Source organism: Giraffa tippelskirchi, chromosome 6, assembly GCF_054371585.1.
Source record: "Giraffa tippelskirchi isolate mGirTip1 chromosome 6, T2T-mGirTip1v1.2.pri, whole genome shotgun sequence".
Classification (NCBI taxonomy): domain Eukaryota; kingdom Metazoa; phylum Chordata; class Mammalia; order Artiodactyla; family Giraffidae; genus Giraffa; species Giraffa tippelskirchi.
Genome location: NC_137280.1, coordinates 63940047 through 64012135, shown reverse-complemented (window position 1 = coordinate 64012135; position 72089 = coordinate 63940047). Strand labels below are relative to the sequence as shown.

The following is a 72089-nucleotide window of genomic DNA, read 5'->3' as shown; positions in this document are numbered from 1 at the left end:
GGAACTACCTCACTATTTGTTAGAAAATACAATCTACAGAAAGACATTGCTCCAGTCCTCAAGGACTCTGTGTTCTCAAAGACATCAAAAGTAAGGCACACCTATTACTCTAAACATCTGCCAAATCATGTCTGCTTTTAAAACTATAGTAAAATGAAACCAACCAAACCCCACAAACCAAAAACCAAAACAGTGACCAACCACAGAAAAATCTGAAGTTCCCCAGATGTACCCTGTCAAGCAACAGAGCACAAAAACATGATGAACTTCCTATAAATAGGTGCTGGCTCTTTCTCATTGTTTGTCTCTAATATACTGATTACAAGGCAGAAGCAATACTAACATGTACGTCTCTGTTTCCTGTCTTCTCAGGTAGACTGTGAAAACTGGGATGGGTTAATTCTTGTACCCCATACCAGATTCTTCACATCGATCAGTTCAGTTCAGTCGTTCAGTAGTGTCCAACTCTTTGCAACCTCATGGACTGCAGCACACCAGACTTCCCTGTCCATCACCAACTCCCGGAGCTTGCTCAAAGTCATGTCCATCGAGTTGGTGATGCCATCCAACCATCTCGTCCTCTGTCATCCCCTTCTCCTCCTGCCCTCAATCTTTCCCAGCATCAGGGTCTTTTCAAATGAGCCAGTTCTTTGCATCAGCTGGCCAAAGTATTGAAGTTTCAGCTTCAGCATCAGTCCTTCCAATGAATATTCAGGACTAATTTCCTTTAGGATTGACTGTTTGGATCTCCCTGCAGTCCAAGGGACTCTCAAGAGTCTTCTCCAACACCACAGTACAAAAGCATCAATTCTTCAATGTTCAGCTTTCATTATAGTACAACTCTCACATCCAAACATGGCTACTGGAAAAACCATATCCTTGACTATACAGACCTTTGTGGGCAAAGTAATGTCTCTGCTTTTTAATATGCTGTCGAGGTTGGTCATAGCTTTTCTTCTAAGGAGCAAGCATATTTTCATTTCATGGCTGCAGTCACCATCTGCAGTGATTTCGGAGCCCCCCAAAATAAAGACTGTCACTATTTCCATTGTTTCCCCATCTATTTGCCATAAAGTGATGGGACCAGATGCTATGATCTTAGTTTTCTGAATGTTGAGTTTTAAACCAACTTTTTCACTCTCCTCTTTCACTTTCATTAAAAGGCTCTTTAGCTCTTCTTTCTTTCTGCCATAAGGGTGGTGTCATAAGTTTGGGTAGGCTCCGGGAGTTAGTGTTGGACAGGGAGGCCTGGTGTACCGCAAAGAGTCGGACACAACTGAGCGACTGAACTGAACTGAACTGAACTGAATCTGCATATCTGAGGTTATTGATTTTTCTCTTGGCAATCTTGATTTCAGCTTGTGTTTCAACCAGGCTGGCATTTCACATGATGTACTCTGTGTTATAAGTTAAATAAGCAGGGTGACAATATACAGCCTTTCCTGACTTGGAACCAGTCTGCTGTTCCATGTCTGGCTCTAATTGTTGCTTTTTGACCTTCATATTGATAATCTCATTCATTCCTTGAAATAATCCTTAAATGGGAGCTATTAGCATCGTACTAGTGGACAGATAGGAAAATAGGCTGGAGATGGGTAAAGTAACTTGCTAAAGGTCTTTATAGTCAAAGTCATGGTTTTTCCAGTAGTCATGTGCAGATGTGAGAGTAGGACCATAAAGAAGGTTGAGTGCCAAAGAACTGATGCTTTCAAATTGTGGTTCTGGAGAAGATTCTTGAGAGTTTCCTGGACTGCAAGGAGATCAAATCAGTCAATACTGAAGGAAATCAACCCTGAATATTCATTGGAAGGGCTGATGCTGAAGCTGAAGCTCCAGTACTTTGGCGACCTGATGTCAAGAGCCAACTCATTGGAAAAGACCCCTTCCCATCCTCTTCTACCAAATCAAAATTTGCACTTCAACAAGATCCCTTTGAGAAGCTCTGGTCTAGAGCCACGTCTTGAGCAAATTCCATGTTTTAATTGAACCAGGGATGAACAAGATGGGTTCTTGGATAAAATTGCTGAGTCTTTCTGGGCAGAAGATGGATTGGGGCCATATGAATCAGTCTTTGATATTTAAGCTTCATAAACCTACACATAGGACACAAGAGAGACTATGTGATGGGTTTGTAGTTTAATCACTGCTTCCTTGCTTGACAATTAATGATGTGTTTAAAAAACATAGCTAAGAGGACCATCTCATTTTGGTCCTGGGAGCTTCTGTGAACTTCTTTTTATTTACAGCGTCTATAAGGGCTTCATGCTTCTAGCTTTCAAGTCTTATGTCACTGATGATGAAGACTCTCTGTCTTTGCTTGTTATAGGATGGCTGCAAGATGCTGCAGTTGGGGAAGCCAGCTGTCCTGGTTTACCCAGACTGAAGGGTTTCTGGAAACTTTGGACTTCCAGTGTTAAAGCCTGTACAGTCCTGGGAGAGTGGAACAGTTGGTCATCTTAGCTTTAACTCTGTCTCTCTCATGCTTGTAGAGTCCGTGTTTTCTGTTTGGTGCAGGCATGCCAGTTCTTCTGTTAGAGCCATCCTCTGTTCTCTCCAGCAGCAAGTTATTGTTTTCTGCTTGTTTTTCTTACTGAAAAGCATTACTTCAAATGTATAGTCTATGCTAAAAATAAATAGTCTGCATCTTAGAAAAATAAATGAACATTTCTGCACAGTACCACTAAATGTCCCTTCCACTCATCCCACTTCCCTCAATAGCAAGAACATAGGAGTATTTTTTAATTGCTTCATGCCTAACATTATGTGGTTGAAGACTGCTTGTATAAGAACCTTATAATTTCACCTTGAGTGACCTCTGTTTTTGTTTATCTTTTTATGATCAATATTAAGGGTTTATCTTTTAGCCTGTATCCCATGGTCACCCAGTCTTTAAGTCCAAGTAATAACATTTATGATATCAAAAATGTATTTCTCTTTTTATAGTATTTGATTTCCTTTGATTCTTTACTGTGGAGGCTTAGGATTACCTTTTGACATTTTTCTTTGTAACTGCCTGATCTTCATAAGAGGAAGTAGCAGATTAGAATTTCAGCCACAAAGGTAAAGAATTGCCTTTAAAAGAGGTCTAAGGTTTTTTAAAATCAAATGATTTAAATTTTACATTTTAGATTATTGCCTTGGGCATTTTCATATTAACCCACTCAGCTCTTTGGATACATAGTTAAATAGATCACACTGAAAATAAGAAGACAGATTCTAAAAACATGTATATCTGACTTTCCTGTGTCTGGGAGAAATCTACACTGGCCAATTATAGATGTATTAATGTGTTGATTTAATTACACTAAATTACATGGAATGTGGTTCAATAATGTTCAAGATGGAAAATAAACATGTTTTCCGACCATTCTCTCACTCTGAGGGAACATTAAGATAATGATCTAATAGCTTGGGTGTGTATGTGTCAGAAAAACTTGATTTATTATTTATCATTAACTGGTGCTACTTATATTGGCCATTTGTCATATCTGCTATGGATATGGGAAGAATGAATGATAATTAAACCACACTTTCTAATAAAGTCACACTGTACAGGGAGTTGACAGAGATATGAGTTGGACTTCTAAAACTGCACGTTAAGATGCTAGCATCTTCAAGATGAAAGGAACTCAGACACAATTTGCAGCAACTTCTCCTAGTTTCCAGATTAGGAAATTGACACTTACCAAGTCTAAGTGACTTGACCAGGCTCACACAAGATCAGCAGGTGGCAGGACAATGTCTGCTGACTCCTAATCCCATGGATTCTCCCTGGCCACCATTTTGCATTGAATTTCAATACCTCCCACCTTTTTCTTTACATCAGTTTCTTATTGATGATCTCTCACCTCTAGTAACAGTAAAGTTTCAAGCAAGCACAAGCTGTGAAGCTTTGCTTTGCTGCTGTTTTCTACAACTGAAAGGAACCTTATACGATTCTTGATTATCGTTACTTCTACCTTTGTCTTAAAAGCTATAGACAGGGACCTCTCTCCAGTGATTTGCCATTATTTTATAACAAACTCACCTAAGTGTGTGTGTGTGTGTGTGTGTGTGTGTTTGCGCGCACACTTCACTTTTTTGTTTATCACAAATGGTCATGTAATGATATGTTGTGGTGGTTTAGTTGCTAAGTCTTGTCTGACTCTGAGACCCTATGGACTGTAGACTGCCAGGCTCCTCTGTCCATGGGATTCTCCAGGCAAGAATACTGGAGTGGGTTGCCATTTCCTTCTCCAGGTGATCTTCCCGACCCAGGGATCAAACCCAGGTCTCCTGCATTGCAGGTGGATTCTTTACTAACTGAGCTAAGAGGGAAGCCCCAATGATATGCTACTATTGTGTTAACTCCAACGGTTCCCAACTGTCAGGCATCCATGTTACCCAATCTTTTTTCCTTAGTTTTTAATAAACTTGGGTAACTATTTTACAGTGTTTTGAGCTTATGTTGATACATATAGGACTAGCTCATTGTGGGAGATCCAGTTTGCAGTTCTCCACATTTCAGTGAAAAAGTATTTCTAGTTTGGATTTATCTCCTCAGTACAAAGGATTCTAACCACTAATTGTATGCTGTCTACCACATATGGTGCGCTTCCCTTGTGGCTCAGCTGGTAAAGAATACGCATACAATGCGAGAGACCTGGGTTCCATCCCTGGGTTGGGAAGATCCCCTGGAGAAGGGAAAGGCTACCCACTCCAGTATTCTGGCCTGTCCATGGGGTCGTAAAGAGTCAGACACGACTAAACGACTTTCACTTCACTATCACATATGACATCAAGGCAGGGGACAGGCACCTCAGGAATGTGATGACTCTAACATTTATAAAATTCTATGGATTCCATGAGGTCTGAATTGTTCTTGCTTCTCTTGATGCCTCAATTTATATATGTATAAATATAAATAAATGATATATATATATGTCATATCACAGCAGAAAGGATATAAAATTATCTGAGTTCAATAAATTTGTTTATTGAGAATTATTCATAACTTCTGGTTAAATGAGGGATTTATACTTTGATAGTATTTGTTCTTGTTTAATCACTCAGTCATGTCTGATTCTTTTGCAACCCCCATGTACTGTAGCCTGCCAGGCTCCTCTGTCCATGGGATTTCCCAGGCAAGAATACCAGAGTGGGTAACTATTTCCTTCTCCAGGGTGTCTTCTCTACCCAGAGATCTCCTCCATTGGCAGGTGGATTCTTTACCAGCTGAGCCACCTGGGAAGCCCTTTGATAGTATAAAAGATCTTAAATATTTTTAATGATGGTTCTAATTATAATGCTGGACTCCTTGTAGGCAATGAATATTTGTCTATTTATTAAATAAAGAATATCAACATGTTGATTTTCTGTCTACATAATTTTAGTGCTAAATATATTGTATTCTATTACATCAAACCATATATCTCTTTTAGGCAGACTCAGTTGTGCTAGGTATCAGATGTTGAGTTTCTTTGCTCTTAGTAGCCATGATCCTTGGTGGCTCAGATGGTAAAGCATCTGCCTGCTATGTGGGACACCTGGGTTCGATCCCTGGGTCTGGAAGACCCCCTGGAAAAGTAAATGGCAACCCACTCCAATACTCTTGTCTGGAAAATTCCATGGGTAGAGGAGCCTGGTAGGCTACAGTCCGTGGGGTCGCAAAGAGTCGGACACGACTAAGTGAATTCACTTTGCTCTTGGTGCTCCCTTCCATGGGGATAAGTTGTCCCATGCTAATATACCAGTGCTATCTCTCTCAGAGGGGCAACTATGACCCCCCAAAGGAGAAATGCTTCATACAATTTGTGCTTTGGGAGGAGAACCCAGGCATGTGTAATCCAGTTCCTTGAGTCCTACCTCCTACTGCCCAGAAATGGACGGCTCAGATAGCACACATATTTGCCATTGTTCTTGCCCATGCAAGGAATTTTATGAAACACTTATTGTTGAAATCTGAGCTATTCCAGCATTCCATATGTCTTGTAGGTAGGTCTGTCTCCAATGTATCAGGTAGGTGCATCTATGCCTAGAAGCCAGATGCTTCTGGAGTTTAGATGAGGAAGTCCACTTGCCTGCTGGTATAAGACCATTTTCCAAAGTGATATTTTGTATAATAAAGGGAATATTTTCATGCTACATTCATTCAGAGGCAGAAAGACCTTGTGGGTGAAGGCATTGGTGATGGCCTCGAAGAGCTGAGATTTAAATTCCTACTCTGTTACCTGCTCAGAGTTGTAAGGATTTAATGAGTTAAGATGCATGAAGCATTTAGAACAATGTCTGGCACAAGGTCTATCTCTACAGCTGTTTGATATGAATATTACCTTCTGCTTCATTGTTGATTTGGTTCAGAGAACAGACCTGGCAAAGGGGTGATGTGTCGGCTCCTTATTCCTGCCACAGTAACAGAGTTTTAGAATAACTTGGAAACCCATTCCAATGTCAATCACTCAGTGAAGAAGCTAATCCTACACCATCAGAGGTCTCATCCTTGGAATTATCTTTCCAATCTTAGAGCTAATAATATCACTCTAAAATTCTTAATGAATGCAGACACCTCCAGTAGAGTTTCAAACCCTCCAAAATCCAACCTCAAATCTGCATTCCCAACCTCATCTTTCTAATGCACTCATTGAATTGTTGTTTAGTTGATAAGTTGTGTCCGACACTTTTGCTACCCCATGCAGTGTAGCTCTCCAGGTTCCTCTGTCCCTGGGATTTCCCAGGCAAGAATACTGGAGTGAGTTGCCATTTCCTTCTCCAGGGGTTGTTCTTGACCCAGGGACAGAACCCGGGTGCCCTACATTGGCAGGTGGATTCTTTACCACTGAGCCACCAGGCCAACTTACTCATGGAATTGGCTCCAGTCTAACACCACTCACCATTCCTGAATCACAGCCTGTGTTTTCACACCACACTGACTCTGATATTGTGCTTTCTAGTGCTTTTTCTCCCTTCTCTGCTTGCTGAACCAGAATCTGTCATTCATGGCCCAGCTCACAGGCCTACTCCTTTTTGAAACCTCTTCTTCCTCCTCTGTTATGGAAGTCTCTCTCCTCCATGTTGTGAAAACGAAAGAACATGTTGATTGTAACTCTATTGTACAACAGATTGCTATTGAAACTATTGTAACTCACCTGCTTCTGCAAGAGTTGCGCCAACTGTGAGCTTCTAAAGGTCTGGACATAAGACCACATCCTCTTTGTCTTGTATACTCACTGCACCTAGCCCTAATTCAGTGACAGCTCCCACCCCCCAAATGATTATCCAAATACTAGTCCATCAAGAGGTTCTGGATTGACCAAATACGAGAGGTCCAAATATTCATCAAACTCATCTACCTCTTTCCACCTGAACTTGACCACAGTCATTTTTTCCCAGGTCTCTTTCAATGGCCTCCTGAAATAGCTCTCAATTCCTGTGTTGGCTCCAATTCAGGTTATTCCCCAAACAGCCATCAGAGTCAAAATGTAAACCAAGCTATGTTACCTTCTCGCTTAATGAACCCCCTTGCTGTGATACTGAAACCAACACGTTGACCTTTCCATGCCTGCCTCCCCATCTCACTACATTCTGTACAATCCCTTTCCATTCCCTACTTCACTGTCCAAAAGTCACAAGTGTCTTCTTTCAATTTCTCCAACAGGCCAAACTTTCTCTTCTCTTAGCCTCTTGTACATTCTTTCTCTCTGCCTCGAAAGTTCCAGACTTAATTTTTTTTAATTGCTAACTTTTTTTTGTTCTTTAAGTTTCATCTTAGAAGCCCCCTCCTAAGAGAAGACATTCCTGACCTTCCATCTAAAATAAGTGCCACCCCCACCCCCATGTGATTCCTTATGTTATGGAACTGAATACCTCAGATCCTCACTATTTTTTTCATAATGACTGGTAACAACATTTAATGTGTTTTCCAGTGGCTAATTGCCTGTCTCCACCTGGAGTTCCATGATGACAGGACTGATTGGGTCTTGGTGTCATTCCCTTCTCAGAGCCAACCACAGAGCCCACCACACAAGAGGCAAGAGAGATGTGTTAAGTGAATGACCGTTCATGAGTGGCCTTGGAGACCTGAAGGATTCCCAGAGCAGGAAGGAGACTCAAAGTGTACCTGGTCAAAGCCCTTTGTTTCACAAGTCAGGAAATCAGGATCCAGGATTTGTCATGAGTTCTCCTGAGGCCCCCTGCTTAGCACCTGTTGGACCTTTCCTGGTGTTTGGAAAGGTCCTGGTGTTCCCTTCAATATCAAGTTCTCTTGCCCTAGGCTTCTGGAACTATGCAACAACTATGGATCATTCATGAAATAATCTGAAAAGAAAACCAAATCTTTCATGCATTTCAACCTTTCTTTGAGAAATGAAAGCAAAGCCTAAGGAAATGCCATCTGACTAATTTCTAACCAAGGCAAATCATCCCTGTTAGTCACCCTCAACAAAAATGTCAGTGTTCCACAATCACAGTGAGAGGTGCCAAACATGTCAGCCTCCCAGATTCGCTCTGCTTTACATGGGGATCTGGGATCCAGTGCAGAGCTGGGTGGCTCAGAGCTGTGCCTAGAGGTTTCTTAAGCAAGCACAGAAAGCTAACACTTTAAATAGACACCCTCTTTCATTTATTAGGACTTCTCTCGTGGCTCAGACGGTGAAGTGTCTGCCTACAACGTGGGAGACCTGGGTTCGATCCCTGGGTTGGGAAGATCCCCTGGAGAAGGAAATGGCAACCCACTCCAGTACTCTTGCCTGAAAAATCCCATGGGCGAAGGAGCCTGGTAGGCTACAGTCCATAGGGTCGCAGAGAGTCGGACATGATTGAGCGACTTCACTTTCATCTATTAGGGAATGTTTTCTACTATAGTCCAGGGCACACTTGTGAATTTATTGTTCATATCCATGTTGCTGTTTCTTTCCCTTTCTGGGTCTCAGTGTTCTCATCTCTACAAAAAAGTAGTTGATATCAAGGTCTCTTCGGCCTTGGCATTCTACAGTTTTGCTTTATGGAGTTAGCACTCAAGCTTTAACAAGTACATGCAATTTGCAGAGCATTTTATTCAGCCTTATCATGTTCAAGAAAATAGATTATGATTGGAGCACCTCTTAGCATCCTGTTAGCATCCTCTACTGTTCTGAGCAGGTGTGAGGTACTAGTGAAACCTGAAGCTGGTTCCTTCTGTTTCCTGCTCCCTAGGACTTTGCCATCTTTGCTAGAGCAAGATATTCAGAGGCAGAGGAGGACGTTCTCAAAGGTGATGGTAAGGCTTGCGGCAATGCAGGGGAGCCTGCCTATTTGATCACGTGGGGAGTTTTCGGGAATGCCAGCATCATTATCATATGCCAAGTCACCCAATGCACTTCTCATTTATTCTACAAATAGCTACTAAGCAACTTTTACATGATATGCATTCTGCTAGGTGCTGGGGAATTGAAGAAATAGAAAATGATCGTGCCTTCTAGAAATACACAGATTAATGGGGAGATAGGGAGACAGGCAGGTAAGCTATTTCAGTGGAGTAGTGAGATAGGTGGAGGAAGAAAGGTGCTTTTTCTTGCTGTACTCACAGGGAAGGATATAACTAACTCCATCTGGGGCTTCTCAGGGGGGGCTACAAGAACTAGCTCATCAAGGGTGAGAAGGAGTTTGCTCAGTAGAGATAGAAGAGATGACAACACCACGTGGAGGGGCAGAAGTGCACAAAACTACTGAATTTGGGCTTGGTATCCTCTGGAAATGGTGAGAAATGAAAGATGATTTTTGTGGTGATCTCAGGGAAGGGAGAGGATGAAGAAGAGATAGTGGAGATGAAGCTGGAGGAGCAGATTGGAGTTGGACTGAGAAGGGTATTTTATTCCTTTTTAATGAGCATGGACTCCAATCTCCATGCAAAGGTGGAGATCCCAATTAATGTAGAGTGGGTGCAGATGTGAACATGATATAATCAGATTTAATTTTTTAGGAAGATAATGGTATCCAGGGAAGGGTAGAGAATGTAAATGAGAGAACCCAGAGAGGATACAGCTTCTGGGGAACTGTGAACATTTTGACAGCTACTCTGCTGATGAGTAAAGGCAAAGCAACCTTTAGAAATGTGTTTTGGAGCCGATCAGTGGAAGGTTATATATTTATACTAAGGAGTTTGTGTCATTAGATACAAGCTTGGGAATACTCCTCATGGCTTTTTCCTGTGGTTTATATGACAGTGATTAATGGAGCACCTACTGGGAACCTTGTTTGGCACTGAGAAGTGAGGATGGAAGTTATCTACGCTGAAGATGTGACTTTTCTGGAAGAGGCAAATTTCCCACCTTCTGTACATGCTACTGACTAGTCATTTCATGTCTCATGTGCTGTTGATTTTCTCAGATTCTATGACTTTGACAAACTTCTGACCTCTAGCTACAGAAAACAGAAGACCTGGCCTCATGTCTGGCTCCATCACTGCTGGAGAGAAATTCAAGGCCATTTTCAAACCGCAGGCTCAACTGTGCTCTTGAATGTAACAAGGACGAGAGGACCAATGTGAATCCAGATCTTCAGAGGAAAGAAGACATATATGAATAAATGAAGAAACAGAATCTTTCTATCTTCTTCCAACTGGCAATGTATTGGAAGGCCTTGACTCAGCATTAGTTGGTCTTAATACTCATGCTTATCTGTCCTTCTTGGCGATTTCATTGCTGGCTTGTTTTCAGGACATGAATGTCGAATCTTTGCAGTGCCTAATTCCTTGCAAGTTCCATTTGAGGGTGGAAGAGTTAGAACAAGCTCTAACCAGTAGACAGCCCAGTGACTCAGGAGCTTAAGCATTTAACTAATTAGTAAAGAAAAATGTGGCAAAGATTTGCAGTTAATAGGAGTGAAAGAAGAATTACTGGAGCCTGAATTATGCAAGTTTCTATTTCCTTTTGGGACCATATCAGAACTTTGGGAGAAGAAAGGCTACCTTTTACCTTTGAGGAATTTTCAGAGCATTTTTTTTTCATTGGTGACTAACAGAATACTTTCAACGTCTCAGAAAAATGCCTCATCATTTCCTCTTGTGAAATCTGGGTGCTTTTGAATAAATCCATGATAAGAAGGTGGATCTCCATCTGTGATGGTCCATGTCCATTCTCATTTTTGAACAAAAGGTGATATCAGTTGGTAGTCTTGGCTATAAATAACAAGAAAAAAAGAAAAGAAATAAGAGAGCCCTTGTTTTCCCCAGGCATCCTGGAACCTATATTTATCTTTGTAAATCAGGAAAATGTAATAATTGAGAGCACATTCTTTTGTCAGAGGAGTTCAGATCCCAGCTTGATCTCTTTCTGGTCACAGGACTGTCCTCTTTGAGCCCCAGTTTCCTCATCTCTAAAACGGGGCCAACTATATCCACTTCCCAGAGGATTCTTGGGGTTAAACAGCAACACATGAAAAATATTAACTTAGTGTCAGGCATATAATAATCATTCCATGTCATGTCAGTTGTTATTAACAAAAATAAAAGAAAGTTATAGAAAGTGCACATTTATGTTGTTTGTTAACATTTATAGCAGGGTCTACTTAGTATCTAAGTAAAGAGAAAAATGTGATTTCTATGTGCAGCAGGTGACAATGGGAGGTTAAAAAGATTACCTTTATGAATGATGTTTACTAATTTTGTAGAAGATGGTATTTCAACACTTGATTTTTAAACTTGTTTTATTTAGCTTATTTATTTTTTCTTTCCTTATTTCAGAAAAGAATTTCAAAATAACTTATAAGCTTATGAACAAAAAATATAAACTAAATTATAATTATTTTTTCACCTATAATCTTTTTTTTCTCATACAATCTTAGCAACATTTTAAAAAGCTGTATAATTCCCAGATTGATGTGTAGGAGTTGCTCAATAAGTGTTTATTGACTTTAATTGACATGATAGGGAGAGAGGGAAGAAAATTCAATATATGTTTCTTCTTAAGGCTTTTTTTCTTTGTCATCATATATTTCTTATATTTGACCATTATATGGACTTAAACCATAAATAATCAGATTTATTTTTTTAGTTTAATGTTCATGTTAATCCACTTTAAAGTTAACTTTGACAGTTTGTTTTGAATAGGTACTAAATTCGTGTTTCAAAACTGGAAAGATACAAAAGCATTGATGGAGATTCTCCCATTCCTGTTCTTACTTCTTCTACCGGAAGACAACCTGTGTTAATAATTTCTGTTAATAACTTTTAACCCACAGTTAAAGTTAGTAAAAGAAAATCAGGTCAAGATCAGCATGTAGAACAGTGACCACTGCTTGTTCTTTGAGGTTAGAGATGTGTGAGTTCCATCATAAATTCTTCTCAGTAGTTCAACAGTTTTGCAGAAAGTTACTTAGTTTCTCAAAGATCTAGTTTCTAACTCTATAAATGAATAGAATTCTTGGCAGACAGGTTTATGAGGTTTGTTGTTGCTGTTGTTTAGTTGCTAAGTTGTGTCCGACTCTTCTGCAACCACATCAACTGTAGCCCGGGGTTTCCTAGGTGGCACAGTGGTAAAGAATCCACCTGCCAATGCAGAAGATGCAGGAAACATGGGTTTGACCCCTGGGTTGGGAAAATCCTCTGGAGCAGAAAATGGCAACCCACCCCAGTATTCTTGCCTGGGTAATCCCGTGGACAGGGGAGACTGGTGGGTTACAGTCCATGGGATTGCAAAGAGTTGGATGTGACTGAGTGACTGCACATGGACTGTGGCCCATCAGTCTCCTCTGCCCATGGGATTTCCCAGGCAAGAATACTGGAAAAGGTTGCCATTTCTTTCTCCAAGGGATCTTCTCAATCCAGGGATCGAACCTGTGTCTTCTGCATCGCAGGCAGATTCTTTACTGCGGAGCCACCAGAGAAGCAGCTTATGAGGTTTAGATGAGATGTATGCCACAATGTGGCACTAGTGGTTGTTCAGTTGATACTGCCTTCTGTCATCTTATGTACATTTTGGATCAAAATCTTTGATTTTATGTATATTACTGACTACAATGAAAATGTAAAATTTCAGACTGTGCAATTGAAATATGAAGGAAATACTGAAACAGTGCTTCCTCCTCCCATCTCCATGGATGTTTCATGGATGCTGATGCAGTCATTCATTTAAGAACCAAAGACTGGGGGCCTTCTGTGTATTCCTCACTGCTGTGGCTTTCTTCCCCATCCCATCCCACCCTGCCTGTGCTCCCACACCATGTCTTTCTTATTCTTATCCAGTGCCATTGACTTCAAAAAATAATTCACTTATGAAATGTAGCAGAGATTAGATTTCCCTCAGCTCAAGCCCACCTTTTTCCTACAAATGTGATGGACTCCACAGTGTGGTGGAAATGAGTGTCAGCTGTGCAGGTACATAGACCTCATTTGCAATCTGGATTTTGTCACTTTCTAAGCTAACTAATCTCAGGCACCTAACTTATTATTTCTCAATCTTAATCTTCTCACCTGGAAAATTATACTAGAAATACCTCTATCACCGAGATGAAAAAAAAATGTAATGAAAATACCTGATATGTGGCAAGTGACCAATAAACTATGACTTTTGTAATTACTATTTTGAGACATGGGGGAGGCCTAGATAGTTTCCAAATGTTCTGCTTTCTCTACCCAGCAAAATGCAACCAGACTTATAGATAGGTAAATCAGCCAGTGTTTCATAGTGGTGCTTAATTATTAATGGTGTGTGTGTGTGTGTGTGTGTGTGTGTGTGTACCCATGTGTGTTTAGTCGCTTAGTTGTGTCCGACTCTTTGTGACCCAATAGACTGTAGCCTGTCAGGCTCCTCTGTGCATCGGACTTCCCAGGCAAGAATAATGGAGTGGGTTGCCATTCCCTTCTCCAGGGAATCTTCCCAACTCAGGTCTCCTGCATTACAGGCAGATCCTTTATCATCTGAGCCACAAGGTAAGCCTGATAAATGGTGTATCTACTTGTTATTTGTATTCTCTTCTGCTTGATCTTAAATGCATCAATAGGTAAGTGTTGACTATTTCCCTTCATGATGATTGGACTGGAAACTAGACATTGTGGACCTGTTTCTATGTTAAAGAAGACTGGATCAAATCTGTCTGCAAACTTAGTTTCTTGATCATGCTATGTTTTTCTCTTCTTTTTTTCCATTTTCTTTTCTCACTCCCTCTCTCTGTTTCTTTCATAATTTTGTGTCATTGTAAAGAATAAACAATAGACTGGGTCTGCTCTCAAGGAAGACACAAGGGAAAAAATTTCATCATTCATCAGATGGCATCCACCCCCAGGGTCAGCTCTAGACTACATATTCTTGTTTAGTCTTCACAGTAGCTCCAGAGCTAGCAGTTGTCAAGACAGGGCGACCAAGTTGAACGAAGTCACACAGCTAACAAGCAAATCTGGGAATCAAGCATAAGGCTGTGAGATTCTAAATGTGCTTGGTAGGGGCAGGGGTAGCCTGTAAGTGTACCTGCCTGTGTGTATGGAAACTTTCAAATATCACAACTTTCCTGTAGAAACTAGACTCCCTCTGCCTGGTTGTGATTGTGTCCTTCAACCCAGCCTCCACTGTGCTCTCAGTTGTTGTGTCTGTAGAAAAGGAAGAAGCTGTGGGGGTCCACTTGCCTTCACCGCTCCTCCCTGTGTTCTGAGGACTAGGTAATAATCTTCCTATTCTTCCCACAGGACTTCTGATCTTGTCATCTGTTCAGACTCCTCATGTGCGCTCGCCTCATCACCAAACATGGTGCTTGACAGAATCACTGATGTTCAGCAAATATCTGTCTGATGAATAACTGAATGAGAATGAAAGAGCGTAACTGGCATCAGGTCATCTATATCCTGGTCTTGGTCTCGTCCTTCTGGATTTGTGATATTGCTTTCTAGCTGAAGCCCCAGACCTCTCTTTTGTTTTCCTGTTTTTCTAATTTCCAAACCCTCCTACCTCCCAGCACCAACCCCACTTCCACACACATTAGTTCAGTTCAGTCGCTCAGTTGTGTCTGACTCTTTGTGACCCCATGGACTGCAGCACACCAGGCTTACCTGTCCTTCACCAACTCCTGGAGCTTGCTCACACTCACGTTCATTGAGTTGGTGACACCATCCAACCACCTCGTCCTCTGACATCCCCTTCTCCTCCTGCCTTCAATCTTTCCCATCAGCAGAGTCTTTTCCAATGAGTCAGTTCTTCACATCGGGTGGCCAAAATATTGGAGTTTCAGCTTCAGCATTAGTCCTTCCAATGAATATTCAGGACTGATTTTCTTTAGGATTGACTGGTTTGAACTCCTCACAGTCCAAGGGACTCTCAAGAGTCTTTTCCAACATCACAATTCATCCACACACATATACATACACAAAGATGTGGAGGAAGGCTGATCTGAGCACTCAGGTTTCAGGATGTTCATTGGGCAGCTTTTTGAGAAGCGGCACTATAGATCTTTCTGGGTAGGTGTGGATATGACCTTTAAACGGAAAAGTTCAAAATACAAAGGAGTAGAGGATTAGGGCTTTGAGGGTAGTTGGCAATACTTTGTCCAGAAATGAGAGCAATTTTCCAGTAGTCTTATATATGTTTTATTGGAGTTTGTGGCTAACAATCCAGCTAATGGACACCACTTTTCTTTGCTCTCAGAGATATAATGGGAAGGGATGGTCATGGGGAGGGTAGGATTCAGACATTCACATGCTCCTGGCTGAATATCATGTCTACACTAGCATCCCAATCTCACCAAGACCCTCAAAAGAGACTTGTCTAATTGCATTTCTCAAGGTTCTGTTTGATTGTTCAGAAGTCATGGGACAATCATATTCTCTGTGTCTAGGTCCTCATTTCACTTCTCATGAGATGGTGTTAGGACTTAATCTGTGGGGATTCTGGAGAGGAAAGGAGGAGTTAAGGCATTGACCTCATTGACCAGATGAGTTGGGTAGCAAAGTGATTTACTAATAAACGTTACTCATTTTGACCGCTGTCTTGGAGGGCTACTTCTTGGGCTTGGCCCCATTTCCCCACAGATATCCAGGCTTGAGAAACCATACTAATAGAGAAGTCAATTAGTCTTCTTACGACTCTCATGATGTGTTCCTGATTCACCAAATTCTTCTTGGTCAGGTATATACTTAGCACTTAACGTATCAATTCTCCCAAGACCCTCTGGGCTTCAGAATCATTAGTACCAACACATACACTAATGTAAAGCCTGGTGTATCTGCAGAGATGCTGTGGACCTGCTCTAGGGAACACAGAAAAGCCCTTAATTGCAGCCCACATCTACCATTTACATAGTAGCTTCTCTGTAATCATTTGTCTTGCTCACGTCAATGATTTTAGTCCCTCACCTCTGAATGATTGAACATGTCTAATTCCCATTTTAATCATATTACCTGGATGAGCAAAAGTAGCTCTAGACTGTTTTACACATTCTAGCTGCCAAGGGAAGAAACCAATGAACATGGTGCTTAACCTATTTTGAGGGCAGCTACAAGCCATAGGCATCAGTGTTCTTGCAGACTATGAGATATTTTATGTTCGGATAAGGGGTAAAAATTCCTGTCTCAAATGGCTCCCCATCACCACTGAGATCCTGCACCAATAACACTGCTGATTCAGACATTAATCTTAAGTATCCAGGGAGCCCTAAAACATTGTAACCCACCAGCAAGGACCATGGTAATTGCTGTGTAAATCCCCTCCATAACATGGCTCTTATTATGACCAGCCAGCTAAAGCTTGCCCTTAAATCATCTCTATTGAACAAAGCCTTGTAGAAACACCATCATCTACGCATACCTCTGCTTCTTTTCATTAATCTGTTATCCTTTTTGCAAATCAGGTTCTTCACCTACTGCCTTATTCCAGATTAGTAATGCCCTGTTTAGTAAAGGAACATGGAATTTCAAAGGTAAACAGAAGCAACAGTCATTACCAGACACTGTGTTAAGCATTGCAAAAATGCTCACACTTCATAGAGAAAAATCCATGCTGCTCTTTGCAGGCATTCAGGTCTTTAGGGCCAGAAACATGTATAACTTCTAGGCCAGGCTCCATTCTGTTCCAACAATAAGCTCCACACTTTGGAAAATGTACTGAGAAATGAACTTTAGTCCTAATGATCCATCTGGAACATTCAGTGATGACAATGGCTTTGAAGTTACACTGACCTGGCCACCCCTGCCACTTACTGGCTTGGGTAAGTTATTCTTTTTTTGTTTTTAATCCATTCATTCAGACCACCAATACTTTGTGTCATATACTTGCTAGGCACTACCTATTATCCACCCTCTCCCCGGGCCCTCCCATAAAAAAAAAAAATCAGAAAGACAATGGAATTCAGAGAAAGAATGATTTAATTAGACTTCGGAGGTCAAGGAGGGCTTCTTAGAGAGAATAATAGCTAAGATTAGATATGGAGAATGAAGAGTATCAGGCCTAGTTTTCTCATCTGTGAAATGGGCATGATGGTACCCTTAAAAATAGTTGCAACTTTCAATAAGATGATATTCCTTAAATTCATAACGACATTGGACTCAGATTTGGCATTTTCTAAATCTTACCAGTGTTTTTATATAACAATTACATTTTCCATTTTACATAATTTGAAAAAGGCAAAAACATATTAAAAAAAGAACAAAATAAAAGCCACTCATATCTTATACCCCCAAAATGTTTATCTTCTGTTAACATTTTAAGATACTTTCTGCCAAACATTTTTGGGCCTTTGTATACTTGTATATTCGGCTGGCCCAAAAATTCATTCAGTTTTAAGAAAAAATAGAAGACATTTTTCATTTTTATGAAGAACTTTACTAAATAACATATTCACTAACCAAATGAACTTTTTGGCCAACCCAATATTTGAGGTTACCCTTTTTATGTATTTTGGACCCTTATTGTTTCCAATGACTATGTAATACATAATATGGTTTTATTATAATTTAGCTAAGCATTCACCTATTTCTGTTCTTTTAAGCTGTTTTCAGTTTGTAGCCATTATAAATTGAATTTCTGACTAGTGTAAATTGTGCTTAAATGAACATCTTTGTGGATAAATCTTTGTGCCTATTTTTGATTATTTCCTTAGGCTAGCTTCCCGGAATTAGAATGACTGGATCATAGGCTACGAATATTTTTAAGGCTATACAATCATATTGCCAGATTGTCTTCCAAAAGGGTTGTAACAATTTACATTCTGACTGGGAGTGAATGAGCTGGCCTGTCTCCACGTAAGCTTACCTCTAATTTGAAGTTACTATTACTGTTACTCTTATTACCATGTGCTGTTAGATCCTTGGGGCTATATCAGGTTTTCAAAGTTCAATCTAGATTTTTTTCTCTTTTTTTGTGTCTGAATTTAAAAGCAGTAGCTGTACTTTATAACCACTGGTAAAACAGAACAAAACAATCAACTAAACAGACAAAAGAGAACAAAGCATGAATAATCCCACTAATCAGAGACTTACTCTCAAGCCAATATCTTCTTTTTTTTATTTCCAATGTAGGAATATGTTCTTTTCATTAATTTAGTGCTGGATGTTCCTTTTTTCACTTACATTTCTGCATGTTTTAGCATTCTTTTTTAAAAAATGGGGATATTAGGAAGCAAATATCTTAATCAACCTGGTAGGTCAGATGTTAAAGAATCTGCCTGCAATGCAGGCAGGAGACCTGGGTCCAATCACTGGGTCAGGAAGAGCCCCTGGAGAAGGGAATGCCTACTCACTCCAGCATTCTTGTCTGGAGAACTCCAAGGACAGAGGAGACTGGTGGGCTGCAGTCTATGGTATCCCAAAAAATTGGACACAACTGAGGAACTAACACTTTTGCTTTTTCTTATCTTTATTAAAATCTTTACCCTAGGGATTCTCAATCTTTGCACATTTTGGACCAGATAAGTCTTTCCCGGTGGAGGGCTGTCCTATGGATTATAGGATGTTTAATAACATGCCCACTAGTTTCTATCCACTAGAGGCCAGCAGTACCCTCTTACCCATCCTCAGATTTGTGACAACCAAAAGTATCTCCCAATCTTGTCAAATGTTCCCTGGATGGCAAATTTACCCCAGATGAGAGCTCTGTCCCCAGAGTTCTTCCTTACAGGAGTCTAAAATTTTCCAAACTACATAGTCACGACCTCAACTTTTCCCTCAGAAAAAATAAATGCAGATATATTTTGTCTTTTGCACTTATCTTTCAAGTATTAGAACTTCCCTGGTGGCTCAGACGGTAAAGCGTCTGCCTACAATGCGGGAGACCCGTGTTCAATTCCTGGGTCGGGAAGATCTCCTGGAGAAGGAAATGGCAACCCACTCTAGTATTCTTGCCTGGAAAATCCCATGGACAGAGAAGCCTGGTAGGCTACAGTCCGTGGGGTTGCAAAGAGTCGGACACGACTGAGCGACTTCACTTCACTTCTTCAAGTATTAGAAGACTTACATCTCTAAGGAACGCATTTATTTTCTTCTCTATTAACTGAACATCCTTTTAGTCCCCTCCCAATATCATCTCCATTTACTGAACACGTTTCTATCTTTGCCCATTACTCTCTTTTTTGTATGGCATTAAATATGAGCTATGCTGAGCAGAACGGAGAAAAGTAGATTTTTTTCTGTCTCACTTGATGGATCATGAACTTTAGGAAACCGCCTTTATTCAATCATTTTTGATCTACCAAAATGGAAATTTAATATTCTAAAACTTACTATATTTCTGTGTATTCAAACATCAAATTTACCTTTTTCAGGAGAAGGTATCACATCAATGACTCATATTTCATTTACTGTCATCTAAAGACTGAAGCTTGGTTCACAAATCCCTCAACTCGGCTTGTCTGATGAAACTGAAGAGAGTCACCTGTGTATTACTAATGGTCATGTGCGTCACAGAAACTCGATACAAAATTATAGAAATATAGAGTGATATAGTAGAAGAAGACCAAAGCAACCATTTGATTTCACATCCTCTTTTCACAGACGAGGGAACTGAGACTCAGAGTCATAATGCTTGCCTGGGTCTCACAGCTACTAACTCCTAGCAGGGCTTCCCTGGTGGCTCAATGATAAAGACTTCACTGCCAATGCAGGAGAGGTGGGTTTGATCCCTGGGTCGGAAAGATCCCTTGGAGAAGGAAATGGCAACCCACTCCGGTATGCTTGCCTGGAGAATACCATGGGCAGAGGAGCCTAGCAGGCTACAGTCCACGGGGTCCCAAAAGAGTTGGACGTGACTTAACGAATAAACAACTCCTAGTCAGACTTCATCGAGAAACCGATTCCCAGAATGCTGATCTGTCCAAGGACACCAAGGAGAACAATGCAGTGGCTTAAGAAAAACTATCTAATGTATATAATCTGCTAGTGTAGATGGAGAAGTAGACCAGGCAAATAAAGATGGAATGATAGGCACAATGTATAACAGTGATGTCTGCAAGGACAAGGAATTGATGAAAAGCTCAGGAAGTAAATTATATTTGACTGATGAATCTGAATGGGGAAGGGAAAGGGTCAATTGCATACTGCAACTTCTAAGTGTCTGAATTCTCCCTTTCAATATGGCCACTTCAAATTAATCTTATTAATTGACCACATGGGTTTTAGACAGACAACAGTTATTGCTATCCTAGATCTCTGAGTAAATTATTCCCAGTTACATGAGCCTCCTTTATTGTTCCATCTTTTTCCTATGTCTCTCTTCACCTTTAACTAGTCAAGCCTCTTTTCTATTAGAAAGAGAAAATTTCTAAAATAAGTACTTGATAAATTTCATCAAAAAGTTACCACCACCACCAAGTTGAAAACAATAATAATAATAAACCCCTCACTAGTTTGTTTCTAACTAGTTTCAGTTTACCAAGCACCTTTTGAGTTGAATAAATGAACAGTATAAATAAACAATGTGGATATTTCGTAAGACACTTGTGATCAGCCGAGCCACTTATCTCTCTACCTCCCTGCAGGCTTTTCCCTATCAACTCATAAGCTTCATATGTGTTGTGTGACTCAGCATACCTGCAGCAATAACTGAATGGCTCCTTATGATATCAACAGGTTGTTTGACTTAGGCTAGCCATGAACAAATACTGATACTCCTAACCCTGAGAATCGCAAGTACGATGAAAATAAATATTCTGACCTTGTGGCAAGTGAGTAATTGGATGTGAATTACATTTGTCTTTTTGATAATGATGCAAAGCAGAATGGCTGAGTGAGGGGACATCCTGTATTTACGTGCTTGCACCACAATGGGTAATTAAGTGGAGTTGAATAGTGTAAGGTCAACCTGTGGTCCTGCCCTTGATTTGTTGCTTTCAATAGCACAGCTGAAACCAAAAGGGTAAAAAGCAACGCCCTCCAATGGTGAGGATGTTTAGGATCATGTATTTTAGAGCCAGTGAAAAAAAGTGTACTCAAGTCATTGCTCTGTCTGCCTAGCCCAGTGGGTTGTCCAGGGCTTGTGTGTGTGCTAAGTCACTTCAGTTGTGTCTTACTCTTTGCGATCCTATGGACTGTATCCTGCCAGGCTCATCTGTCCATGGGATTCTCCAGGTAAAAATACTGGAATGGGTTGCCATGACCTCCTCCAAGGGATCTTCTTGATCCAGGGATTGAATCCACATTTCTTATGTCTCCTGTAATGGCAGGTGGGTTTTTTTACCACTAATGCCACCTGGGAAGCTCTGTCCAGTTCTTAAATGAGATGAAATATGAACACGTCATAATGTGAGAAAGATGCACACATGGCAAATCTTAATATTATTGCGTCCTTATAAGTAGGTGAAATTTCTGAGTCCATTTCTTTGAGTAAATGGTTCCTAACAATTTTAAGGGGACATGCACCTCTTTGGCAATATGATGAGGATGATGGGCCTGCTCGTCAACAGATACACACACACACGCACACCACACATATATATCACTTATATGCATGCTAAGTCACTTCAGTTGTGACTGACTCTTTGCAATCCTTGGACTGTAGCCCACCAGGCTCCTCTGACTAGAGGATTCTCCAGGCAAGAATACTGGGGTGGGTTTCCATGTCCTTCTCCAGGGGGATCTTCCTGGCCGACCCAGACATCGAACACACGACTCTTACATTGCCTGTATTGGAAGCAGGCTCTTTACCAACTGAGCTATCAGGGAAGCCCAAGAAAATAAAGTCTGTTACTCTTTCCATTGTTTCCCCATCTATTTGCCATGAAGTGATGGGACTGGATGTCATGATCTTAGTTTTTTGAATGTTGAGTTTTAAGCCAGCTTTTTCAGTCTCCTCTTTTACTTTCACAAATACACAAATAAAATTTGAATTGGAGGAAGGATAAAGTATAACAGCTTTCCCAAAGGTCAGGGCCAGCTTGTGGGTATGTGACCTGTGTAATTGCTAGGGCCCCACACTTAGAAAGACCTACACTTGGTTTAACACTCTACTTGAAATTTTGCACTGACTTGCAATTTTGAACAGCAGACCCTGCATGTTCAGTATGTACTGGGCCTCAAAACTGTGAGGTTGCTCCTGTCCTGGTGACCACCACTCATTGAGTGGGATGCAAAGCAGAGAATCTGTCTCTCCTGGCCTCCCCCTCTCCTCCCCCCAGCCTTCTCTAGTACAGACTTTCCTGTTATCTTCTGTATTTCTCCATCACACTCATCCTCATTTCTCACAAACATTTCATACATTTATTATTTGATTCTCTGTCTTTCCCTTCGGTAGAATATCTACTCCCTGAGGGCAGAGATTTCATCTCTGCTGTACCCCATGCCTAGCACAGCATCTGGCACTTGGCCAGAACATCATAACTATGTGTTGAATGAATTCAACCCAGGTGCCTTAAGAGCAGAACACACTTAACACTTAACCAGTGAGCACCCTTAACTACCATCCTCTAGTTGGCTCCACTCTGTACACTGAGCAAATTTACAGTTTTCTGGGGGTCAACCAATAGCCAGGACTTTCTTGAAATCAGAATCTGTGTGTTTGACTGGAGGAAAAATTAGGAAGCATTTTTATTTTTTAAAAAAGGCTTAAATTTTGCTGTCACACTAGATTATTAGAATAATAGGGAGAAAAAAAATTCCTAACACTTCTTGAAGCCTACTCTGTGCTAGGAGATAGGTACTAAAATATATTTTCCATCATTTAATTGAATTATCCCTCCACACACATGGGTTTGCTTTATCATCCCTATCTTACAGAAAAGACAATTGAGGATCAGAGGCAATCACGCCCTCATCCCAGCTTCCTCAGCCAACAAGGGATGGCAATGAGCAATGATGACTAGTGGGCTTCCCAGGTTGGTGTTGGAGGTAAAGAACCTGCCTGCCAATGCAGGAGATGTAAGAGACATGGATTCGATCCCCGGGTCAGGAAGACCCCTTGGAAGAGGAAATGACAACCTACTCTAGTATTCTTGCCTGGAAAATTCATGGACAGAGGAGCCTGGCAGGTTACAGTCCATAGGGTAGCAGAGTTGGATATGACTGAAGAGACTTAGCATTCAGTGATGATTATTTTGTTAAAATACATAAGTTTTTATAACTTGTGAAGCATCTTTCAGGAAATAAAGTAGAGAATTCCTTATTCATGAGGATATTCAGGCTTGGGAGCCAGTTTTCATCCCATCTGCTTGCTGCTCTTTTGCTGGGTTTTGTTTTCTTTGGTGAGAGTTGAGGAAAGAGGGTCAGGAGGCAATATGGTGTCGCTTATTCATTTCCTCCCATATTCATTTACTTAGGATTTATGGTGCCAGGCTCTGTGCTTGCTGCTTGTGGGGGCTGCAGAGGTGAATCAGACACTGTCCTGTTCTCAAGGAGGTCACTGCTTCCTGTCAGCAACAAAACATTCAGTCACTCCATAAACATCCCCTTAGAGCCTAACCTGTTCCTGGCGCAAGGGTAAGTGACACATGGACCATCACCCTTTTCCTCAGGAGCTTCCAGTGTGGGAGGAGGACCCCTGGCTTCTAATTAATGTAATGGTCAAAATGCAAAAGCTATTGTAAGTGTTGTGAGAAGCAGGACAGGTCTGTCTTGTCCCGGCTGTGTTCCCAGTGCCTCACACTGTTCTGGGCCCGTATTTGTCGACTGAAAAAAAAAAAAGTGCAACCTGAAAGTTAATAACTATCTACTATTTGGTGGATTTTCTGAGGACTTAAGCCCAGAAGAAAGTTGCTCAGATCTTTCAGTGGGACTCCTCAAAGGGGTAAGGAAGACAGTAGAATATATAGGAGCTTTGCAACAACCAGGTAGCCAGAACAATGTTAATTAGAGATAACAGGATATGAATTTAGTGCTTTTGTATGTCTGGGAAGATGCAAGAGTCTGGGCTCAGTGAAATCATTCCTTTGATATGCATTGTCACTATCTAGGGCCAGGATCCTGCTCTTCTCTATTCTGCATCCCCTCAGGGTGCACAGCTGGGGCGGTTGCAGTGGCTGCTGGCTGGATGGTCACAACATCTTTTGTTCACACATGACAGGAGACATTTTTCATCCACACATTAGATGTTCAATGTGTGAGAAGACTGAAATGCTGCAGTGCAGTTCTATGTAAAGTCAGCCAGGTATGAGAGAAGGTGTGACATTAAGGAGAAAGATATGATATCATAAAAGTGATATCCAAGCTTTCCTTAATAAAAAAAAAAAAATAACTAAGAAAGGACATTTAAGGGAAAAAAATGTCATTATAAGCAAAAGATTAGTGGTGTGGAGAAAGTTGAGTTTAGCAGTGGTATGGGATCCTCGATTGAAGGCAGGAGGAGAAGGGGATGACAGAGGATGAGATGGTTAGATGGCATTACTGACTCAATGGACATGAGTTTGAGCAACCTCCAGGAGTTGGAGTTGGTGATGGACAGACAGACTCTTGGAGGGCACAAAAAAAAACGTTGTGCACACGAGGACCCAGGAGAAAGGAGCAGAGACCCCACAAGAGACTGACCCAGATTTGTCTGCGAGGGTCCAGGAGTGTTTGGCAGAGGTGTGGGATGGTGGTAGCCTGCTGCAGGGTTGGGGGCAGTGCATGAAGCAGTGCCTGCATGGAACCTTTGGAAGGAGGTCGCCATTTTCTTCATTACCTCCACCATAGTTTTGCCTCAGGTCAAATAACAGGGAGGGAACACAGCCCTGCCCATCAACAGAAAGTTAGATTAAAGATTTACTGAGCATGGCCCATCAGAACACGAACAAGTTTCCCCCATAGTCAGTCTCTCCCACCAGGAAACTTCCATAAGCCTCATATCCTTCTCCATCAGAGGGCAGATAGAATGAAAACCACAATCACAGAAAACTAACCAATGTGATCACATGGGCCACAGCCTTGTCTAGCTCAATGAAACTATGAGCCATGGTATAGGGCCACCCAAGATGGATGGGTCATGGTGGAGAGTTCTGACAAAACATGGTCCATTGGAGAAGGGAATGGCAAACCACCTCAGTATTTTTGCCTTGAGAACCCCATGAAAAGTATGAAAAGGCAAAAAGATAGGACACTGAAAGATGAACTCCCCAGGTTGGTAGGTGCCCAATATGCTACTGGAGATCAGTGGAGAAGTAATGAAGGGATGGAGCCAAAGCAAAAACAACACCCAGTTGTGGATGTGACTGGTGATGGAAGTAAAGTCCAATGCTGTAAAGAGCAATATTGCATAGGAACCTGGAATATTAGGTCCATGAATCAAGGCAAATTGGAAGTGGTCACACAGGAGACGGCAAGAGTGAACATCATCATTTTAGGAATCAGCAAACTAAAATGGACTGGAGTGGGTGAATTTAACTCGATGACCATTATATCTACTACTGTGGGCAAGAATCCATTGGAAGAAATGGAATAGCCATCATAGTCAACAAAAGAGTCCGAAACACAGTACTTGGATGCAATCTCAAAAACGACAGAATGATCTCTATTTGTTTCCAAGGCAAACCATTAAATATCACAATAATCTAAGTCTATGCCCCGACCAGTAATGCTGAAGAAGTTGAATGGTTCTATGAAGGCCTTCTAGAACAAACACCCAAAAAAGATGTCCTTTTCATTATAGGGGACTGGAATACAAAAGTAGGAAGTCAAGAAAAACCTGGAGTAATAGGAAAATTTGGACTTGGAGTACAGAATAAAGCAGGGCAAAGGCTAATAGAGTTTTGCCAAGAGAACACACTGGTCATAGCAAACACCCTCTTCCAACGGCACAAGAGAAGACTCTACATGTGGACATCGCCAGATGGTCAATACCAAAATCAGATTGATTATATTCTTTGTAGCCAAAGATGGAGAAGCTCTATACAGTCAGCAAAAACAAGACCAGGAGCTGACTGTGGCTCAGATAATGAACTGCTTATTGCCAAATTCAGACTTAAATTGAAGAAAGTAGGGAAAACCACTAGACCATTCAGGTATGACCTTCATCAAATCCCTATAATTATACAGTGGAAATGAGAAATAGATTAAAGGGATTAGATCTGATAGAGTGCCTGAAGAACTATGAACAGAGGTTCATGACATTGTACAGGAGGCAGTGATCAAGACCATCTCCAAGAGAAAGAATGCAAAAAACCAAAATGGTTGTCTGAGGAGGTCTTACTAATAGCTGTCAAAAGAAGAGAAGTGAAAGGCAAAGGAGAAAAGGAAAGATATACCCATTTGAATGCAGAGTTCCAAAGAATAGCAAGGAGAGATTAGGAGCCGTCCTCAGTGACTAATGCAAAGAAATAGAGGAAAACAATAGAATCGGAAAGACTAGAGATCTCTTCAAGAAAATTAGATACCAAGGGAACATTTCATGCAAAGATGGGCACAATAAAGGACATAAATGGTATGGACCTAACAGAAGCAGAAGATATTAAGAAGAGGAGGCAAGAATACACAGAAAACTACACAAAAAAGATTTTCATGACCCAGATAACTACAGTGGTGTGATCACTCACCTAGAGCCAAACATCCTGGAATGCAAAGTCAAGTGGGCCTTAGGAAGCATCACTATGAACAAAGCTACTGGAAGTGATGGAATTTCAGTTGAAGTATTTAAAATCCTAAGAGATGATGCTGTGAAAGTGCTGCACTCAATATGCCAGCAAATATGGAAAACTCAACAGTGGCCACAGGACTGGAAAAGGTCAGTTTTCTTTCCAATCCCAAAGAAAGGCAATGCCAAAGAATGCTCAAACTACCGCACAGTTGCACTCATCTCACATGCTAGTAAAGTAATTCTCAAAATTCTCCAAGCCAGGCTTCACCAGTACATGAACCATGAAATTCCAGATGTTCAAGCTGGTTTTAGAAAAGGCAGAGGAACCAGAGATCAAATTGCCAACATCTATTGGATCATCAAAAAAGTGAGAGAGTTCCAGAAAAACATCTAATTTTGCTTTATCGACTATGCCAAAGCCTTTGACTGTGTGGATCACAATAAACTGTGGAAAATTCTGCAAGAGATGGGGATACCAGACCACCTGACCTGCCTCCTGAGAAATCTGTATGCAGTACAAGAAGCAACAGTTAGAACTGTACCTGGAACAACAGACTGGTTCCAAATTGGGAAAGGAGTATGTCAAGGCTGTATTTTGTCACCCTGCTTATTTAACTTAAATGCAGAGCACATCATGAGAAATGCTGGGCTGGATTAAGCACAAGCTGGAATCAAGATTGCTGGGAGAAATATCAATAACCTCAGATATGCAGATGACATCACCCTTATGGCAGAAAGTGAAGAAGAACTAAAGAGCCTCTTGAAAGTGAAAGAGGAGAGTGAAAAAGTTGGCTTAAAGCTCAACATTCAGAAAACCAAGATCATGGCATCTGGTCCCATCACTTCATGGCAAATAGATGGGGAACTGCAGATGGTGACTGCAGCCATGAAATTAAAAGATGCTTGCACTTTGGAAGAAAAGTTATGACCAACCTAGACAGCATATTAAAAAGCAGAGACATTACTTCGTCAACAAAGGTCTGTCTAGTCAAAGCTTTGGTTTTTCCAGTAGTCATGTATGGATGTGAGAGTTGGACTGTTTTTTTACAGTCCACAGAAGAATTGATGCTTTTGAGCTGTGGTGTTGGAGAAGACTCTTGAGAATCCCTTAGACAGCAAGGAGATCCAACCAGTCTATCCTAAAGGAAATCAGTCGTGAATATTCACTGGAGGGACGATGTTGAAGTTGAAACTCCAATACTTTGGCCACCTGATGTGAAGAACTGACTCATTGGAAAAGACCCTGATGCTGAGAAAGATTGAAGGTGGGAGGAGAAGGGGATGACAGTGGATGAGATGGTTGGATGGCATCCCAACTCAATGGACATGAGTTTGAGTAAGCTCTGATAGTTGGTGATTGACAGGGAAGCCTGGCGATCTTCAGTCCATGGAGTCACAAAGAGTTGGACATGACTGTGTGACTGAACTGACTGATGGGATCCTAGGACAGCTGGAGGCAGAAGGAAGGAAGGAAGGGAAGTCGCTCAGTCGTGTCCGACTCTTTGTGACCCCGTGGACTGTAGCCTACCAGGCTCCTCTGTCCATGGGATTCTCCAGGCAAGAATACTGGAGTGGTTTGCCATTTCCTTCTCCAGGGGATCTTCCCGACCCAGGGATCAAACCCAGGTCTCCCGCATTGGAGGCAGACGCTTTAACCTCTGAGCCACCAGGGAAGTCCCAAAGGAAGTGGTGAAAGGCTAGTGGGGCAGTTGTGAAGACCTGTGTGCCTGGCTAGCATGGAAAGGCACTGTCAGAGTTGTGCTGCAATAGTTTTGACCCAAATCGAGGTGGTGGCAGTGAGGATAAATGAGAGTGGACAGGCACAGTTATAAGAACAGGGGATTATCTTTACTTCTCATGGCAAGTGACTATGGTATTGTTACAATACGTGTCCTCATGCATGGGCTCAGTTGTGTCTGACTCCTTGCAACCCCTTGGACTGTAGCCTGCCAGGCTCCTCTGTCCATGGAATTTTCCAGGCAAGAATACTGGAGTGGGCTGCCATTTCCTACTTTAAGGGGTCTTCCCAACTCAGGGATAGAACCCATGTCTCTTGTGTCTCCTGTACTGGCAGATGGATTTTTTCACCACTGTACCACCTGGGTCAAGATATTAATATTTCAACTCCAGGAGAAAAGTGTTATCACACCCCTACCCCCCCCCCCACACACACACACTTTACAAAGTTGAAGGAGAGACTTAGGGAGGGTAAATCCTTTCCCCTAGGTCACAGATCTAATCAGTTTCATAGTCAAAATTTGAGTTTATCTAATCCTAGCTCAGTATCTGGGAAAATGAAAAAGACATAATAGGTTAGAAGAAGCTAATGGGTAGAAACAAGACTGCAAATATGAGACCCTATGAATTTGATCTAGCCAGTACACAGCATTTCTTGGCCTCGTACCGGTTGATAGGTTTTGAATTCAAAGGAACTGCGCCACAGACCCCATTAATCCCTACTGTCCACAAAAGCATCTTCATACATCCCTGTGAACCTGTAAATGGTCTGCCCCCCTGAAGGCGGGGACAAGAGCAGCCAAATGGAGAGTCTTTAAGAGGCAGAACTCATTGGAACCCATTTGATACAATAAGAATGTCAATAAAGAGCTTGGAATTGAAGTGAGATACAGAAGGAAAAAAAAAGGTTAATTTGGAATTGACATTTGGGAGCTTTTGCGAGGAGAGAAACAGGAAGCCAGGGAATCCATATTCATTCCAGATGTGAGATGGGCAGGAAGAGGGAAGAGACATTTGGAAAGATAATGGGCTTGCCCATTCTCTGCCCTCTGCCTGGAGGAGGGGTGGGGTAGATTCGGAGAGTGCAGTAGAGGAGAAAGTGTGAGGCGCGTGATCTTTCAGCATTCCCTTCTGCTGGAGTCATCCTTGTTAATGAGGGATGAGGAGGCTTAGGACCTGAGTGCCATGTTTCCGTAAGTAAACAGAAGCCTAAGACATTCCGTTTCTTATCAAATGAACAATGATTTACAGAGTGGTAATATTCAGTGTTGGTGTGCAATTTAACACTGAGTTCTGGTGTGCAATTTAACACTGAGTTCTGGGAGTTCTGGGAGTAAACTGGAGAAACTGTATGAGACAAAAAAAAAAAATAGCAATATTTTCCAAAGGAATGAAAAAATTCCACTTTCAGAAATCTATCTTATGGAAGTAATGTGGAATGTGGATAGAAAACCAATGTATAGAGATGTTCATCATAGTATGTAAAATAGTAAGAAAACTGTAAAACATTTAAAAGTTCAATGGTCATACAAATTTTGGTATATTCATAAAATGAATAACAAGTAAGAGCTTAATGCAGAATACTGTATTAAGTTCAATAACTTGAGAAAGTATTTATAGCATTACATAAAGTGAGAAGAACAGGATACACACCTGTGTGTGTGAGGGCTCAGTTGTGTCTGACTCCTTGCCATCCCATGGACTGTAGCCTGCCACGCTCTTCTGTCCATGGAATTTCCCAGGCAAGAATACTGGAGTGGGTTGCCATTTCCTTCTCCAGGAAATCTTACTGACCCAGGGATTGGAGCCCTGGTTCTCCCGCGTCTCCTACTTTGGCAGGCAGATTCTTTACCAGTAGTGCCACCTGGAAAGCCCCACCCATTTGTCTACATGATGTGATAGGCATCATAAAATTCTAAATTCTGTATGCCAGGGGGTGGCAACTATGGCTCCTGTACCAAACCTGTTCTCCCCCTTCTTTTTTGGAAATAATTGATACACAGCCGCACTGGCTTTTATGGATCTTCTATGGCTGCTTCCACGATACAATGGCAGAACTGAGTTCTTGTGCTTGAGCTCATAGATCCTCAAAGCCTAAAACATTTTCCATCTGGTTCTTTAGAGAAAAAGTTTGCTGAGTCCTGCTGTATGCTAAAATGTCAATGGTGATTTTTGTAGTTGCAGAATTATATTTTTGAAAAAAGCATTGTTATATTTATCTCACTTTCACAATAGGCCTGTATTATTTTTGCAATGTGTAAAAAAAAGAATACTTAAAAATATCTGGCTACAAGTGAGAACAGAGCAAGCACCCAATATGAGGTTGCTCAGTTTTGTGTTTAGGTATGCAAAGTGAAGCAGTTTCGCTTACGTTGCTCTGAGCATTAGGAAGTCCCAACGCTAACCCCCAGGGACGACCTATTTCACATTTGTACTACACGCTTCAAAGGTGTTGTGTGTGCAGAGGAGGAACCTTGTGTTTTCCACAGCTCTAGAAATGGCTACAATGCACATTTTACGTCCTTTGATGATAAGTTGAGGAAGTGCATAAAATAACGCAAAGATAATCATACTGCATTGTCACAGGCTGCAGTCTGGTCCCTGGATCTGCCCTGTGGACCAGAGGGGAATACCTGAATACCTCTGGGTTCTGGTTGTATGGTCTCCAAAACCAGCATAGTAACTCATCACCTGCTACTCACCACATAGTAACTCATCATCTGACTGGCTCAGATGTCCCCTTAATCTTCTGTCTAGCTCTTGGCGCTGTGATTCCAGGATTCATCAGAAATATCTTTTATCACTGAGGATCTTGCTTCTTGACCTCGTGAATTAGTGGGATGCAAAGATGGCAGTTAACATGAAACTCTCACACATCACTTGATGCTACCTGGTTACCTCCAAGAAATAGATTCCCTAAGGGGAGTGACACCCACTGCCTCTTCCCCCTCCCCCAAACTGTGGCCCCATAAACCATAATGGTAAAGAAGATTTAAAAAAAATAATGTGTATATGTATAACTGAATCAGTTTGCTGTACAGTAAAAATTAATACACTACTGTAAATCAACTACACTCTAATAAATAAAGAAATAAATGCCTTGTCATACATGCCATTCCATGCACAGTTCAAAGAAATAGCACATCTGTGAGAAAGAAACACAAGTCTGTTTGCTATGCTTCAGCCACCAAGAAAATACACTAAAATAGCTTAAAAGGCAGTTCACCGGAAGAAAAATTCAAATAGATATTTTTCTTTGGGTTCATAGTTCTGGTTTCTGTTTGCAATGGGGATTTCATCGGGGAAAACGTTTAACCCCAGAGCTGGACATTTTGAGATGGCAGAGGTGAGGACACCCACATAGCTTTTCATTGTTATCACAGTTTCCCAGCCCAGTTCAGGTACCATGCCTTGTATGCAGAGAATCTTTCCTACAAGTCATATGGCACCCCACATGATACAGGAGAAAAGGCACACATTTTCACTTACAGGAAGAAGAAATTCTGAAGAGCAAAGGCACAGTATGGTGATTGCAGCTAATATGGTATTGTATACTTGAAAGTTGATTAGAATAGATCTTAAGCATTCTCACCACAAAAAAAGAGAGCACTATCTATGTCAACTATGTGAATTGGTGGATGTATATTTATCTTGATTTTGGTAATTACTCTACAAAGCATATATATATCAAATCATCAGATCATACACTTTATTTCATGTGAAGTGTCATGTGTAGATTATTCATTTGTAAGTACAGAATGTACCGATAAGAAAGCTGATGACTGCATAACCTTCATGGAGAAACAGATAAAGAAAGATATCATAAATATCCCTCCTGTTGGATCGTTTAAGTCTTCCTCCAAAAATATGTTCTAATGGGGACTTTTTGGTTCGAAGCTCTGTATGCCCGGAATGTGACTTCTGATATCCCTAGGAAGTTGGAATAGGAAAACCATAGCTCCAACCCCATTTCACAGGTCATGACAAGCTGGTGAAGGCAAACACATTTCCAGATAAACGTAGATAGTCGGAAAGGCCCCTGCATTACCCTACCCTCTAGCTATCATCCTGGAATTTACACATTCTTATCCATGGTTCCACGGGCTTCCCAGATGGCACAGTGGTAAAGAATCTGTCTGCCAATTCAGGAGACACAGAAGATGCAGGTTCAATCTCTGGGTTGGGAAGATCCCCTGGAGTAGGAAATGGTAACCCACCCCAGTATTCTTGCCTGGAGAACCCCGTGGACAGAGGAGCCTGGCTGGCTACAGTCCATAGGGTTGCACAGAGTTGAACACAACTGAGTGCAAACAGAATATCCATGATTCCACATGGAAAATCTGATGCTTTTGCTGAAACACATTGGACTGGCTTTTGACACCATTTTCTAAGGTCACACCTGAGCCACACAGGAAAACCTGCCTTATAACTATGGAGACATTGATCTGATAACGATCCAACTTATTCACATTTTTAACTCTCAGTAACCAAATTGTCTCAAATCCAAAGCACACGAACATTGAGGTGCTCATTGGCATTGAAAAGATGGCCATTCAAATCTTGATTTAAAAACTTTAGACCCTTTCCAGCCTCATTTCCACTTACACTCCTTGACTACTATCCAACCCCTCTGGGAGGAGGGTAGGTGTTTGCCAATGAACTTGGCATCACACTCAGGATATCATAGGAGCTTTTATAATTCTGAGCTGGTTTGTAAATGCTGTCTCTTCTGCAAAGTGCCTTCACTTCTCTTTAATTGAATTCTTCTATATGTCATTCAAGACCCAGCTAAAATTCTACTGCACCAGAGAATTTTCCCTAAACTTTTGTAGTCGTTTAGGTAGTTCTATGAAATTTCATCTGTTTCTCTTTCCTAGTACAGAAGTGACTTGCAATTTGGGAGTTGGGCTAAAATTTGAACTTTTAACCTCTCAGCAGTAACTTGAATGTTTTAGGCAAGTTATATAACCTTACCTTCAGTTCCTCATCTTGAAAATGGGTCTGATGAAAATACGTACCACACTGAGCTGTCGTGGGAACTCAATGAGAAAGAGAAACTTAAAGCTTTTGCCTGTTGTTCAGAAGAAACACTGGGAACAGAGGAAGAAAGTGATGAACCTGGTTTTTACAGTCAGTAAATCACTGCATCGATGAGCTTCATAAGTAAAAGAATTCAGTCCCATTTATCCCTGAGCCTAGAGCTCCTGACCAAGCCTGACATGCTCTTACTGTGGAAAGACTATTCGAAGCATAACTGAAATTAGGTCACTTAAGGAAATTATAAGCTGACCGCTAAGCAAGGAGAACACTGTGTTATAATGCTTGCAAATAGTTCAGGCAGGATACGGATGGCTGTTGGAATCCAACAGGTGTAGGACCTGGCATGGGAGAAAAGATACATTTGTGGCTTGCTCTCCTACATTTAGCTCATCACCTGGAAGAGTGCTGAGTATTTGGGGTACTCACTTGGGTAGCGCCTCGCACTTCTGCCCTTCTGTAGGAAGGCTCACTGGAACACTTTGTGATATTGGATCATTAATTCTGTGTTCCACTCTGTGTTTTATCTCACCGAAATTGTGTCTCATACTGTGCTTTTTTTCTGTATAAATACAATCCTATCAATACCAGAGCCTGACTGTGTGTATCCTGGAGTAGGAATACAAACCTGGGAGCACCTGATCTGCACATTTTCCCCACCCTGCTGGGCAGATGGCATCAGTGTCAGTGTCAAGCTCAGAAGAGCAGCAGCTCCTGTTGGTCAAATGAGAGATTTGTGCTTATGAGCGATGCAAAGGCACAGTCGGGTGAGGGCCTCAGAGCAGGGAAGGCAGAGATGAAGAAGGAGGCAGGCTTGTAAGCATGAGCGGACCTCAGTCTGTCTTGCCGATTCGAGCCTCTAGCTACCAACCAACCTATCTCCTTCCTTCTTCCCAAACTCTCTTGAAAAACCTGTAAGATATAAGTTAGAGGAATTCTTCCCTACATTTTCTCCTTCACCATTATCACCAAATGATTTTATAGTAGCACCTAATGGTTTATTTAAAAATTGTCCTTTTTAATATATTCATTTATTCATTCAACATGATCTGAGAGATGTCTATCATGTGAGAAGGGCTGTGCTAAACACTAGATAAAAATGAACAAGCCAGGAGGATTCCCCACTCCCGCAGAGTTTACAGCCTGTAAGCTATTAGCGTATGTTCATCTGATGCTCAGAGCAACTATTTTTGAGATAAGAATCCACTTGACAAATGAGGAAACACAGATCATTTAGGGAAAGGGTTAGACAGGGAATTCATGGTCACTGGTCTCTGCGGTACTTTGTGATGGGCCATGCTAGGAGAAAGGACATGAAAACAAAACAAAAGCAAAATGGTAAGAGACAAGATATTAAGTATAGATCCGTTAGCTTTCCCTTGGAATTATTTATGAAAGAGGAATTTGCTCCCCTGACTCCAGGCATCCTCATTCTATCCTCTTCTCTTTTAAATGCCTGGCCGTTTTTTTGGCCACCTTTCAAACTCTAGGAAACACTCTGGAATTCCAAGCTAGGAGGGGTTTCCTTTGTAGGCCTGGCTATTGTAACTTTACGAGAAACTGTTCAGTACTTCCTTTTACCAGTTACAAAGCACAGTTTTCTGAATGAATTTCATGTTCATTAAACGGTTAACCCTTCATCTTTCTGACTCACACTTTTTATGTTATTACTCAGCCTTCAGAGAGAGATAAAGCCTCGGATAGCTTTTAAGTATACCAACCTCCCTCTCCTCCATCATACATATACACATACACAAACACATATCACATCCTTACAGACAACCACTAAGAAACATGCGCACGCGCGCACACGCGCACACACACACACGCACACACACACACACACACACACACACACTATGCATACACAAAGTAAAGTAAGAGCTATGCTCATTCATTATAAATATCCTTACCCACTGAGGTGTGCGTACAAACACTCACAGGGCATGGCCTTGACTTTGTACTCTTTGTGAGAGGAAGGAAATGGAAAGACCCAGATACTCAGACTCCTGGCTAAATACATAAGAATCCTGTCAGTTCAGAGTGTTTGCGGCTGTTTTCTCTTTTAAGAGAAGCAGGACATCAATACTGCTGCTGCCTGTTGAACCCTCACTTCCCATCCCTCCCCATTGCTAGATCCTTCATCCTTGCATCAAATGAATGATCTTTTTTTTTTCTTTTACTGGAGGTAAAATCTAAGTATTACTGAATAAAGTAGACATGAACTCCTGATTTCCACCCTCTGATATAAAACATACCTGGTTTCTAGCAGGCACTAAGTAATACTAGCTGCATGACAGAATGGATAGAGACTATTTGTATTTCATTAGAATAAAAAAGGTATTGGGCAGCCCCTTCATATTTCAACTGAGGGTTCAGAGACATGGAGAGTTACATGGTCATCCCAGGGTTACACTGTTAACTGTGAGAAGAATGGGGCCGGAGCCACAATCTCCAGTATCCAGTGAGCCTGGTGAGTGGAAGTCACTATTATTGGAAAGTTATTCTGTTTTGCTGTATCTCTTCTTAAATGTTCAAACCAGAAGTCAATATGGGTACATGTCACAAAATGAAGTGAAATTTGGGGCGATTATCCAGTGAGACTTTGGTACAGGTATTCAAAGTGGGCAATTCCAGTCTCACCTTGATTTTTCCATCTTTATTCTGAAGGCCTACTTGAACCTAAATTTGTCCATGTAGATTTCTTTTGCTTCTGAGATTGGATTTATCTTTCAAGGAAAAAGAGATAAAGATAGAGAGAGAAGTGCGAACAGAGTTTTAGGAAATGTGAAGTATAATAATGTTTAAAAATATTTTAAAAAATTTAATTGAAATATAAAGTACATCAGTAAGGCACTTAAAGGGCTTAGATCTTATGTCCAGCTCATTGATTGCCTATGTATGAGCAGACCTGTATACACCTGGTAACCGCCATTAAAATATAAGGCAAAGAATATTTCCATCACCTTAAAAGTTTCCCTTGGGACTTCCCTGCTGGTTCAATGGCTAAGACTCTGTGCTCCAAATGCAGGGGGCCCAGGTTCAATCCCTGGTCAGGGAACTAGATCCCACATGCTGTAACTAAAAGTTTGCATGCCATAGGTAAAGATCTTGCTTGCTGCAACTAAGATCTGGTGCAATCAAACAAATAAATAAATATTAAAAAAAAAAAACCTTCCCTGTGTCCCTTTCCACTTACACCTATGGATACAACCACTATCACTATAGATTCATTTTACTTATCCTTGAACTTTATATAAATCATATGGTGGCATTCTTTTATATCTGATTTCTCTCACTCAGCATACTAGTTGAGTTTAATCTGTGTTGTTGCATATATCAGCATTTTGTTTTTATTGCTTAGTTGTGTTTCATTATATGATTAGATCATAATTTATCCATTTTTAGGTTGATGGATATCTGAATTTTTCCAGGTTTTTGGTTGTTATGAATATTTTTGTGCATGGCTTTGCATATATTTTATTTCTCTGGGGTATGTGTCTAGTAATAGAGCTTCTGGGTTGCAGTGTAGGTGAATGTTTTACTCTAGCAGACAGTTTCAATAGTTTTTCAAAAGGAGTACCCCTCGTCATTGCCTGGAGAATCCCATGGATGGAGGAGCCTGGTGGGCTACAGTCCATGGGGTCGCTAAGAGTCGGACATGACTGAAGCGACTTAGTAGCAGCAGCAGTCATACTCCAGCTAGTAATGTATAGAGTTCCATCTACTCTTCTTACTTAACAATACTTGGTATTGTTCGTTGTTTTTTTTTTAAATTAGTTATCCTGGGGAGAGGAGTTTGGGGAGGAATGGATATATGTATATGTATGACTGAGTCCTTTTGCTGTCTACCTGAAACTATCACAACATGGTTAATTAGCTATACTCCAATACAAAATAAAAAGTTAAAAACAATTTTTAGCCATCCTGATGAGGATGTAGTGGTAGTGATAACTCATGGTAGTTATTTGCATTTTCCTGAGTGATCTGTCTGAATCATCTGTTGGGTTTTTTTCTTTCTTTCTTTTTTTTTTTTGCTTGTTTGCCATTTTAAAGTAGGTATTCATTCTTTTGTTATTAATTTGTAAGAGTTATTAGTGCATGCTAGGTATGAGTTCTTTGTCAGATATAAACATATATGTGCAATATTATAAAAACCTTATCCCAAATTTTTCTTGCCTTTGTACTTCTTTATGTTCTGTTTAAGAAATATCTGCTAACCCGAAGTATGCAAATACTTTCTTTTTTTTTCCCCTAGAAGTTTATGTTCACATTTGGTGTGCGTTCAATCTATAATTTATGTTGGAGTGTGGCATGAAATATAGTCAAGGTTTACTTGTTCACATCTAGATATCTGATAGTTTATTTAGAACATCTTCCTCTCTTTTCTGAATTCCCTTGGCACTTTTGGCACAAATAAGGTGACTGTGCATAGAGTTCTATTTCTGAATTCTCTCTCCTATTGCATTAGTCTGTCTTTTCCTGTAGAAATATATACTCTTTTAATAATTGTAGCTTTGTTATAGTTATCAAAATCTGACTGCTTAAGTCTTCCAATTTTCTTCTTTTGCAAAATATCTTTGGGTATTTTAGGTTCTTTGCACTTCTATAAAAAATTTATAATCAGCTCGTTTATTCCAACAACAACAAAGAAGACATTTTCAGAGACTTTAACTGGGATCACACTGAATTGGTATATGAGTTTGGAGAGAATTTACATCTTACAGGTATTGAGTCATCCATAACATAAACATAGTAAGTCTTTCCACTTATCTGTCTTCTTTCATTTCTCTTAGCAATAGCTTCCAATTTTCAGTGTAGAGATCTTGGAAACTTTGACTAGTCTTAATGATTTGATACTTTTTGATGTTATTGTAAATGCTATTATTTTAAACATTGTTTCTAATTTTCAGTTATTAGTGTATAAAAATACATTTAACATTTGAATATAAACTCTGTGACCAATGACTTTCCAAAACTGACTTATTAACTCTGATAGTTTGTACATTCTTTGGGATTTTCTCTCTATACGATCATATCCTCTCTGAGTAAGATAGTCTTCAGTTCAGTTCATTTCAGTCATTCAGTCGTGTCCAACTCTTTGCGACCCCATGAATTGCAGCACGTAAGGCCTTCCTGTCCATCACCAGCTGCCGGAGTCTACCTAAACCCATCTGCATTGAGTCGGTGATGCCATCTAACCATCTCCTCCTCTATCGTCCCCTTCTCCTCCTGCCCTCAATCTTTCCTAGCATCAAGGTCTTTTCAAATGAGTCAGCTCTTCTCATCAGGTAGCCAGAGTATTGGAGTTTCAGCTTCAACATCAGTCCTTCCAATGAACAGCCAGGACTGATCTCCTTTAGGATGGACTGGTTGGATCTCCTTGCAGTCCAAGGGACTCTCAAGAGTCTCCTCCAACACCACAGTTCAAAAACATCAATTCTTCGGCACTCAGCTTTCTTTATAGTCCAACTCTCACATCCATACATGACCACTGGAAAAACCATAGCCTTGACAAAATGGACCTTTGTTGACAAAGTAATGTCTCTGCTTTTTAATATGCTGTCTAAGTTGGTCGTAACTTTCCTTCCAAGGAGTAAGCGTCTTTTAATTTCATGACTGCTATCATCATCTGCAGTGATTTTGGAGCCCAGAAAAATAAAGTCAGCCACTGTTTCCACTGTTTCCCCATCTATTTGCCATGAAGTGATGGGACTGGATGCCATGATCTTAGTTTTCTGAATGTTGAGCTTTAAGCCAACTTTTTCACTCTCCTCTTTCACTTTCATCAAGAGGCTCTTTAGTTCTTCTTCCCTTTCTGCCATATGGGTGGTGTCATCTGCATATCTGAGGTTATTGATATTTCTCCCGGCAATCTTGATTCCAGCTCATGCTTCCTCCAGCCCAGCGTTTCTCATGATGTACTCTGCATAGAAGTTAAATAAGTAGGATGACAATATACAGCCTTGATGTACTCCTTTTCCTATTTGGAACCAGTCTGTTGTTCCATATCCAGTTCTAACTGTTGCTTCCTGATCTTCATACAGGTTTCTCAAGAGGCAGGTCAGGTGGGCTGGTATTCCCATCTCTTGAAGAATTTTCCACAGTTTATTGTGATCCACACAGTCAAAGGCTTTGGCATAGTCCATAAAGTAGAAACAGATGTTTTTCTGGAACTCTTGCTTTTTCAATCATCCATCAGATGTTGGCAATTTGATCTCTTTTTCCTCTGCCTTTTCTAAAACCAGCTTGAACATCTGGAAGTTCATGGTTCACGTATTGCTGATGCCTGGCTTGGAGAATTTTGTCCAAAAAAAGATAGTGTTACTTATTCCTTTATCTGTATGCTTTTTATTTATTTTTCTTGCCTTATCATGCTGGCCAAGACTTATTTAATAACAACCATAAGTGGTGATAAGGAGAGGGAAATGAGAGCTATAGTTTGAATGTGAAGAAAATATAGCATGAAAAATAGGAGAGAGGGGACTAAATCCAGTTTCTCTGATGCTATAACTGGCCTAAGATGAAAGAATACTGCCTCCTGAGCAACTTTTGTGAGATCAGTTTTTAAAAATAATTTTCAGTATTTATTCATTTATTTGGTTTTGCTGGGTGGTCTTTGTTGCAGCTCAGGCTTTCCTCTAGTTGTGGCGAGCCAGGGCTACTCTCTAGTTGTGGTACCTGGGCTTCTTGTTGCAGTGGCTTCTCTCGTTTCAAAGCATAGACTCTAGAGTGTATGGGCTTCAGTAATTCCCGCACGTGGGCTCAGTAGTTGCTGCTCAAGGCTCTAAAGCACAGGCTTGATAGTTGTGGCCTACAGACTTAGTTGCTGGATCAGGGGTGGAACCCGTATCTCCTGCATTGGCAGGCAGATTCTTTACCACTGAGCCACCAGGGAAGCCCTGGTGAGATTTTTTGTATTAACATCTTGCTAATATTGTGTACTAACAAACTTCTATCATTTAGGACGAGTCAATTATTCTGGTGGGGTTATGTCCTACGTCCCATGTGACTCCCTGGTCCAACCCTGAGAAGGACTGATTGACTGAGGTTAGACTATTTCGAAACTGCTTTTCCTAAAACCCTCTACTGCTTATGCAAATCTCATTAATCCCATCCATCCTTTATTCACTCATTAAACAGATGTTAAGTGGCTCTTATGCACTAGACACTTTGGTAGAAACTGAGAAATTGATTTTTAACAAAATAGACATAACCTTATCTTTTCTGAGCCTACAATCTTGTGGCTTTTAGGTGCAAGTAATAGAAAACCTACATTCTCAAATTTAAAAAGCTATCTAATTTTCTAAAGCAACTGGACGACTGAAGGCATTAGATTTTAGGATTAGTGCAGAAAACTGTCATGGAAGAACAGAGGTTTTCTATTCATCTCTCTAAACATACTCAGGCTGTTGTTGTTGTTGTTTCAATCAGCTTAAGACCACTATCAGATTGGCTAGTTGTCAATCTGATCACATAGACCACAGCCTTGTCTAACTCAATGAAACTAAGCCATGCTGTAAGGGGCCACCCAAGACGGATAGGTCATGGTGAAGAGGTCTGACAGAATGTGGTCCACTAGAGAAGGGGATGGCAAACCACTTCAGTACTTTTGCCTTGAGAACCCCATGAACAGTATGAAAAGGCAAAAAGGTAGGACGCTGAAAGATGAACCCCACAGGTCAGTAGGTGCCCAATACGCTACTGGAGATCAGTGGAGAAATAACAACAGAAAGAATGAAGGGATGGAGCCAAAGCAAAAACAACACCCAGTTGTGAATGGAACTGGTGATAGAAGCAAGATTCGATGCTGTAAAGAGCAATATTGCATAGGAACCTGGAATGTTAGGTCCATGAATCAGGGAAAATTGGAAGTGGTCAAACAGGAGATGACAAGAGTGAACATTGACATTCTAGGAATCAGTGAACTAAGATGGCCTGGAATGGGTGAATTTAACTCAGATGACCATTATATCTACTACTGTGGGCAGGATTCCCTTAGAAGGAATGGAGTAGCCACCATCGTCAACAAAAGAGTCCAAAATGCAGTATTTGGATGCAATCTCAAAAAGGACAGAATGATCTCTGTTTGTATCCAAGGCAAAGCATTCAATATCACGGTAATCCAAGCCTATGCCCCAACCAGTAACGCTGAAGAAGCTGAAGTTGAATGGTTCAATGAAGACCTACAAGACCTTCTAGAACTAACACCCAAAAAAGATGTGCTTTTTATTATAGGGGACTGGAATGCAAAAGTAGGAAGTCAAGAAACACCTGGAGCAACAGGCAAATTTGGCTTTGGAGTACAGAATGAGCAGGGAAAAGGCTAATAGAGTTCTGCCAAGAGAGGGCACTGGTCATAGCAAACACCCTCTTCCAACAACACAAGAGAAGACTCTACACATGGACATCACCAGATGGTCAACACCGAAATCAGATTGATAATATTCTTTACAGCCAAAGATGGAGAAGCTGTATACAATCAGCAAAAACAAGACAGGGAGCTGACTGTGGATCAGATCATGAACTCCTTATTGCCAAATTCAGACTGAAATTGAAAAAAGTGGAGAAAACCACTAGACCTTCCAGGTATGACCTAAATCAAATCCTTTATGACTATACAGTAGAAGTGAGAAATAGATTTAAAGGACTAGATCTGATAGACAGAATGCCTGATGAAATATGGATGGAGGTTCTAGACATTGTACAGGAGACAGGAATCCAGACTATTCCCAAGAAAAAGAAATGCAAAAAAGCAAAATGGCTGTCTGAGGAGACCTTACAAATAGCTGTGAAAAGAAGATAAGTGAAAAGCAAAGAAGAAAAGGAAAAATATACCCATTTGAATGCGGAGTTCCAAAGAATAGCAAGGAGAGATAAGAAAGTCTTCCTCAGCAATCAATGCAAAGAAATAGAGGAAAACAATAGAATGGGAAAGACTGGAGATCTTTTCAAGAAAACTAGAGATACTAAGGGAACATTTCATGCAAAGATGGGCTCAATAAATGACAGAAATGGTATGGACCTAACAGAAGCAGAAGATATTAAGAAGAGGTGGCAAGAATATACAGAAGAATTGTACAAAGAAGCTCTTCATGACCCAGACAACCATGATGGTGTGATCACTCACCTAGAACCAGACATCCTGGAATGTGAAGTCAAGTGCACCTTAGGAAGCATCACTACGAACAAAGCTAGTGGAGGTGATGGAATTCCAGTTGAGCTCTTTCAAATCCTGAAAGATGATGCTGTGAAAGTGCTGCACTCAATGTGCCAGCAAATATGGAAAACTCAGCAGTGGCCACAGGACTGGAAAAGGTCAGTTTTCATCCCAATCCCAAAGAAAGGCAATGCCAAAGAATGCTCAAACTACCACACAATTGCACTCATCTCACATGCTAGTAAAGTAATGCTTAAAATTCTCCAAGACAGGCTTCAGCAATACGTGAACCGTGAACTTCCAGATGTTCAAGCTGGTTTTAGAAAAGGCAGAGGAACCAGAGATCAAATCGCCAACATCTGATGGATCACTGAAAAAGCAAGAGAGTTCCAGAAAAATATCTATTTCTGCTTTATTGACTATGCCAAAGCCTTTGACTGTGTTGATCACAATAAACTGTGGAAAATTCTTCAAGAGATGGGAATACCAGCCCACCTGACCTGCCTCTTGAGAAACCTGTATGAAGATCAGGAAGCAACAGTTAGAACTGGATATGGAACAACAGACTGGTTCCAAATAGGAAAAGGAGTACATCAAGGCTGTATATTGTCACCCTACTTTTTTAACTTCTATGCAGAGTACATCATGAGAAACGCTGGGCTGGAGGAAGCATGAGCTGGAATCAAGATTGCCGGGAGAAATATCAATAACCTCAGATATGCAGATGACACCACCTATATGGCAGAAAGGGAAGAAGAACTAAAGAGCCTCTTGATGAAAGTGAAAGAGGAGAGTGAAAAAGTTGGCTTAAAGCTCAACATTCAGAAAACTAAGATCATGGCATCCAGTCCCATCACTTCATGGCAAATAGATGGGGAAACAGTGGAAACAGTGGCTGACTTTATTTTTCTGGGCTCCAAAATCACTGCAGATGGTGATTGCAGCCATGAAATTAAAAGACGCTTACTCCTTGGAAGGAAAGTTACGACCAACTTAGACAGCATATTAAAAAGCAGAGACATTACTTTGTCAACAAAGGTCCATTTTGTCAAGGCTATGGTTTTTCCAGTGGTCATGTATGGATGTAAGAGTTGGACTATAAAGAAAGCTGAGCGCCAAAGAATTGATGCTTTTGAACTGCGGTGCTGGAGAAGACTCTTGAGAGTCCCTTGGACTGCAAGGAGATCCAACCAGTCCATCCTAAAGGAGATCAGTCCTGGCTGTTCATTGGAAGGACTGATGTTGAAGCTGAAACTCCAATACTTTGGCCACCTCATGCAAAGAGCTGACTCATTGGAAAAGACCCTGATACTGGGAAAGATTGAGGGCAGGAGGAGAAGGGGACGACAGAGGATGAGATGGCTGGATGGCATCACTGATTCGATGGACATGTGTTTTGGTGGGCTCCAAGAATTGGTGATGGACAGGGAGGCCTGGCGTGCTGCGGTTCATGGGGTCACAAATAGTCGGACACGACTGAACGACTGAACTGAACTGAAAGACCACTATGACTGCTGCAATTCCAAACATCATAACTTCCCACCAAAATCTTCAAAGAAGAAAAAGTGGTAAGGCAGTCTCTAGTATTAGTCTCTTTTATTAAGATGTCTAATCTTTTCCAGAGGTTCCTCTGAATGCTTTCTTTACATATGAATGGCAGAACCATACCACAGGTCACTTTTAGCTCTAGGGGAGGCTAGAAAATGAATATCTGGGAAAGAAGAATGGATTTGCCATGGAAAATGTTGATTAGCCATGGTGATTCCACTAGAGCTGTTTGTATGGTCACCCCAAACTAAACTGGGATCCTATTAGCAATGAAAAAAAGGAAATGGCCAATAGATGGACAATGAGCAGTGTCTGCTACAGGCAGAGGCAATGTTTACCATAGTCCATAAACAATTACTTTAGACTAGGCCATCCACTTCCATCATTATCTCTCCTTGCACAGTGTTCTTTTCTTTCCTAATACTCACCTCCATTTGATATACATTTATATACCTTTGATATACAGACTTGAATGTAAAAGCTCCATAATTGAACAAAGCATGATTACTTTGTTCACCACTATACGCCCAGGTCCAAGCCCAGCACCCTGGTTACAATAAGTGCTTTATGATCATTAGTTGAATTAATAAATGCACACTTTGGATACATTTATATTTGATAGGTAAATGAATGACATAAATGAATATGTTAATCAAAAATTGTAACCCTCAACTACTATATTTCTGCTTGATTTGTTACAGTCATATCAAGTCATCAACTTCCCCAATGAAACTATTGTTCATAATTCAAGTATAGGGCATATCAAAAAGTATAAAGAGCACTTTGGGATTTAAACAAGAGCTTGAGTCAATTGCTAGACAAAATTACGTTAGAAAAACAATTATTGGGAATTCCCTGGAGGTTCAGTGGTTAGCACTCAGCACTTTCACTGCTGATGGCCTGGGTCAATTCCTGGTCGGGGAACTAGGATCCCACAAGACAAGTAGCAGCTGTGTAGCCAAAAAGGAAAAAGAGAAAGAAAGAAAAGAAAATACAATTATGTCAAAACTATCCATTTTGAATGTTTAAATTCACCCCCAGCTTTCCCACAGTTTATACTGTCCCTGCTATCCTCTCTAAATCTTACACAATACATCCAGGAACAATGAATTTTTTAATGCTTCTCCAAACATTCATTAACTCATTCATAGATACATGTATTCATTCATAAAACAAATATTTAACGTGGCTACTCTGTGCTAGGCATTGTGCTACTTCATGACTCACTGCCTCAGGACAATCTCTGCCTTGAACACATTTATTTACCTACTTTATCTGATAAATTCTAACATATTTTAAAGCTCACTCAAATATCTTTATGTCAATGAAAACTTCTAGTAACCTAGAGGGTAAGATATTCTCTCTTTTCTTTGTGATCATATTGCACTTTTCATATGTCTCAGTAAGAATTTTTGAACATTTTGCTAAATTCATTATTTGTTTGCATGCTTTTCTTCTTCACTAGATGGTGACTCCTTCATTACAGGAATTTATAGTAATCAAACCTTTGTGTTTTGCACAAAGTGTTTTTCATAATTGCTGACATAGTTTTACTACACATTTATTTAGTGAATGAATAAATGAATGTGTGGATGTTTAGTGATCCATTTGACAGGCGATGGAACAGGCTTACAAAAGATATTGTTATTGCTGTTTAGTCGCTAAGTCGTGTCTATTTGTGACCTCATGGAATGTAGCCCGCCGGGCTCCTCTGTCCATGGAATTTCCCAGGCAAGAATACTGGAGCGGGTTGCCGTTTCCTTCTCCAGGGGATCTTCCCAACCCAGGGATCGAACCTGTGTCTCCTGCGTTGGCAAGTGGATTCTTTATCGCTGAGCCATCAGGGAAGCCCACAAAGGATATTAGCAAGCAATAAATCTTTGGTTACAGTTTGGATCTTCTGACTCCTGCTCTGGATAAAACCCACAGAACACAGCTGCCCTTAGTATTCCTCTTGGCCATGTTCCATCACTGTCACTTTTAAGAAAGGTGTGGTCATTTGTAAATGAGATCGTACCTCATTGGTAGACCCAGCCGCACGGTGTCTGCTACCTCATCTAGAGGAGCATGTGCCTGTAGCAATCTGCAGATTCATCTTTTCCGTCTTCTGTGGGTGTCTGTTCACAGGCAGCACCTGAACAACAGTGGGGCCGACCAAGGGAGCGGAAGAGGGCATTTGCTAGTTCTCAACACAGATAAGCATCACCAGCTTTTTCCTTCTAAGAGTAGTGGCCTCAAAAGTTCCAAATTAGAAGAAAAAGGCAACAGGTTCACTAAAGTGTGTGAAAAGTTAGAGCAAATCTTGCCTTTGTCTATTTCCCTCCTCTGGAAATTCTTTTTGAATCTTGAACCTTTGAACTTTTTGAATATTAAATGTGTATCATCCTATCACACACACTGGCACATCACACACACTCAGTAATTTTTAGCTTCTCCATTTCTTCCTCTAAGTTTTAAATTACAGAAAAGCCCTACTTGAATCTGAGGTTTGCTCTTTAACTGGTTTATTTCAGATTGGAATCATACTATCTAATATTGTGAGAGTGTTATGCTATTTTTGAAGAATTTTGACTTGATTTTGCTGCTGAAGAGTCCAGTCCTCTTCTTTACCCATCTCATAGGAGTGACTACAGAGACTGAGAAAGACTATTTATTCTCAAAGTACTTATTAAGTACCCACTATATATGGTTAAATACGATAAGATTTATCATGGGGTAAAATCCATGTTCTGAGCTAACCCGGCTTGGGAGACCCTGTGAGGCCTCTCCGTGAAAGTCCCTCTTACGCTGCGGCCTGGTTATGGCCACAAGCCCAGAAAGTGGTTGAGTTGGGATAAGAACTCATGCCTGCCTGACTCAAAAGACAATGCTTTTGGCTTTGTACCCTACTTTCTCTCAAACTCTGCCCCCATATAATAAAAGCTGACTTTAATCTCTGCCCAACTTTAGTTGGCATGGTAAGACAAATAGCCCGGTGGTCGCAGATGCCCAGTGGACTTGTTATTGGAATTCTATGGGCTAGACATAGGCAGAATGCCAGAGCCTTATAGATCCGTCAAGTTGGGGCTGGCAAATGTCTTCAGCAAAGAGAAGCGGTTATAGCAGTTAAGAGCAACAAGCCTGGCTGGCATCAACATGAGGACAAAATTTGTTTCTTTAAAATATAATAAACCATTTAATGACCAAGATCCTATAAAATCAATGATTGGAAGAGATGGAAGAGGCTTTAGCATTCTGCATGTCTGTGTGCTAAGTCGTGTCAGTTGTGCCTGACTCTTTGTGACCTTGTGGACCCCTAGTCTCCTCTGTCCATGGAATTCTCCAGGCAAGAATACTGGAGTGGGTTGCCATGACCTCCTTCAGGGGATCTTCCCAACCCAGAGATCAAACCTGCATCTCTTACCTCTCCTGCATTGTCACGCGGGTTCTTTACCACTAGTGCCACCTGGGAAGCCCCTAAGTATCCTAGCCTTCCTTATTTTTAGATGTAGATATTAAGACTCAGAGAAGTCATATGACCTTATTAGGGTCACTCAGTGAGATGACAGCAGGATCAGAGTTAGAAACCAGTTCTTTTGACTCCCAGTGCAGGAGACAACATGATGTAAAACATTAAGACATGAGCTGCAGACTCACATTGTCACTGAATCTGGACTCTGCTCTTTACTAGTTGTGTGACATTAACCATTCAGAGACCCTGAGAGGGCCTGTCTCAAAGCAGGTTTTCAAGACACCCTAAACATTTTCACTTCATCCTCTTTGACTTGATGCCTCATGTTTATTCAAAAATACCCCAAAGATGTTACATTGATTGTTTTACATGCAGAGTACAATTACTTCACGATATATTGAAACTATCATCAAGTTCTAGTCGGTGGTCTATTTACCCTGAGTAATCTTTAGTAGTATATTTAGTATCCCCCAAAACAAATGTAATGGGATTTGACTCTTAGAGCTGGCTCAGAGTAGTGTAGCAATTCGGGATACAAAGAGAAGAAATAAGAAATGTGAGAGAATTCACAAAACTCATCGATACCAAACATCTAGTCTTTTATGTCACCAAACACCTGACTTAAAAGGTGGAAATGGGCAAGACGAATGAAGAGGCAGCTTAACAGTTGGCATTTCTTAAGGGGAGGAGGGCTATTGACCTTTTGAGAAGGACATTTCCTCCTGATCTGATGGTTCGTTCCACGGTCTAAAAGATGATATCCCTACCTACCCCTCCCTGACAACAGTGGTGCTCCTCCACCACTGGAATGAGCCCAAAGCACCCCCATCACCTTCATTTACAAATGCTTCCTGGGGTTATATCACTCTTGAGTGTAAATCACAAGACTTGGTTAAGAGAATCCAGTGATGCCCAGAATGTAATTTTCTGGATTCAAATCCTGGCTTAGGCAGCACATACCTTTGAGATCTTAGACCAGTCACTCAAACTTTCTGGGCTCCAACCTCCCTATCTTTAAAATGGAGGCACTAATAGTGCCTACCTCATAGGGCCATTGTGAGAATGATATAAAATAACTTTTATGAGCTTTAAGACTCAAACCATGTGAAATAAAAATACATATATTTCCTTTTATTATTTTTTTCTATCTTTGACTACAAACTCCAAGAAGGCAAGCAGAGATGTTTTATTTATCACCCACTATAGGAAGAGTGATTAGGATTAGGAGCTTTTCAGTGGCCTGTCTGAGAACCAAAAAACAAATGTATTGTTCTGAAATGTGAAAAGAAAATAGAAGAATCAAAAATTAGTCTTCCCTGGTGGCTCAGATGGTAAAGGATCTGTCTGCAGTGCAAGAGACCCAAGTTCGATCCCTGGGATAGGAAGACCTTTGGGAGAAGGGAATGGCAACCCACGCCAGTATTCTTGCCTGGAGAATTCCATGGGAAGAAGAGCCTAGTGGGCTACAGTCCATGGGGTCACAAAAAGCCGGATACGACAGAGGGACTAACACTTTATAGATGTTAATGGATTGTCTACAAAATATAATACCAAGGTCAACTCGACTTTTAATTGTTTATATTAAAATGTAGTAAGTTTAAATCACAGGGCTTCCCTGGTAGCTCAACTAGTAAAGAATCTGCCTGGAATGCAGGAGACCCTGGTTCAATTCCTGGGTTGGGAAAATCCTCCGGAGGAGGGAAAGTCTACCCACTCCAGTATTCTGGCCTGGAGAATTCCATGGACTGTATAGTCCATGGGGTTGCAGAGAGTTGGACATGACTGAGTGACTTTCACTTTAAATCACAAGAATAGGAAAATTTATAAAAGAACTAAAAAGTATAATTCGTTCAAATATTTTAAAAGTAAAACAAAGCTGCAAGCAGAACTCCATTGTCTTCTTTCCACGTCCTCAGGTCAAAATCTTGGATCAGCCTTGACACTGTCCTCACCTATCCACCCTTTCTTACACCCAGAGACCAGTCACTTTCACCCCCTCTGCTGTTCTTTCCCCAGTCTAAGCCTCTGAACCTCTTGTCAGGATTTTTGCAGCTGTCTCCTCACTGACCTCCTTGCTCCCACTCTTGACCCAGTTAAAACCTGAGTCAGAGGAAACTATACTCTGCTCAAAACACTCCAGGGACTACTCTTCCCTCAAGGAAAACCCAAATCCCTGAAGACTTAAAAATTCCTTGTCTTCTTACTGTTTCTCCAACCTCATTTCCTACTATCTTTCCTCTTGATCAGTCTGCTTCAGCCATACTGGTCCCCTTGCCACTCCTCAAATATGCCAAGCACACGTTGCCTCAGGGCTTTCGTGTTGGTGGGTCCCTTTTCCTGGAATGTTCTTCTCCCAGTTCAGCTTGACCAACCCCCTCATCTTCTTCAAGTGTCTTCTAAAACATGACCTTCCAACTGAGCTCTTCATGAACATTCTATTAATATAATAATTTCTCTCTTGGTACAACTTACTCCCTTCCCTGATGAATTTTTCTGCATGGCATGTAACATCTCCTGAGATAACATACAATTCACTCATTTTCTTCATTGTCTGCTCACACTAGAAGGTCATTCCAAGCAGGGAAGTGATTTTGTGTGTGTGTGAGTTTTTGGGGATGCTAGGTTAGATGACTTCCTGGCACATCAGTTCAGTTCTGTCGCTCAGTCATGTCTGACTCTTTGTGACCCCATGAACCATAGCACACTAGGCCTCCTTGTCCATCACCAACTCCCTGAGTCCACCCAAACCCATGTCCATTGAGTCGATGATGCCATCCAACCATCTCGTCCTCTGCCGTCCCCTTCTCCTCCTGCCCTCAATCTTTCCCAGCATCAGGGCCTTTTCAAATGAGTCAGCTCTTTGCATGAGGTGCCCAAAGTACTGGAGTTTCAGCTTCAACATCAGTCCTTCCAATGAATACCCAGGACTGATCTCCTTTAGGATGGACTGGTTGGATCTCCTTGCAGTCCAAAGGACTCTCAAGAGTCTTCTCCAGCACCACAGTTCAAAAGCATCAATTCTTCGGCGCTCAGCTTTCTTTATAGTCCAACTCTCACATTCTGGCACATCTTCAGTGGTCAATAAATATTTTGTGAATTAATGTGTCAATGTGTAATGTAGGTATATTGAGTTACATTTGACGTGATGTGAGATTCTGCCTTCACAGATATGAGTGCTTAATGTAACAACCACCAAATTCTTTAACTAGTCTACCAAGGTCTTAAAATATTCCATGCAAATGTTCTTATGTGTATATTTACAGTAGCACCTAGAGTTTAGCCTGAAAAGGACCCTTATCTGTTTAGATTTATTTCTCCCCTCTCCCGACCTCATATGTGTGAGTGAGTGAAAGTCACTTAGTCGTGTCCAACTCTTTGTGATCCCATGGATCATCCAGGGAATTCTCTAGGCCAGAATCCTGGAGTGGGGAGCCTTTCCCTTTTCCAGGGGATCTTCCCAGCCCAGGGATTAAACCCAGGTCTCCCACATTGTGGGCAGATTCATTATCAAATGAGCTATCAGGGTTATTCTTTAGAACTGCCAGATTGCTTGTAATTTGCCCAAAGAGTTCAAGCTGTTTCATGTCTCTCTGCTTTTGTTACATGTGACTTCTTTCTGGAATTCCCTTTCCCCCTTTCTTTTTTCTGTCCAATGTGACTTATACTTTAGAATTCAGGGCTTTGTCTTCAAGAGGCTTTCATGAACCTCCATGTTAAGTTAGAGGTCCTCAGTCCCCTGTCCATAGTCACTAACACATTCTTCTAGTTTTACATTTACTGTATTACATCAAAATGATTTCTTCATGTATCCATCTCTCCTCCCAGATTGAAAACTTCTCTAGAAGTGACCAACAATAAGTGCTAACTGCACAGAGGAAGAAGGCAGAATGATGATGGAGGTCATACTAAGGGGATATGTTCTAAGAACCAGTTATATGGGACCCATGCTTTTAAATTTAAATTATCTGCAGAAATATCTGATGCAGCTATAGAAAGAATGGGGACTTGGGTACCCGGCTGACATGACTTAATACCATAGCTCACTGATAACTAGATGGGTGTCTTAAATAAGCAGCTGAGCTTCCGTGTCTTCATCTGTCTGGTGGGGATGGTAACACTGCACAGTGTGTGTAATGCAACCAACATGCATTAGATGTTCAATTCATGCTGATTCCTCCACCTCCATCTTGTCTCTGGGAAGGAAGTGAAATAATTTCCTCTTGGTGTCCGTTCATCCCCCTGCACCCCCAGGTGGAAAGCAGGAGAGCTAGGCGTAGAGATGCCTGACTGGGGGAAAGGCTGCCAGCAGTAGGTGTTGTTAGATGTAGTGGGGCTTGTTGATTTCCTCCTGGGGGCCTGGTTAACAACTGGTGTGTTCCTTGATAGTCAAGTTCAAACTTTCACTTCTTAGCTCCTAAGGGAAAGTTGATTGAAAGTTAACTAGTCTTTTCCAGACAGAAGACTTCTTTGCCAAATCCCCAACCTTCCCATCTTCATTCCAGCTCTTCCCAGTGAGCATCTGGGGAACTGCAGGCTGGCCTTGCTCCTTCTCCAGCAACTCTGATGGGCAGGGGCAGCCATATCTACCATATCCTGAGTCCTGTTGTACCCTAGGAGCTGAATGCACAGTGAGTTCTCACTGATGTTTCAGAGCAGCCTCATGATAAAGAAAAGAACCTATGATCATTTTGATTTTTCTTGTGATTAGGCTCAGTGAACTAAGGCACCTGCCTTCCCAGTCCCTAGCAGTAGAGGTCGTGTGTTGACACCGTTGGTCATTCTATTAGGGGCTTCATTTGTACACACAAGTTTATCTCGTGTTTTCTAAGTGTTCATTCTAGCAACGATGGGGGAAAATGAAAGGGAGAAAAGGTGAGGGAGAAATAAAACTTTCTTTCATGTTCTTTGCTCTCCTAACTCTTCACTGCAATTTCCCTGATAAGGCTAGAAGGATGAAAATAGTGACCATAGTAGGACAGAACAGATTTGATGAATCTGATTCTGGTGGCGTGAGATGGATTTGGTGGTTTTTTTTTTTTTTTTTTACTAGAGAAGAACTATAATAGAATGGTTAAATTCATGGACTCTGAAGCCAAATTTCTGAGATCATTCTTCTTCTTTTCACATGTACTGATTTCCGATAAACATCTTACATCCAACTCCATCTCAGTATCTACCTGCAGAGAGCCCAACTTGTGAAAACTAGCTATCTGAACTTGTTGTTCTTCCTTTTTATTCCTTAAAAGCCATTGCACTCTTTTCCACCTCTGCACTTTCTACTGAAACCATCTTTAACATGGGTTCAATGGCCTCATTGTGACACTAATATTTAATTTTCAGATTTCACCTTCTTGGCTTCCTCCTTGAATTTAATGTAGTTGACCACTTGCTCTTTAAAACTCTATTTCTCTGGCTGTTCCTTTAGTTTCTGTCTCTTCTACAGTCTTCTCTTCCTGCTGTACTCCTTTAAATACAAATGATTCCCAGGGATATTGTCTCAGCTCACTCTTCTTCTGATTCTACCGTCTTTCCCCAATCCAGTTTTTCCGATTGCATCTATTTTGAAAATTCCACACATTGTGTTTTCTGTCTTGATCTATTCTCAGTTCCCAGACCTGAATATCCAAGTGCTTGACCGACAGTGCTTTCTGGTACCTGCCCTGCTCATCAGAGGTGACACATTCTAAGGGAATTCATCATCAGGCAAACTATACATAAGTTCCCTCCTCGTGCTCAAGCTAGAAACTGAAGAGCAGTTCTCGGTTCTTTCCCCCTCCTTGTGTCTCCACTCTCCATTACCAAGTCCTGTGGGTTTTATTTGTAAATAGGTTCACTTCTGTCCTCTCCTACCTTGTCTCTATTGTGTGCACTTTCCTCAGATCATCAGCATCTCTCTTGAACTCAGCAATGATCTTCTGATCAGTCAACTTGATCCGCAGGTCATCTGTGCTCCATGTAAATGTGAGCCACAGAAACTCTCACATTGACCATACATATACACCAATTAGTATAATATCTGTGGAAATTGAAGACTGCATAGACTTTGACCCAGGAATATATTTTAGAATATGTTAGAGAAACTCCAGCACATGTGCACAGTGAGATAGGCACTGGACGCCATGAAAAATAATGCTGTTCTGAACACCTCTATGGGGGAGGGGGCAGATATCTATCTCTCTTCCTCTTCTTATAAGTCCACCAGTCCTCTCAGATTAGAACCCCATTCTTATGACTTCATTTAACCCTAAGTACCTTCTAAAAGCTCTATCTCCAGGTATAATTATATTTGGGATTAAAACTTCTCTATCTGAATTCCACTGGAGGTGGGGGGGGATACATTTCAGTCCATTTCAAGGGTCTAGCTTTCTAGGGGACCATCTTAGAAGCTGATTTGTAGAGATGCTACTCAAATTTAGTTCAAATCTACAAATTGGAACAGTTAGGAGCTTGTGAAAAATGCAAGTTCTCAGACTGTACCCAAGTCCTCCTGAGTCAGAATTTCTGGGGAGGAGGCAAGAAATGTATTTTCACCACTTTTCCAAGTGACCTTTATGTATTCTCAAGTTTGAGAATCACCCTTTTCAAGGACACTCATTCCTCAATAAGATTTTGTGAGTGAACTTGCTTCATGATGAAATGTTTAGGAGATGCTGGCTCAAAAAGCTAAAAAGTTTTTCATTATTTTTGTGAGGCTTTAGGAACTTGACATGGGCAAATTGTGGACTGCCAGTCTCTAACACCAGGAGGCCTATATCCCCGCAGAATGTCTTCCTACCATGAAGCTCACCCCCTAAATTTTTCCAAAGTTTTTAAAGGCAGAAAAATTATCAACACCTGGAAAAACCAGGCAGGAAGACAACTTATAGCTCCGGAAAAATTGGTCTAAAGTAATGACCAATTTTCACACACTGTTATTTTGTTAACGGACTTGTATTTCTTGCCATAATTGTAAGTTTCATTCCTCTGAGCAGACACTGGGTCTTATATTTCACATTTACCTCTAGACTAATGTTTGTTTCTCAATAAATATGTACTCAATAACTATTGCCAAATGATTGACATTCAATTTATTTCATAAATAGATGACCCCAACCTTTAAAAGTTGAACTTCATATAAGGATATTTATTTATTGTTATTGAGATGTTACTGATCTTAATCATTCTTTAGGTACTCCTAATAGTGTGAAGAACAGGAAAAATGGAGAAGGAAGATGGTATCATTCCTGGTTCTTAATATTACTGAGCTGACCTTGAGTAGATAAACTCTTTGTGTCTCAGTTTTCCCTTCTGTAAGATGGAAACATAATACTATTCACTTTGCAGGATTATTGTAAAGCCTGGATGAGGTAATGCTGGTGAAAAAGTTTTTCAAGTTGATTTAGAAAGGCTAACTGTAAACTTCAGGCATATATTCAATTGTTTAAAATTGGTGATACTATCAATACACAATTAAGCACAGAAATTGTCAAGGTTAACTGATTCTTTCTAAAGAACATTGTTTTTTTCCCAAGAGAGCTGCTAGAGTGGGCTCATCCCACTTGCTCACTTCACTTTTCCCTTGGTATCGCCATTCATTGGGATACAAAGCTGCAAAGCTTCATGGCATTTAATATTGTGGGAGAAATGAATCTGAATAAAGAATCACAGTTGAATCATTGCTAACTTTGATGAATTAGCACCAAGGAGCTCTTCAAGATGTCATTTTTTAAACTTTTTGAATGATTGGGTTTCAATGGTTCCATCTAAAGAATTTTAATTTTGAGAGCTGCATAGACAAATGTGCACACACAAATCATTTAGTGTCCACCTCCCAAAGAAAAGAAAAGTGCTTATGGAGGGAAATTTCACCTTTCTACTTCATCACTTTCCTGCTAGAGTAGAGTTTTTCTTTGTTTAAAGTCTAACATTGAAGAAGTTCTTCTAAGTAGATAGTTTTAAGAGTAGGGGGCATTTAACAACAATAATAAAGAAAAAAACCTAGCTGAGGGATTATCCATTACTTCTTTCTAATAATGTGAAAAAGAAAACCAACCCTAGTAATAATGGAGATGATTTTACTAATGATAATAGCACATATTTATTGCAGGCTTACTATATGTCATGAACTATGTTAAATATTTTACACGTAGAACCTCATCTGATGCACCAACAAATCCACTGAGCAGAAACTATTATTAATTGCATTCTATATATTAGGAAATTGGTTTAAATATGTTTAGAGAGGTGAAGCAACTCTTTCAGTAACACAAACTGTTAAGTGGTAAAGTTTCTACGGTAAGTATGGAGTTCTTGGTTCTAACTCACACTCACCAACTGATATCAGTCAAGACTTAAGCTTCCAGTCTCAGTTTCCCCAACTGTGAAATGGGAATAATTGGGACCAATCTCAGGCTTCCCAGGTTGTACTAGCAGTAAACAACCTCCCTGCCAATGCAGGTAGATGTAAGAGATGCAGATTTGATCCCTGGGTTGGGAAGATGCCCTGGAGGAGGGCATGGCAACCCACTCCAGTATTCTTGCCTGGAGAATCCCATGGACAGAGGAGCCTGGAGGGCTACAGTTTTTAGGGTCGAAAAGAGTTGGACACAACTGAAGCAACTTAGTACACACACACGAACACACACAAGACACATCTCAGAATGAGACACACTACGTGTGTAAAAACATCAGCTACTGTAAAGAGTGTGAAATGTTCAGGATATTTTATTTTTGGCAGTTCATTATTTCGAGCATGCTAAGTCACTTCAGTCATGTCCGACTCTTTGAGACCCTATGGAATATAGCCCCCCAGGCTCCTCTGACTATGGAATTCTCCATGGACGGAGGTTGTTATGTTTATAGCTTTATTAATTGTATTTTTAATAACTTTTATTAACATATATGTTATGTTATATATGTCTAGGTTGTCTAGGTTGTTATGTTTATATTTTGATCAATTAACTAATTAATGCTTGTGTGTGTGTATCTGTCTCTCTGAGAACAGGACTGACACATATGTACTTCATGCCTTTGATCTCATTATTACCATTACTGGCACTTGTCCTTGGAAGCACAAAGCTGGCATGACCTTGGAAGACACTGGCAAAGAAAGCACAGAATGGGAGAACACTCTAGGTTCCTTGTAAACATTAAAGGTACTTCCTCCAAATGGATTTTCCTCTAGGAAAGAGATACATTGCCTCTTTTACACTTTTCATTTTTCCCTTTCACTTACCTACTCTATTCACATCCTTCAAATAAGGACAAATCAGCAAAACCCCAAGAGAGTCACTGCTATGAGAATAATTATGAACTTGCTGAGTCCTTGCAATGTTTATTATTTAAGTTCTTAAGTGCAGATAGTCAAATGCCCAGGAGCGTCGAATCTCACAATCATAAAACCCTGGTCCATAGAAACCACAGGGCACTTAGAGCTGTGCGTTTACTTTGGCATATCCTCTTGATAAATCGCTGCCCTGTCGTACTCCCTGAACATTTCATGACAAGGTGAAATCCCGTATTGTTTCAAATTTACATTTTTCCTGAGCTTGCATATTTTCGTTGCATATCCTTTGTTGCCAATGTACCAAGTCCTTATACCTTCCCACTGCATTTACTGCAGTTTGAAATGGTTTCTCAGAAATGGGACATTAAAAATCCTTTGAAAGCTGTTCAGGCATGCTTAGTATTAATCTAATCTTTTTTTTTTTTTTTTTCCTCAAGGTCTTCAGATAGAGACTCTATTTAGGGGTTGATAATTAAGTATGCTGCTGCTGCTGCTAAGTTGCTTCAGTCGTGTCCGACTCTGTGCGACCCCATAGACAGCAGCCCACCAGGCTCCGCCATCCCTGGGATTCTCCAGGCAAGAACACTGGAGTGGGTTGACATTTCCTTCTGCAATGCGTTAAAGTGAAGTTGCTCAGTCGTGTCCGACTCTTCGCGACCCCATGGACTGCAGTCTACCAGGCTCCTCCGTCCGCGGGATTTTCCAAGCAAGAGTACTGGAGTGGGTTGCCATTGCCTTCTCTGGATAATTAAGTATAAGTATCCATTAAAAAGAAACCATCTTGATCACTAGAAACCCAGGCTGGTAGTGAGAGGAGAACTGCAGTGATTTATTCTGGAAGAAAGAAGGTGTAATTGTTTACTAAATACTTCCTAAGTACTGGGCACTGAGTCAGATACTTTCATATCCCTTCTAACATGTGATTTAGTCTAAGGTAATAATTTAATGTAATTCTCACCACAATGTGGTGAAATGGGTATTATCTGTATTTCACAAATGAAGAATCAGAGGCTGAAAGAAACTTAGGCATGGAGAGGTTAAATAAATTAGACACAACCATTCATTACCTTATCTATCGCTGTGTGACAAATTAGCCCAAACTTTGGTGGCTTAAAACAACAAAGGTTTATTATCTCACAGTTCTGGGCACGTTGGAAGCTCTGTTCAAGCAATCACTATCTTTGCTAATGCTGGTGCTGGTCTTGATGCTGTGTATAGCAGAATCGGGGCTTCCCAGGTGGCTCTGGTGGCAAAAAACCCACCTGCCAATGCAGGAGACATAAGAGACACCGGTTTGATCCCTGGGTCAGGAAAATCCCCTGGAAGAGAGCATGGTAACCCACTCTAGTATTCCTGCCTGAAAAGTCCCATGGACAGAGGAGACAGGTGGGCTATTGTCCATAGGGTCACAAACAGCTGGACGTGACTGAAGCGACTTAGCACCTACGCAGGCATAGCTGAACTGGCATGTGCTCTAATAAAATGATGGAAGGTAAGGCTCCAGAATAGCAACAATTCAGCCAAGTGTTTGCTATCCTAAGTGCTGTACATATATAAAGTCAAGTCACTTCAAAATAACTGAATGAGGTAGATACTTGTATTATTCTCATTTCAAAGATAAAAAACTGCCTTTTTCAGAGCTGAGTGTCTTTGGCTCAGGATTGCTTGTAAGATTTCAGTCAAGATGTTGGTTGGGGTTGTAGTTGTCAGAAGGCGCGTCTAAGGCTGCATGATCCACTTCTAAGATTGCTCATTCATATAACTATTGGCTAGCGTTCTCAGTTCCTTGCTGGTTGTTGGCAGGAAACCTCAGTTCCTCTCCACGTGGTCCTCTCCATAGGGCTGCTTGAGCATTCTTACGACATGGCTGTTGACTTTTCTCAGGGTAACTGTTCCAAGAGACAAAGCAACGATTATGCCACAATGTTTTGTAAAACTTAATCTCAGAAGTCAAACGCATCATTTCCACTGTATTCTATTCATTATATGTGACCCACTATGTTTAGCCCCTGTTCAAGTGTGTTAGTCAGTCAGTTTTGTCTGATTCTTTCTGACCCTATGGACTGTAGCCCACCTGATTCCTCTGTCCATGGAATTTTCCAGGCAAGAATACTGGAGTGATCAGCTATTCCTTTCTCCAGGGGATCTTCCTAATCCAGGGATTGAACCCAGGTCTCCTTCATTGCAGACAGATTCTTCACCATTTGAACCACCACAGAAGCCCATGTTCAAGGGGGAGGGTAATTAAGTTCCACTTCTTATGGGAAAAATATCACAGAATGGTAACAGCTCTACTGTTCCTAGCCTGGATATCTGTACTGTTTCTTGTCATTCCCTTATGCCCCCCCCCCACATATTTCTATGACTAAATATAAACCCTCCTGAAATTATCTCAATTTGAATCTGTTGTCTGTTTCCTGATTGGGACCTGACTGCTACAAGTAAGATTAATGCAAAAGGGAGAATGTTGGGAATTTTTGCCTAAGCAGATACTGGGACTGAGGGAAATAAGTACTCATCTTGGCACTGAAGTTGCAAGATGAATGATTTTAAAAAATACAAGGCTTGTGGGAGAGACAGATATATAAGTTGATATCCCAGAGTAAATTCTGAACCACAAATAAGTCAGTAGAGTAAAGCCAAGAGTGATTAACTGAGTCTGAGGGAATCAGGGAAGGCTTCAAATAAGAGGTGACATTGGACCGGGTCTTGATGGATAAAATTGGATTAGCCATGAAGATGAGAAGGCGTAAAGAAAATAATATGTACAATAGAGCAAAGTCACAATAAAATAAATAAAAGTCAGACTGTTTGGATTCAAACTCTGCCCTGTCACCAGCAAGCTATTTGAGCAAGGATTTGAGCTTGAGAAACCTTTCCATGCCTCAGTTTCTTCATTTGTTAAATGAGGATAAGAAGAAAATCGATGCAAGATGTTCAGAATAGTTTCCAGCACATAGGGAAGCACTGTATGAAGGATTATTATCCTTGTTGGTGATGTTACTCTTCTTGATGCTGTGCATAGAAAAAAACAATAGAATGGGAGAGACTAGAGATCTCGTCAAGAAAATTAGAGATACCAAGGGACATTTCATGCAAGGATAGGCACAATAAAGGACAGAAACTGTATGGACCTAACAGAAGCAAAAGATATTAAGAAAAGGTGGCAGGAATACACAGAAGAACTATATAAAAAAAAAAGATATTCATGGCACAGATAACCACGGTGGTGTGATCACTCACCTAGAGACAGACATCCTGGGGTGCAAAGTCAAGTGGGCCTTAGGAAGTATCACTATGAACAAAGCCAGTGGAGGTGATGGAATTCCAGCTGACCTGCTTCAAATCCTAAAAGATGATGCTGTGAAAGTGCTGAACTCAATATGTCAGTAAATTTGGAAAACTCAGCAGTGGCCACAGGACTGGAAAAGGTCAGTTTTCATCCCAATCCCAAATAAAGGCAATGCCAAAGAAAGTTCAAACTACCACACAGTTGCACTCATCTCACATGCTAACAAAATAATGCTCAAAATTCTCCAAGCCAGGCTTCAACAATACATGAACCTTGAACATCCAGATGTTCAAGTTGGAGTTAGAAAAGACAAAGGAACCAGAAATCAAATTGCCAACATCAATTGGATCATAGAAAAAGCAAGAGAACTCCAGAAAAACATCTAATTCTGCTTCATTGACTACGCTAAAGCCTTTGACTGTGTAGATCACAACAGACTGGAAAATTCTTAAACAGATGGGAATACCAGACCACCTTACATGCCTCCTGTGAAACCTGTATGCTAGTCAAGAAGCAATAGTTAGAACTGGACATGGAACAACAGACTTGTTTCAAATTGGGAAAGGAGTACGTCAAGGCTGTATATTGTCACCATGCTTATTTAACTTCTGTGCAGGGTACATCATGCAAAATGCTGGGCTGGATGAAGCACAAGCTGGAATCAAGATTGCCAGGAGGAATATCAATAATCTCATATATGCAGATGACACCACCCTTTTGGCAGAAAGCAAAGAGGAACTAAAGAGCCTCCTGATGAAGGTGAAAGAGGATAGTGAAAAAGCTGGCTTAACACTCAGTATTTAAAACCTAAGGTCATGGCATCTGGCCCCATCACTTCATGGCAAACAGATGGGGAAACAAGGGAAGCAGTGACAGGCTTTATTTTCTTGGGCTCCGAAATCACTGCAGATATTGACCACAGCCATGAAATTAAAAGACACTTGCTCCTTGGAAGAAAAGCTATGATCAACCTAGACAGCGTATTAAAAAGCAGAGACATTACTTTGTTGACAAAGGTCCATCAGTCAAAGCTATGGTTTTTCCAGTAGTCATGTATGAATGTGAGAGTTAGACCATAAAGAAGGCTGAACACCAAAGAATTGATGCTTTTGAAATGTGATGTTAGAGAAGACTCTTGAGAATCCCTTAGACTGCAAGGAGATCAAACCACTCAGTCCTAAAGGAAATCAATTCTGAATATTCATTGGAAGAAATGAAGCTGAAGCTGAAGCTCCAATACTTTGGCCACCTGATGTGAAGAGCAGACTCATTAGAAAAGACCCTGATGCTGGGAAAGATTGAAAGCAGGATGAGAAGGCGATGACAGAGGATGAGATGGCTGGATGGCATCACGACTCAATGGACATGAGTTTGAGCAAATTCCGGGAGATGGTGAAGGACAGGGAAGCCTGGTGTGCTGCAGTCCATGGGGTCACAAAGAGTCAGATATGACTGAGCGACTGAAAAATAACATAGCTGCACTGGGGTGTAACTGATTAGAATTATGGAAGGGAATAACTAATAATAATAATAATTCAGACAAGTGTTTGTTATTTTGAGTGCTTTACATGTGAATGTGTGCTCAGTTACTAAGTTGCGACCCCATGGATTGTAGCTTGCCGGGCTCCTCTGTCCATGGGATTTCCTGGACAAGAATACTGGAGTGAGTTGCCATTTCCTTCTCCAAGGGATCTTCCTGACCCAGGGGTCAAACCTCTGTTTCCTATGCTGGCAGGTGGATTATTTACAACTGAGCAACCAGGGAATCCCAGTGAATCAGTTAAAATGCACAGTAATTCAGTGAGATAGACATTAATATCATCCCCGTTTTAGTGATAAGGAATGAACTCTGAGAGACATTTAGTCTTGCTTGAGGTTAACAGAACCAGTAAGTAGTACAGAAAAAGTCAAATCCAGGCAGTCTGTTGCAGAATTTGTGTTCCCAACCTACATCATACAGCCTAAGGGGCTGGATTAAAAGGAGTTTGTATGCCATGACTGTATCATTATGAGACTAATTGAAGAATAAGAGTAATAAGCAGATTTCATTTATGTATTACAAAAGTGACTCTGACCACTGTGTACAGCATAGATTCAGTTCAGTTCAGTGGCTCAGTCATGTCTGATTCTTTGCGACCCCAGTGACTGCAGCATGCCAGACTTCTGTCCATCACCAACTCCTGGAGCTTGTTCAAACTCATGCCCATAGAGTCAGTGATGCCATCCAACCATCTCATCCTCTGTCGTCCACTTCTCCTCCTGCCTTCAGTCTTTCATAGCATCAGGGTCTTTTCCCATGAGTCAGTTCTTCGCAGCAGGTGGCCAAAGCATTGGAGCTTCAGGTTCAGCATCAGTCCTCCCAATGAATATTCAGGACCTCATAGATCGGAGAGAGAGAAAAACTGGAGATGGAAATACTGAAGTACCCTATTGTAGAGGACAGTTAGAGTGAAAGCTGATCTGCAGGTGAGACAAGGGTCACTTTGAGAAGTAATGAGAAATAATATTGAAGAAAATATTCTCATACTGAAAGCTTTGATTTTTTGTGTGTGTCAACATCATATGTCAGAGAGTGTTTTCCAAAGTCTGTCTTCCTCTTGTTTCTTCATGTACAGACATGGCATCACCTAGCTTCTCTTACAGTTAGCCATGGGTATGAGACTGAGCTTTGGCTAACAGAATGTGAATGGATGGGATTTGGGCAACCCTCATTCATTCTTCTTTGCTGCTTTTCCTCTTCTGGCTGGTTGTGATGGCAACCTCAACAATGGCTTTGGAAGCTACATATTCAAGATGGCAGAATCTCTATCAGCTTGGATTCCTGAATGACGGGGTAGAGTAGAACCCTCCACCTCAACATGCACATTATCTGCCGCCTCCCTAGACTGTTACATAATGATACAATAACCATTTTTGTTGAACCATTACAAATTTGTAGCTACTTGCTATCAAAGTGTAGCCTAAACTGTTAATAATACACACCAGACCCCAATAATGCTGAAATTATGGTAGCTTATTGCCCAGAGATATTTTAAACCTTTAGTGTGAACAATTTCTCTTTGGTATGATTCTCATGCTTGTTGAAACCTGTTTCTGTTACAGTGCTTTTGAGGAAGTTCTTTTGTACTCATCTTGGGTTAGGGGAAATTGAAATGAGAGTATGGGAGAGAGGATAAAACTGCCTCATGTTTCAGAATTCACAAGAGATATCATCTGCCCTGGTGGAAACAGCATGTTGGTCAGTCATTAGTAACCCATGGAGCACTGAATGTCTGAAATTAGAGTATTTTTAACTTATGAAGGTCAATTTCATCAAAGAGGTGACTGGGGTGATAACCCCAAATATGTAAAATCCGTATGCTAAACACGATGGCAGGAAACCAGAAATGGGTAGGTACACTTCTGTTCTCATAGAGAACAAAGTTAGCAGAGGCCCCTTTAGACTGACACCACTGGAAGAACAGAAGAAACAGGTTTGTTTATTTTTTTAAAGAGCAGGCAACCTCAAACTTACTACTAATGACTGTGTTTCATTTTAGTCAACCCCTGTGGTTTTGTTTCTTATGCTCTATAAAATGTGAGTCTTTTTGGACATTTTGACAGATTTTCCAGCACTAAAAATGTCAAGGGTTTAACTGACAAATCGTGGGTATTTTTGACAAGACTTTCTAGTAGTCCTGGGAAATTTTTTCTACCTGCTTGAAGAAAAAAAAAAAAGACACCTGAGAGTTACAAACACTCTTTCAGTGGCTGACCTAAGGTTTCTGTCTGTTTTTACCATCTACCTCTGCCCTTATTTATACAGACAGAAAGTGGCATCCAATTCATTACAGCAGTATTTTTAAATGTGCTAATATTAACTAATCAATATAGGAGTTGATAATTCCCTGTTTTTCTGTGATTTTTCACACACTAAAAAAGTATCTGAGGATGAAATGTGTACCTGTTTTTCACTAAAAATTAAGTGATTAATCTCCTATTGCTTTCAAGGGCATTTATTGTCCTCAGTTATGCGTAAGCTCAGCTTGCAGATGTGAAAACTGAGTGTAACATGGTTATGTAACTTGATGATGTTCTCACAGCTAGGAAGTGGTAATCTTCCTTCTAAACCACTTTACTCTCAACTTACTTTCACAGGCTCATGTTCAGTCAACAAGCACTTGCTGAGTGGTACCCTTCAGCCTGGCTTTGTGGTCAGCACTGAGAATTTAGATCCTGTTTCTGCCTTCATGGAGGGCACAGTTGAGGAGAGAATCCACACAAATATTTGCTTATAAAATGAGATAAATGCTAAACTGAGATAAATGCTACGAGAGAAAAAAATGTGGTGATTTGACTGCGTATAATGGAGAATTTGATTATATCCAATGATTCAGATTGGGCTTCCCTGGTGGTTCAGATGGTAAAGAATCTGCCTGCTTTGAGAGAAACCTGGATTCAATCCCTGGGTTTGGAAGATTCCCTGGAGGAGGGCATGGCAACCCACTCCAGTATTCTTGCCTGGAGAATCCCATGGACAGAGGAGCCTGGTGGGCTACAGTCCACAGGGTTGCAAGAATCGGACATGACTGAGCAACTAAGCACAGCACAGTGATTCAGAGTAAAGGTTTCCTATAGAAGGAAAATGAGAACTGATATCTGAAGGAAGTATGAGCCTTCATCAATCAGCTGTGGTAGGTAAAAAAATGATCAGCTTCTCCTATCAAGAGGTAGAATGGGTTTTCCCACTCATTGAATCCCAGCTGGCTTCCTGTATTCAGCAAAAAGCAGAAGAAGTAAAGGCTTCTGCTTTGCTTTCTTGGAGTGCATCCCTGAGACTGCCAACTGAAGAAGCCCAGTCTTACCTACTGGAGGACAAGAGGCCAGTGAAGAACTGTCTTTGCCATGTCTCCACAGCCCCACCAGCTGACATATTGTGCTAACTGTTAACAAAGGGGTCTTAGGTCTTCCAGCCCTGGTCCAGAGACTTACAGCAGCAAAAGTAACCCAGAGTGATACCAGTGGAAGATTCCAGTCCAAACTCTTGACCATAGTATCATGAGCTAGTCAAATGGCTGTGATTCTAAGACACTGATTTTGAGGATGGTTTGTCCCATGGCAATAGGTTAGTAGCACATTAGCTGTAGTATGGGGGCTTGAATGGAATTCTAGGTAAAGGGAGAGAGCATGCATAAAGGAAAGTCTTGCAGAGGGAATGAAGCACTTGTAGAGGAAGACAAGAAGACAAGATTTTGGAGGGATAGACAAGGTTCAAACCAAGCAGAGCCTTATAGAACCCATCAAAGATCTCCATGTTTATCTTAAAAACAAAAGAATGTCACTAGGGGGATTTTACGCACCGAAGTGAAATGGTTAGATTTACACACGTGCGTAGTTTCTGTGTTTTACTAGACTGCAAACACATTGAGGGAGCGATCTATATTGAATATCAACAGCAGAGCAACAGTAAGTCTTACTTTACTGTTGACTGGCTTCATCATCGTGCTACCCAGTAGGAGAAAGTAAAAGAGCCAGTTGTCCAGGCAAGTTCAGAGGGTTGTGACGAGTCTTGAAAATAGGGGCTGCAGTAGATCAGATACCACTGCAGTTTGGGTGGGGAAAGGGTCTATCTATAGCTGAAAAAGTCATTATTTCTACCAAAGTTTCCCACTGAAAAAATCTGTCTTTGATTCATCTCCTAACCAGCTGGCAGCCACTGCCTTCTTTGCATTTGAACTAGAGTTTCCTTAATTCAGTTGGTTGGTAAACAGGGAGAAGAGACACAGAGAAGGTCAGATGAATTACTGAGTTATTTTGAAGTGAATTGACTTTATATATGTACAGCACTTAGGATAGCAAACACTTGGCTGAACTGTTGCTGTTCTGGAGCCTTATATTCCTTCATTTTATTAGAGCACATGCTGGTTCAGCTATGCCTGTGTGGGTGCTAAATCACTTCAGTCCTGTCTAACTGTTTGTGACCCTATGAACCATGGCCCACCTGATTCCTCTGTCCATGGGAATCTCCAGGCAGGAATACTGGACTGGGGTGCCATTCCCATCTCCAGGGGATCTTCCTGACCCAGGAATCGAACCTGCGGCTCTTACGTCTCCTGCATTGGCAGGTGGATTCTTTACCAGTAGTGATACCTGGGAAGCCCACCAAAGTTTCCCACTGAAAAAAATCTGTCTTTGATTCATCTCCTAATCAGCTGGCATCCACTGCCTTCTTTGCATTTGAACTAGAGTTCCCTTAACTCAGTTATGCGGTAAGAAGGGAGAAGCAATACGGGGAAGCTCAGATGAACTACTGAGCCAAGTCTCTGTCTCTAAACCTGTTAAAGCTTTGGCTCTAGCGGTTTGAGGCTCAGTAAGAAGCTGTTAATGAATCCAAGGAGACCCTTGGAAGTCTGCTGGCTATTCTGTTTCTTAATTCAAAATCACCAAGATAGCATGGATTTACCCATGGGATTTGGAGTCCGTCTTAAGTTCAAATCCATGCTATGCTATTTACAACGTGCATGATCTTGTGTTAATAAATCTACTTCTGCTTCAGTTTTTGAAACTGTAAGTAGCACGTGTGTGTGTGTGTGTGCTCAGTTGTGTCGGATTCTTTGCGACCTCATGGACTATAGCCCACCAGGCTCCTCTGTCCATGGAATTTTCCAGACAAGAATACAGAAATGGGTTGCCATTTCCTTCTCCAAGGGATCTTCTTGACCCAGGGATAAAATCTGTGTCTCCTGCATTGGCAGGCAGACTTTTTAACATTGTGCCACCTGATAAGGAACACAGGGATAATAAAGTGTACCTCCCATTTGGGTGAAGATTAAATGAATATAGAAAACACCTGTACAAAAAGTTGTCTATTAATGATAGTTTACTTTCCATTACTCTTCAGAGTTTTGGAAGGATTTTGGAGGGCAGTTACCAATGACATTGTGGATTTTTGTTGCATATTTTTTCATACACACTTCAATTTTATATTTAGTTTTGCTGCATATTTGCTTAATTTTGAACAGTAGCATCATTTTTCCATAGCCCATGTTTCAATCTTCCCTTTACTACAGTTCAGTGATTCTCAACATTGGCTGCACATTGGAACCACTGGGAAGCTTTAACAAAAATATTGATGCCTGTTATTAATCTCAAGAGATAACGATGTGATTGGTCTGAATTGTGGCATGGATAATGGGATTAGCTTAATAAAATGAGCTTTTTAAAATAAGTATGTGCAGGAATCCATAGAACCACAGAAATTTTCGAAGGGTCAAGAGGAGTTATCCCTAGAAAGCACTGCTGGTGTAACAGTTATTTTCTCTACACGAGGCCCATAGAAATGACATAATAAAACTTTTTAGTCAGTAGGGCAGCTGAATAGGCCTGGGGCCACCTTATAGGTAAAATGGCTCTGTGGCTCATTAGGTGAACACTCTTAATATAGCTTAAGGAAAACTAGCCTTGTACCCTAGACCAGAGAGTTGCATTTCTCCTCCTCACTTGAGGTAGAAAATGAAAAATAAGTTTTAATTTAAATCACATAGGTTTCTGATCCTCTAATATTTAACTTGTCTTATCTCATGCAGTGTGGTAGAATTCTGTCTCCGTGACACTTAGGCTTCTCGATTTCACTCAAAAACTAATTCTTCAATTAGGGTATGCTGCCACCAGGTGGCAACAGGGGTCTCATTTGTGATCACCATTTTGGGGTAGCAATTGTTCATTCACGCATTCATTTCTTCATGGCTGTTTGCAAAAGTTGATGTACCTTTTCCCTTACTAGTTTTTAAAATTCAAAATATAAATTTAACAGCACAACTGAACTAGTATAATTAATTTCAGTTTTAATAAATATGATGTGTATGGGTGTCCATAAATATCAATCAGTTCAGTTCAGCCGCTTTGTTGTGTCCAACTCTTTGCAACCATATGGACTGCAGCAAGCCAGGCTTCCCTGTCCATCACCAACTCCTGGAGCTTGCTCAAACTCATGTCCATCGAGTCGGTGGTGCCATCCAACCATCTCTTCCTCTGTCATCCCCTTCTCCTCCCGTCTTTAATTTTTCCCAGCATCAGTGTCTTTTCCAATGAGTCAATTCTTCACATCAGGTGGCCAAAGTACTGGAGCTTCAGCTTCAGCATCAGTTCTTCCAATGAATATTCAGGACTGATTTCCTTTAGGATTGACTGGTTTGATCTTCTTGCAGTCCAAGGGACTTTCAAGAATTTTCTCCAACACCATACTTCAAAATCATCAATTCTTCAGCACTCAGCTTTCTTTATGGTCCAACTCTCAGATCCATACATGACTACTGGGAAAACCATAGCTTTGACTAGATGGACCTTTGTTGGCAAAGTAATGTCTCTGCTTTTTAATATGCTGTCTAGGTTGGTCATAACTTTTTTTTCAAAGAGCAAGTATCTTTTAATTTCATGGCTGCAGTAACCATCTGCAATGATTTTGGAGCCCCAAAAAATAAAGTTTGTCACTGTTCCCATTGTTTCCCCATCTATTTGCCTTGAAGTGATGGGACTGGATGCTATTTTAGTTTTCTGAATGTTGAGTTTTAAGTCAGCTTTTTCACTCTCCTTTTTCACTTTTATTAAGAGGCTCTTTAGCTCCTCTTTGCTTTCTGCCATAAGAGTGCTATTTCTCCCAGCAGTCTTGATTCCAACTTGTGCTTAATCCAGTCTGGCATTTTGCATGATGTACTCTGCATATAAGCTAAATAAGCAGGGTGATAGTATATAGCCTTGAAGTACTCCTTTCCCAACTGGAACCAGTCTGTTGTTCCATGTCCAGTTCTAATTGTTGCTTAATGACCTGTATACAGATTTCTCAGGAGGCAGATAAGGTGGTCTGGTATTCCCATCTCTTGAAGAGTTTTCCAGTTTGTTGTGATCCACACAGTTAAAGGCTTTGGCGTAGTCAATAAAGCAGAAGTAGATGTTTTTCTGGAATTCTCTTCCTTTTTCTATGATACAGCAGATGTTGGCAATTTGATCTCTGGTTCCTCTGCCTTTCCTAAATCCAGCTTGAACATCTGGAAGTTCTCAGTTCACGTACTGTTGAAGCCTCACTTGGAGAATTTTGAGCATTACTTTGCTAGCATGTGAGATGAGTGCAATTGTGTGATAGTTTGAACATTCTTTGGCATTGTGTTTCTTTGGGATTGAAATGAAAACTAACCTTTTCTAGTCCTGTGGCCGCTGCTGAGTTTTCCAAATTTATTGATAGATAATTTCCAAATCTATATTGATACATAAATATCAATAGTTATATATGAATGTGGAAATCTACAGGTCTACATGTATGAATGCTTTTAGAAAAATTAAAGGCAAAAGTCAGTACTTTCTTCATTATCCCCCATTCCTTAACCATGCATGCTCATTTCTGTGTTCTATAGTCAAATTTTGCTGTAGCTTTATGAGGTGCAGCACTACTATGGAACTTCAGATGAACTTGATATTATTAAAATTCATTCACATGGATTCTCAATGACTATTTCCAATTAAGGAACTATTGAGATAACTATTTCCCTACAGCCTGCTAATGAAATTATTTCTATCAATGTTACTTCCTGATAACTTATCTTTCATTCTTCCTACACAGAAGTAGTAGAGAGGACAATAACATTGCTTGTGGTTTTTTTCTGGAGATACTGAGTCCTCGTGTCTGATTCTTTCTAATCATAAGAAAGACTCTCCTGCCTGTGGAAGAGAAAAACATCATGATGATGTAGCCATTAGTTCCTATGTGACTTGAAAGCTATGTACAGTGATTCTCTTCTGTCTGATGAGCTTGACTTTAACATCACCTTAGGCTTCTGACAGCTTATCTTTGACTTAATGACTACAAAGAAGAAACTTAGAAATTATTTTTAAAACATCTTGTTGTCCACAGAGAGAAATTGATAATGCCTTCCTATCTCCCTCTATGCAGATACCTTCTGGAGAAAGGAATCCCAGTGATTTTCTCTCCCCACAGTTGATATCACCCATGCCAGGACATTTGTAAGGGGTCACAGCAAACTGCAACAGTGCATTTATATGAGGTAGAATATACCCTATATCTGTGCTAAACATGGGACACATTCACTGCCTCTGAGGTGACTATTCTGACCAGCAAAGCCACTTCATGCTAATTTCTGCTGGTGAAAGCTAACCACACCCTCTTTCATAAACTTAGAAACACATAGGAGGGCCACAAAGCCCAAGCTCCACATGGAGCAAAGTTTAGCAAATTTATAGGTAACTTCTGAAGCCTATGCAACCAAAAGTAAGGAGAACTGGGCTCAGGGAGATGGTGCTGCTCACAATACTGTTTCTCTTTCTATCTTGAGCTCCCCTGTTTCTTGCAATTGTTTCCCATTCCTTCAAAGAATCTGTGAACCTCGAGAATCTGTTCAGCCAAAACTGGCTCAGTCATAGCACTTTTAATATAGCCTTTTAAATGTCATTTTCATGCAAGCTTGAGACTGAGATTGATAGCATTATCAGATAATAGATTTGTGGGTTTGATCTTGATTTGGACTCTTTGGAAAAGATCCCAAAGATCCATGAAATTATTAAAAACCCATATCAAACCCCTTTTCTAAAAACTCTGCAGTGGCCACTCTACACAACTCTTTGCTTTCATTTTCTATATTCATTCCTCAATTAAATAAGCTGATTTAAAATGCAGAAAATATTGATCATTTTCCAAACTGTTACTCTGTTATTTGATCCTTGTATCTTTATGCAACCCTTCCTGTGTGTCTTCCTGTGTGTCTGGTTTGATGCGGTTCGTGCCAGAACCACATCACGGCACTCTACTTGGGTCAATTTGCGATGTGGAGTTAAGTACTATGATCCTCCACTGAAGCCTCTGTCTATTCAGTTCACTCAAGCATTCATTTGTTACCTGTTACCACAATTATTCTCTCAGCCATTACACATTCATGTGATAAATATTTATTGAGTACTTATTCTGTTACAGGCACCCTTCTTGATGCTCAGTATCTAAGAGTAACTGAAACTAAGAGACCTTGATCTCCTGGAGCGCATGTTCTACTGGTTGGAGGGAATGAAATGTATAGGAAGCTAGGAGGTGATGAGGAACAAAACAGTTCCTGAGGCCATCTTGACAAGGTCAGACTGTCTACATGAATCCTTAGCCTGGTTACACCTGAGGTTAAGAATGGCTTGCCTGCCTGTGGCCAGCTCCTGGTTTACCCAATGGGGACCCTAAACAGTGGAATGTTTCAAGCTTCCTTTAACTCCTCTCCATATGCCCCACTAGAATAACTGGGCTCATTCCCTCTTACTTCCTGCACTGATGTTAGTTCACCAAGCCTAGACTTCTCCCCTAAATGACCAAGCCTGGAACTGAAAGTTTCTCTCTGATCAATTCTTTCAGACCCCACTTACAGAGATTCTACCTTGTCTTTCCTCCCCCTATCTGGGCTAACATAGTGCTCCAAAGTGGAACCATCACCTGGTACTATGGAGTTTCCATTTTTTTTGTTTTTTTTTTTAATAATTTATTCATATGTTAAAATGTGAATCTACTACCTACTACATATGACATGTTTTACTGGGAATTCAGGATACAGAAGTAAATAGACAGAGGTGAAAGAGAGATCATTTTTATTAGACTAGTGATAATTTTTATCAATAGTTTATCGTGTTCCATCTATTTTTACGCAACAGGTATGCTATCCTTTTTTGTTGATATG

General features: G+C 40.8%; 1 long non-coding RNA gene across 1 annotated transcript; it reads left to right on the top strand.

Annotated features, from left to right (window-relative positions):
- Positions 1-35513: 35513 nt before the first annotated feature.
- Positions 35514-59491, top strand: LOC145509089 (uncharacterized). The gene is made up of 3 exons (XR_014055850.1): positions 35514-36150; positions 56820-56970; positions 57539-59491. It is a non-coding gene; the product is annotated as an uncharacterized LOC145509089 (long non-coding RNA).
- The last annotated feature ends 12598 nt before the right edge of the window (positions 59492-72089 follow it).